Source organism: Molossus molossus, unplaced genomic scaffold (genome assembly GCF_014108415.1).
Source record: "Molossus molossus isolate mMolMol1 unplaced genomic scaffold, mMolMol1.p scaffold_m16_p_2, whole genome shotgun sequence".
Classification (NCBI taxonomy): domain Eukaryota; kingdom Metazoa; phylum Chordata; class Mammalia; order Chiroptera; family Molossidae; genus Molossus; species Molossus molossus.
This window is the reverse complement of record NW_023425355.1, coordinates 1,828,586-1,899,621: the sequence shown is the minus strand read 5'-3', so window position 1 is coordinate 1,899,621 and position 71,036 is coordinate 1,828,586. Positions and strand designations below refer to the sequence as shown.

Sequence of the window (71,036 nt, the reverse complement as noted above, 5' to 3'; positions counted from 1 at the left end):
GGGAGAAACATTGATCGGTTGCTTCCAGCAGAACCCACAACTTGGGTATGTGCCCTGACTGGGAATCGAACCAACGATGTCTAGGTGCACTGGACGATGCTCGGCCAAGTACGCCACAACAGCCAGGGCTGTATGATTTCTTTCTTATTAAATTTCCAAAATAAATTTATAGACACACAAAGCTGATTAGTGGTTGCCAGGGGCTGGGGGAGGGGAGGGATGGGAACTGAGCGCTTAACGTGTCTGTGGTTTTGCACCAGGAGGATGAAAATGTTTTGGCGCCCTGGCCGGTTTGGCTCAGCGGTTAGAGTGTCAGCCTGTGGTCCAGAGAGACCTGGGTTCAGTTCCCGCTAAGGGCATGTACCTCGGTTGCAGTTTGTCCCCGGCCCTGGTTGGGTCGTGTGGGTGGCAGCCCCTCGATGTGTCCCTTTCACATCGATGTTTCTCTCTCTCTCTCTCTCTCTTCCTCTCTCTCCCTCCCGCTCTGTCTGAACAAAAAATGGAAAAATGTCCTCGGGTGAGGCTAAAAAAAAAAGTTAGAAAATGTTTTGGCACTAGATAGAGGTGATGGCCATACAGTACTGTGCATATACTCCATGCCACTGAATTTATTGTATATTTTTATTTATTTTTATTTATTTATATTTTGTTCAGATAGAGTGGGGGAGAGAGAGAGAGAGAAACATCGATGTGAAAGGGACACACCAAGTGGTTGCCACCCTCACAACCCAACGAGGGCCGGGGACAAACTGCAACCGAGGTACATGCCCTTAGCGGGAACCGAACCCGGGTTTCTCTGGACCACAGGCTGACGCTCTAACCGCTGAGCCAAACCGGCCAGGGCTTATTGTATATTTTTAAATGGTTAGTTTTCTGTTATGTGAATTTTTCCTCAATTTACAAAGAGGAATGGACAAAGTGTGTAGAGGAAGGTCCAGAAGATGGCAGTGTGGAAGAAATGTTCAGAGAAGTGATGTTTGAATTGAGTTGAGTCAATCCATTCGTGAGTCCATTATCAAACATTGATTGTGCGCACAGTAAATGCCATGAGATGTTATGCAGATATACACACTCAGATTGCATTTGCCCTGCAGAGAGCTCACAGTCTAGGGGGGCAGTTACAGTGCCTTGGGGTGCACGCAGTGAGAGATGGGCACACAAGGTATTACGGGAGTGGGGAGAGACAGAGAAGAGGCACCCCTCACAGCCTGTGGGTGTTTGAAAAAAGTGCAGGGAAGTAAAAGGCGAAAGATTTATGCGATCTGAAGACAAACCGGAGTATCTGGGACTCCAGCAACCTGGCTCACACTGGTAGCCCCGCCCTGCTGACTCCGTGAGGCCCCGCCCCGCCCAACTTTCAGGCCCACCCAAGCTGTTGCCACTTGCTTAACCATAGGATAGGCCGGTCTTGGATCCTGCTTCAGGTTTTTCCTAAATTCTTTCAAATGAGCAGCATCTGGTCTCAGATAGCCCCATACCTCTCATTAAGTAATACACTGAAACAAACACAGGGAGGCAGCCAAAATGAGGAGACAAAGAAATAGGTCCCAAATGAAAGAACAGAACAAAACCTCAGGAAAAGAACTAAGCGAAATGGAGATAAGCAACCTAACAGATGCTGAGTTCAAAATACTGCTTATAAGGATGCTCAATGAACTTAGTGAGAACCTCAGTGAACTTAGGGAGGGCCTCAAGAGCATAAAAAAGGACCAGTCAGAAATCATGGATACACAGTTAGAATTGAAGGAGGCATTAACTGAAATAAAGAATAATTTACACAGCTTCAATAATAGAGTATGTAAATCCAAGGAGCAAACCATCGATTTGGAATATAAGGAAGCAAAAAATGCCCAATCAGAACAGCAAAAAGAAAAAAGAATCCCCAAAAAAGAGGATAGTGTAAGGAGCCTCTGGGACAACTTCAAGCGTGCCAACATTCACATCTTGGGGGTGCCAGAAGGAGAAGAGAGAGAACAAGAAATCGAAAACCTGTTTGAAACAATAATGGCAGAAAACTTTCCTAACTTGGTGAAGGAAACAGACATACAAGTCCAGGAAGCACAGAGAGTCCCAAACAAGATGAACCCCAAGAGGCCCACACCAAGACACATCATCATCAAAATGCAAAAGGTTCAAGAGAAAGAGAGAATCTTAAAAGCAGCAAGAGAAAGGCAGCTAGTTACCTACAAGGGAGTTCCCAGTAGGCTGTCAGCTGATTTCTCAAAAGAAACTTTGCAGGCTAGAAGGGAGTGGCAAGAAATAATCAGAGTGATGAAAACCAAGAACCTACAACCAAAATTACTCTATCCTGCAAAGCTGTCATTTAGAATCGATGGACATATAAAGACTTTCCTAGACAAGAAAAAGTTAAAGGAGTTCATCACCACCAAACCGTTATTATATGAAATGATGAAGGGTCTTTTTGAAGAAAAAGATAAAATGTATGAACAAACAAAATGGCAATGAATACATATCTATCAACAATGGAATCTACAAACAAAATGAACAGGTAGAACAGAAACATTCTCATAGATACAGAGAACATTTGTTGGTTGCCAGTTGGGAAGGGGGTTGGGGGAATGGGTGAAAAAGGTGAAGGGATTAAGAAGCACAAATTCATTGCTAGACTGACAAACCTCAAAGGGAAAGGGGTTGGTGGGTGGGAAGAAATAAACCAAAGAACTTATATGCATAACCAATGGACACATTGGGAAAAGGCGGGAGGGGGGCGGGAGTGGGGAGGAGGGGGTCAATGGGGGAAAAATGTGGAACATCTGTAATACATTTTACATCCAACAATAAAGATTTGAAAAAAAAAAAAAAAAGAAAAAAGTGCAGGAAGTGGCCAAGTGGAGAGGAGAAGGAAGGTCATTTTAGTTAGTGGGAACAGCTCAAGCAAAAGCATGGAGCCAAGATACAGAAGTGTGTGTGCGGTGCACGTGTGTGCGGTGCACGCGTGTGTGGTGCCGTGTGCACATGCACACACATAGGGAGCACTTTCAAGTGATTCCAGGTGGTATTAGCAAACATTTTCAAAATAGGAAGTGGCACATATTGAGGTTTAAAGCAAGGGAATGAGCCCGGCCGGTGGCTCAGTGGTTGAGCATCCACCCATACACCCGGAGGTCACCAGTTCGATTCCCGGTCAGGGCACATGCCCAGGTTGTGGGCCCGATCCCCAGTGGGGGGTGTGCAGGAGGTGGCCAGTCGATGTTCTCTCTCATCGATGTTTCCATTTCTCTCTCTCTCTCTCAAATCAATAAAGAAAAAAAAATTTTTTAAATAAAGCAAGGGAATGACAGTGAGGCTTATGTTTTAGGTAAGTCTCCATGTTCTCGTGGAGGCTGGGATTGGAAGGAACCGAGGCTGGAGGCAGGGAGACTAATTACCTTGAAACACTTATCAGGGCCTAACCAGGGAAGTGGTAATTGGGATAAAGTGGAAGGATCAGAATCAAGAAAGGCGTAAGAGACTTGCCCTGGCCGGTGTGCTCAGCGGTTAGAGCGTCGGCCCAAGGGCCAAAGAGTCTTGGGTTCGATTTCGGTCAAGGGCACATATCTTGGTTGTGCTTTGTCCCCGGCCCTGGTCAGGGTCGTGCAGGAGGCAACCAGTCGATGTGTCCGTCTCTCTCATGTCGATGTTTCTCTCTCCCTCCCACTCTATCTGGAGATAAATGAAAACATATCCTCAGGTGAGGATTTTTTTAAAAATATTTTTTCTTTATTGACTTTACAGAGAGAGGAAGGGAGAGGGAGAGAGAGATAGAAACAGCAATGAGAAAGAACATCGATTGGCCACCTCCTGCATGCCCCCCACTGGGGACCGAGCCCACAACCTGGGCATGTGCCCTGACCAGGAATCGAACCGGCGACCTCCCAGTGCATGGGTTGAGGCTCAACCACAGCCACACTGGCCGGGCTCGGGTGAGGATTTAATAATAATAATAACCCTGGCCGGTTTGCTCAGTGGTTAGAGCATCAGCCTGCGGTCCAGAGAGACCCAGGTTTGGTTCCCGCTAAGGGCACGTACCTTGGTTGCAGTTTGTCCCCGGCCCTGGTTGGTCGTGCGGGTGGCAGCCACTCGATGTGTCCCTTCACGTCGATGTTTCCCTCACTCTCTCTCTTCCTCTCTCTCCCTCCCACTCTGAACAAAAAATGGAAAAATGTGCCCTGGCCGGTTTGGCTCAGCGGTTAGAGCGTCGGCATGTGGTCCGGAGAGACCCGGGTTCGGTTCCCGCTAAGGGCACGTACTTCGGTTGCAGTTTGTCCCCGGCCCTGGTTGGTCCGTAGCGGGTGGCAGCCACTCGATGTGTCCCTTCACGTCGATGTTTCTCTCGCTCTCTCCCTTCCTCTCTCTCCCTCCCACTCTATCTGTACAAAAAATGGAAAAATATCCTCGGGTGAGGATAAAAAAAAAAAAAAAAAAAAAAAAAAAAAAAATGGAAAAATGTCCTCGGATGAGGATAAAAAACCAAAACAAACAAAAAAAACAAAATAAAAATAAAATAAGTTCTGGTCAGTTTGGCTCAGCAGTTAGAGTGTTGACCCACGGACCAAAGAGTCCCAGGTTCGATTCCAGTCAAGGGCATGTACCTCGGTTTGGGTTCATCCGGGGCCTCAGTTGGGGTCATGCGGGTGACCAATTGATGTCTCTCTCTCACATTGATGTTTCTCGCTCTCTCTCTCCCCCCCTCCCACTCTGTCTGAAGACAAATGTAAAAATATCCTCGGGTGAGGATTAAAAAAATAAAATAAAAAGGATATTGAGGATTTCCCACAACGGTTAGGAGGGCTGGAGAGTGAGGTTGGGAGCTGAGCTTCCAGGAACAAGGGCCCGGGCCATTGCAGAAGTGGCCAGATGACAGCAACGCCCCCACCCCGAGCACAACACTGGCAACTCCGCGGGCAGAGGCAATGGAAGGTCCGCACAGAGCTGGTGCCCTCCTGCCTGGGTCCTGACGCGTCTCACGCAGGTGTGGCTGGCGGAGGGCGGCTGGCAGGCGGCTCTGGCTCTTACAGGGGAGGCAGAGCTGAGCACGCGGAGAGTCTGCCCCGTGCAGAAAGGCTGTTCGAATGACGAGGACAGCCCCAGGTCTGACCAGACGGCGCTGTGGTCAGCTAGGGGAGAGGGTACCGGAGCTTGGGGCGGGGGAAGAGGCCCATTTTGAACACGTGGACTTGGAGGCGCTGGTAGGACCTTCAGATCCAGAAGGCTAGCAGGTAGGGGGATGTTTGCAGTGCTCGGCACACAGGTCACATTGGAAACGAGCGGGCGGCGTGGTCCAGGGAGAGCCAGACTGAGAGGAGAAGTCACCTGATGGAGACTTAGAAGCCTGGTGCGAAATGAAACCGCGGGATTTCTCAGTGGCCTGTCAAAAGCCCTAAGCACCTGAGACGCAAGAATGTATAGATGTAAAGAGAGATTGTTTGCTTTCGCTTCCCCTGGGTGCATTTCACTTTTCACTTCCATCAGGATGCTCTCTAGCCATTTGTCTGGTTAACTGCTCCGATCCAAAGGACACCAACTTATCTTCCCAAGAGATCCGAACGGAGCCAGGAAGACTGCAGGGCTACTTCCCCAGGTGTTAACGCTTAACAAGGGGTGAGGCTCAGACCTTGGGAACATCTCTCTGGGCGGTAAAAGCTGCAGACACAGCTTATCTGGCCCTTGGAAAGACATGTTAACGTTACAAAGGTTAGTATAAGAACCAAGATCCTTTTCATTCTGTACCCAGGAGCAAAGGGATTTCTCTCTCCTTTAGGAAGGGGGCAGGTTGGCTATCTCTCACGTACAAATGGAGAAAATCCGTTGTTCTTCATCCCTCTTCTATGGGTTGAAACCTACCGGCCATATGGAAAGTTTCCATCCTGATTATTCATCTGGTTGTGAGTATTAATAAAAAACACTCCTGTCTCTGATCCAGGTGCCTTGTGTTTCTTTAGTATTCACACATATAAAGCATATAACTTCGTAAGTGGAGTAACATCTCAGACCCTTTATGGTTCTTGACAAAACTTTGGGGAACATTAACATTTACGTGCTGAAAAGGGGACGAGGTTAAAAGAGAGAGAACAAACAGACATGGCCAGAGAAGCACAGACTAACCAGGAAACAGAATGAATTCAATGTGATGGGAACGTAGGAAGGAGAACATTTTAAGGGGGAGGTAATGCCCCGGCCAGTGTGGCTCAGCGGCTGAGGGTGAGAATTGTCAGCAGTGTGAATTGCATAGAGAAGTCGATAACGTCAAGGCTGAAAAGTAGCTATTGGCTTTGGCAGCTTGGAGGTGAATGATGACTGTTCCCAAAGGAAATTTCCCTGGAAACTTTTTTCAGCAGGTTAAGGCATTTGAGAAAGTAGAGACAGCAGATGTAGACTACTGCTATTTGGGGAAGCTTAAGCTGGGAAGATAAGGAGAGAAGTTGGCACCTGATGGAGACTTAGAATCAAGGGAGAGTTCTGTTTTGTTTTTTCAATGGGAGAGACCCAGGCATGTGTAAGTCTGACAAAAAAAGCACCCCAGACCGAAATCAGAGAGAAAGGGGATAACTGAGGGAGCAGGATTCTTTTTTTTTTTTATCCTCACCCGAGGATATTTTTCCATTTTTTGTACAGATAGAGTGGGAGGGAGAGAGAGGGAGAAACATCGACGTGAAGGGACACATCGAGTGGCTGCCACCCGCACAACCAACCAGGGCCAGGGACAAACTGCAACCGAAGTACGAGCCCTTAGTGGGAACCGAACTCGGGTCTCTCCGGACCGCAGGCCGATGCTCTAACCGCTGAGCCAAACTGGCCAGGGCGGGAGCAGGATTCTGAAAGAGATGGGAAAAGATGGCGCTTAGGATGGTGGACATTGAACAGGAGGATGGAATGTACGTAAGGATGTGTGTGAACGGAATGTTGTTCATAGAAGAGATTCACCCGAGGCTGAAGACCATGGATTTACAGTAGCACTGATTTTGATGGTTTGTGGATTTTCTCCAGCAGGTTCAAACCCCCAGGTGAAGGAGGAGAGGGTGGTGTGCAGTAGTGACCCGAGGCGGAAGGTTTATGTGGCTAGTTTGGCAGACCGGAGTGAAAGGGGCAGTAAGGGATTAAGAAGGGTGGGGAAGGGAAGGAAAAGAGGCCAGGAGGGGCTGACAGACTGGGAAAAACTCAGGGCTCAAAGGACTAACGGGGACTCTGTGAAGTAAGAAAAAGAGGGTCAAGTGGGCGAGGGCCTGAAGGGTCAAGTAGGGGAGGAAACTGCGGTGGAAATGGCCGAGGTGAACAATTCTGGGCCATAGTCAAGTTCAAGATGCACTGTTTTGGGTGTGTGGGTGGCTGAACTGGATGGAGAAGGTAACTGAGAGTCCAGGGATGGAGAGGTGGTTTGTTGTGTCATCTCCATGGACAACGAGATCCCCTAGTATAAGCGCCAGGAGTCAGGGTGGAGAGGGAGGTCATGGGCTGGATGCCAGCATCTTCCCTTAAGGACGGGGAGTGAAGGTTATGTAAGAATTTTCCAGGGAGACTGGGATGCAGGGGTGACCATTCTAGGTGGAGTGAAAGGTTGGGAAAAGGCACGGTTGGATGGCTGGAAGAGCTTCATCTCTCCAGAGAGCCGAGAGCAGTACGCGTGTGAGTACAGGGAAGAAGCTGCTTTAGCAGGTGGCACTGACACACGAAGCACAGCCACTGGGACTCTCACAGTGTAGACTTCATTCTGATTTGCGCTGTAGATTTTCTAAGGTGAACTGTGGAAAATTTGAGTCAGGCGGGGCTAGAGAGCAGTCACCGGGCTGTTGTGGTTGCCCGGACCGGTACTGACAATGGAGCTAGAGGATGAATCCCAGAGCTATTTTGATCGAAACTTGAACCTGGCACAGGCAACTGACAGGCCCCAGTTAGCAATCTCCCTCCTTTTTTAGGGTCGCTTCACCATTTGTGATAGGCAACTCTAACATGGCCCCAAGATTCCTGTCCCTCGACCCTGTGAACACACACCTTCTCCCAGTTGGTCAAAAACAGATCTAGGCACTGCGGTGAAGGGGTTGTGCAGGTGGAATCAAGGCCCCAAATCAATTCAGTTTAAGCCCAGCCTGTGTGGCTCACTGGTTGAGCGTCAACCCATGCACCAAGAGGTCACCGGTTCAATTCCTGGTCAGGACACATGCCCAGGTTGTGGGCCAAATCCCCAGTGTGGAGGACATGCAGGAGGCAGCCAATTGATGTTCTCTCTCATTGATGTTTCTCTCTTGCTCTCCCTCTCCCTTCCTCTCTCTCTCTAAAATCAATAAAGAAAAAAAAATAGAGATTATTCTAAGTGAGCTGACCTAATCAGGTGAGCTCTTAAAAAGGATCGGGTTCTTCAGTTACAAAAGGACAAACACTGTTGATTCCCACCGATAGGAGAGATCTAAAGTAGTCAAATTCATAGACACAGAAAGTAGAATGGTGGTTACCAGTGGCTGGGGGAGGGGGAAATGGGGAGCTGTTGTGTAATGAATAGAGTTTCAGTTTTGCAACATGAAAAGTTCTGGAGATCTGTTGCACAATAATGTGAATGTGCTTAACACTACTGAACTGTGCACTTAAAATAAGATGGTGGGGAATTTTGTGTTATATGGGGTTTTTTTGTAGTCACAGTTTTTACAGAAGTGGGAGGGACTGGGCTCTTTCTGGTGAGATTCAAAGTATGAGAGGAGTTTGACATGAGGAAGGTTTTCCACTGCTGACTTTGAAGATGGAAGGGGCCACGTGCCTCTACGAGGTGACAGTGGCCTCTAGCTGACTGCCATGAGAGACATGGGAACCTCAGTCCTTCAACCTCAAGGAAATAAATCCTGCCACAAACACATGAGTTTGGAAGAGGTCCCTAAGCCTCAGATGAGCTTGTAGCCTGGCTGACACCTTCATTTTAGCCTGTGAGATCTTGAGCAGAGGACCAGTTAACCTGTACCTGGATTCCTAATCTATGGAAACTGTGAGAAGCCCTGGCCGGTTTGGCTCAGTGGTTGGAATGTTGGCCTGAGGTCCAGACAGACCCGGGTTCAGTTCCCGCTAAGGGTATGTATCTCGGTTGCAGTTTGTCCCTGGCCCTGGTTGGGTCATGAGGGTGGCAGCCACTCGATGTGTCCCTTTCACATCAATGTTTCTCTCTCTCTCTCCCTCCCACTCTATCTGAACAACAACAACAAAAAAAAAACTGTGAGAAGGTAAATGTGTGTGTGTTTTAATAAAACTTTTATTCATACACTTTATCTAGCAGCAGATACATAAATTATTATACAATCTATTTCCAGAAATGTACAAAAAGTTACTATTATTTGTTTATAAATCAAATGACATATTACAGGCAATGGACTTGGGATGATTCATTCTGTCAGGTTCTCAGTATAAATGGTACATACTTTACTTGAAACATACAGAAAAAGTATAAACTACAGCAGTCTGAATTGCAAGGACTAATTTCATGACATTTCCACATGACTAAAATGTCCTTAACCCAACATGCATACTTATTGCAAAATTCTATAAGAATTTTTCATCATCTCTAGATGTAGAGTTTATAACACTTTTCAGAAATAGCAACTGCACATTCTGCCATGTCATGGCTGATTAATAAAAAAGATGTTTACAAAAAACCCTCTTTACAGGATTGAAAATGAACTGAAAGAAACTAAATTTGTGATTACTAGTGTACCAATACTTTATTTTAGAAATCTGAAGTTATTTGTGGAACTGGCAATAGTTCCTTATTTGACTTTTTAACAAAACTGTCTATAGAATCCAAAAATATAATAAAAATATATGTAGATGAAACTAGAGGATGGAATTTTATTTCTCTTTTTTGCCCCTTCCATTTCAACCAGACTGAGTAGCATATAAAGTTAACCTTTCACATTATGTTTGCTACTCATGTCAAATGGCTCTTTCTCTGCACAAAAGCAGGACATATTGCAATACCCCTTTTCTCTCTGTTTACAAATTTAATTTTTTTTTTATTGATTTTGGAGAGAGAGAAGTAGGGAATGAGAGAGAGATATTGATTTGTTGTTCTACTTGTTCATGCATTCATTGGTTGCTTTTAAAAAAAATGTATTGATTTTTTTTAGAGAGAGAGGAAGGGGAAGAGAGAAACATTGATGTGAGAGACATTCGATTGGCTGCCTCCCTCACACCCCCTCCTGGGGATCAAGCCTGTAACCCCAACATGGGCCCCAACTTGAACTGAACTGGGACCTCCCAGTCGATGCTCAATCCACTGAGCAACACCAGCCAGGCCACTGGTTGCTTCTTGTATGTGCCCTAGCCAGGGATCGAACCCACAACCTTGGTGTATTGGGATGGCACTCTAACCAACTGAGATACCCGTCCAGGGCTTGAATTAATTTCTTGACAAGTACTTTAATTTTTACTGATACACTATCAGAACCTAACAATTTCAGATTGCATTTTAACAGGGTATATTTCTTTGAAGTATTTTACATTATGTATATACCAAGGCACAAAGTCAAAAATTGTCTTTCTGAATAGAACAATATAACATTTGCCTTCTAAAACAACACAAAATAAAAATGTTAAAACATTTAGATGAAATTCAGGATAATCTTACCTTTGAAAATAAATAGGTAGATCTTATGCAAAAGGTAGCACATGAGCCCTGGCCTGTTGGGCTCAGCGGTTGGAGCATCGGCCTGCGGACCAGAGAGTCTTGGGTTCAGTTCCCGCTAGGGGCACGTACCAAAAAAAAAAAAAAAAGGTAGCACGTGAGCAAAACGTGGGGAATGAGCTAGGTACACATGATACAATGAGGTTCAGGCCAGTCCAAAGATCTCTGTGTACCATGCTTTCACAAATAGTACATGTAAATGCCTCTAGGTACATGGAGAAGTCATTTCAACAATCATCGATATACCTGCCATCTACCCGAGGATATATTTATTGATTTTAGAGGTGGGGGGAGAGAGAGAGAAAAACATCAATCAGTTACATTCCATACTTGCCCCCAGCAGGGATCGAACCTGTATCCTAGGTATGTGCTCTGATCGGGAATCGAATCCACAACCTTCTGGTGCATGGGATGATGCTCCAACCAATTGAGCCACCCGGCCAGGGCCAAATGTCTTACATTAATTTAATAATGAGTTTCAATGCTGTAACAATTCTTAATCCAAATAGCTTACAGCAAACCCTTAAGTTATGTTTTTACGATATTTTCCATAAACCATCTTATCAAGTGAAACATCAGAGAGTGAAAGAGGAATCTCCACAATGACATACAATCAACATTCCACCAAAATTGAGTAGCTTTCCCCTTTAAGTCACAATACGTCATACCATGATATTATGGCTTTGTGCCTTTTCTTGGTAATATATCAATTCTAAAAACAAACAGAAAAAAGTAAGGATATACATATGCTTGATTAAGGGTAGAAAAAATTAAGTGACAGAGAAACAAACACCTCGAACTACATGTTTCATTTTAGATGGAAACATTTTCCTGTAAAGCTGTGTAACTGGAAATATTTTCTGGACAGGGCAATCTTGAAACAACATCACAGCATTGTGTGATGAATAAACACTGCTTTTCTGTTTTCTTTTCTTTAAAAATTCTTTTTAATGTATTGATTTAGAGAGAGAAAATGAGGAAGGGACAGCACAGAACGATCAATGTGTTGTTCCACTTATTCATGCATCAGTAGTTGATTCTTGTATGTGCCCGGAATAGGGATTTAACCCACAACCTTGGCGTGTTGGGATGATGCTCTAATGAACTGAGCTACTCGGCCAGCGCCAACACTCTGCTTTTCAAAACAACTAAAAAAGCCCGGCTGGTGTGGCTCAGTGTAGAGTGTCAGCCCTGCAGTGAGGGGGCACGGGTTCAATTTCTGGTCAATGGTGTGTTACCTGGGTTGCAGGTTCGATCATTGGCCCGCTGGGGCACATGCAGGAGGCAACCAATCAATGTATCTCTCATATTTTGAGAGAGATGTTTCTCTCTCTCTCTCTCTCTCCCCCCCTCTCTTCCTTCTCCTCTCTCTAAAAATCAATGGAAAAAATATCCTCAGGTGAGGATTAACAAAAAAATAAAAATAAGAAAATAACTAAAAATGTTAGGGATAACTACCCCCCAGGACTACTACTGAACCAGAGGTAAAATGATTAATGATTCCAAATTACTCAAGACTTAGCTAAATTAAAAGTAAAGAAACAAAAACAGTTTTTGTTTTTTAAAATCCTCATCCAAGGATACTTTTCCATTTATATTCAGATAGAGTGGGAGGAAGGGAGAGAGAAGAAAAGAGAGGGAGAGAGAGAAAGAAACATTGATGTGACCGGGACACATCGACTGGTTACCTCCCGCACGACCCACACCAGGGCCGGGGACAAACCGAAACCGAGGTACATGCCCTTGGCCTGAATCAAACCTGCAACTCATTGGTCTGTGGGCCGACGCTCTAACTGCTGAGCCAAACCGGCCAGGGCCAAAAAAAGCTTTGTTTTGTTTTGTTTATCCTCACCCGAGGACATTTTTCCACTTTTTGTTCAGATAGAGTGGGAGGGAGAGAGAGGAAGAGAGAGAGAGAGAAACATCAATGTGAAAGGGACACATTGAGTGGCTGCCACCCGCATGACCAACCAGGGCCAGGGACAAACTGCAACCGAGGTACGTGCCCTTAGCGGGAACCGAACCTGGGTCTCTCTGGACCACAGGCCGACGCTCCAACCGTTGAGCCAAACCGGTCAGGGCTTGTTTTTTTAATCCTCACTGGATGATATTCTTCCATTTATCTTCAGATAGAGTGGGAGGTAAGAAGGAAGGAAGGAAGGAAGAGAGAGAGAGAGAAACATTGACGATGCAAGAGAGACACATCGACTGGCTGCCTCCCGCACGACCCCGACCAGGGCCAGGGATGAACCACAACCGAGGTACATGCCCTTGACTGGAATCCAACCCATGACTCTGGTCCCCGGGCCGACGCTGCAGCTGCTGAGCCAAACCGGCCAGGGAGAAAGTAGTTTTTAAAATGGCAGTATATAGGGAGGCAAGAAGACTTCCATATATGATATAGTTTTGATGTTTTTTCTTAATAATACTTCACAATTTCCATGCTTTTTCAACTGGAATATTTGGTGGGGGCAGGGGCCAAATCTAGCATCTTTTACTAGTTATTACATGAAAGAAAACTAGAAATCCACTTTAAAACAATGTTTTCTTTTTATCTAAATCAACCCAAAACTTTGTTGCAAGAGAGTCCAACCCATCTGTGAAAAGTAGTTGTACAATCAAGTTTTACCCAAGGAAAGGTTGACGAAGGTGAGAAAATTGAGAAAAACACATTTGCCAAAGGAAAGTCTAGAGAACGCAAAGATTGTTATCACAGGAATCTAAGATTGTGTAATATTTCTCTGATAACAGCTCTAGTTCCACAGGCTTTCTGTGTTATGCTGATTTGATTGGAGTTTAATGACATAAAAGGCAACGATTTCTGAATTGGTGGTATACATTTATTTAAGACTTTTTAATGTAACGCATTTAAAAAAATACACAAACCACTAGTTGAAAATGAAGGCAACAGAAAAATCCTACTTGTTACAACCAAAATATCAGCACAACGTTAAAAACAGTTTAGGTCCTGGCCAGGTAGTTCAGTTGGTTGGAGTGTCACCCGGGTATGTCAAGGTTGTGGGTTTGATCCCCAGTCAGGGCACATGCAAGAATCCACCAGTGAATGCACAAGGAAGTGGAACAACAAATCATTGTTTCTCTCTCTCTTCCACTCTTGCTAAAAAAAAACACACAAAAAAACAATAAATAAAAAATGTAGAAAAGTGTATTGAAAAAGGCATGTTGCAGATCTGCATTCTATTACCTAAGATTGTTAATTCATAATTCTAAATATTGCTAAAGGTAGGAGATTAAAAATCATTTAAAGCCCTGGCCGGTTTGGCTCAGCAGTTAGAGCATTGGCCCGAGGACCAATGAGTCACTTGTGAGTTCGATTCCGGTCAAGGGCACGTACCTTGGTTGCAATTCATCCCCGGCCCTGGTTGGGGTTGTTTGGGAGGCAACCAGTCGATGTGTCCCTTTCACATCGATGTTTCTCTCTTTCTCTCTCTCTCTCTCTGTTCCTCTCTCTCCCTCCCACTCTTTCTGAACAAAAATGCAAAAATGTCCTTGGGTGAGGATTAAAAAAGTAATAATTTAAAAAGTCCTTTTCAGTGTATATGTAAATTCAGCCTTTTATCATATGGGTATGTTTCTTCAACACCAGCTTTGAAAATAAGCCATTTAAAGAGAGAGCAATTTTTGTTCTAAAAGTTTCATTCAACTTTAAGTTGAACACACATGAGCGCTGGCTGGTTTGGCTCAGCGGTTAGAGCGTTGGCCTGCGGTCCAGAGAGACCCGGGTTCGGTTCCCGCTAAGGGCATGTACCTCGGTTGCAGTTTGTCCCCGGCCCTGGTTGGGTCGTGCAGGTGGCAACTACTCGATGTGTCCCTCTCACGCTGATGTCTCTCTCTCTCTCTCTTCCTCTCTCTCCCTCCTACTCTATCTGAACAAAAAATGGAAGAATGTCCTCGGGTGAGGATAAAAAATTTTTTTTTAAGTTGAATACACATGAAATATGCTCTCAATGTGTATAACAGAAAAGGACTGGGGGGGCAATTAAGGAGAATGTGGTACAATTCACATTGTGATTATTTTGTGCTTGATGGAAGACAATTCACACTTCTAAAATCTGAAGTTCTGAAGACTTTCCTCCTTGAAGAACCAAAAAATAAAATCAAGACACCTTGCTGACACCCCACCGCCCCTAAGCTAACTACTCTTTTCACCTACAACTAAGTCAGTTACGGCAGCAAAAGATTTTCATAGCAATGACAGTTTGTAAACTATATCTCCGTAATCCTTCCTTTTGTTTGCCAAAGGCCATTTTGGAGACGTCTATTCTGGATACTGACGTACAGTGAGACCTCCCAGCCTGCAAAGCTCACACCTCCGTGAATGGTGGTGTTCGGTTTGGTAAATTGCAGATCCAGGCCACCGAGACCTTGAATAACAAAAAGCTTCATTTTTAGAGTCCCTGGTTGAATGTTTAATTAGATCAGTGAATTTTCCACCCACATCTGTTTGTTCAGAAAAGTGAAACCTACCAGTTGAGTGCTCAATTCTAGTGTGAAGGTTTTTACCGTGGGAACGAAAACTCCAGCTTAAAAGATAAAGGTCACTAGCCCAGCTAGTGTGGCTCAGTGGTGGAGCGTCGACCTCTGTGCTAGAGGTTGCTGGTTCGCTTCCCGGTCAGGGCACATGCCTGGGTTGTGGGCCAAATCCCCAGTGGGGCGCATGCAGGAGGCGGCCAATCAATGTTCTCTGTCATCGAGGTTTCTATCTCTCCCTGTGTCTCTAAAATCAATAAAGAAAAAAAAAAAAGATAAAGGGCATTAGAACTATCCCAAACAAGAAAAGAACCATCTGGTCCGCTTACCAGCTACCCTTCCGTCTCAAGCATGTGACTGGTGCCCAGTACCATCCTTACTTCGCAGGTTTCCGCAGCTTCCCTGTCAGGCGTCTCAAACCCAAGACCACTGCTTTCCACCGAGTCCTGAACTCGGACAACCCCAGGAAGCAAAGCCAGGATCAAAGTCAGGAGCCATTCAGTGACTCACAGAGGTCTCTGGGGCAACCACTAGGTCTTGGTCTACCAGATTACGGTTAGGGAGAAGGAGTTCTGTCCAACCTGAGAAGGAGCTGCAGAAACTCCACGGGAGCAGCTGGCCAGAAAGAGCCGGATGATCCTTCCAGAGGACACATGTCCTCACCCCGGGCACAGAACACCAAAGGCAGCCTTGAGGTGCAGTTTAGGAACTCCAGCGTTCTTCACTGCGGGGGGATCCAAGGCTCCTTCCTGGGGTCTCCACTCCTTCAGGAAGGATTCTGTTCTGGGCCCGTGGGCACGCTGTTTCGGGCTGAAGGCGGTGACCACCTTTCCGGACATCATCCGGTGTTGGACTTGGATGGGCAGAATGAAGCAAGGCTTTGACCCTCACATCCTCCAGTTGGATACCCGCCTCCTCAGTTTATAGGTCAAGAGGCCAAGGGGTAGGGCATGGTGACGACTGGATGGAAGTGAACCCCACTGAGCTCTGAGCTCTCACATCTTGAAAGACTATTGGTGCCTGAGAGGAAAGCGATCCCCAGCTGGCAGGGCTCCAGAGGGTACCCTCCCCTTGCCTTTCTGCTTTTGTTCTGCAGAAAGCCGCCTTTTAAAGACACCCCTTCGGCCCTGGCCGGTTTGGCTCAGCGGCTGGAGCATCAGCCTGCGGACCAGGCAGTCCCGGGTTCGGTTCCCACTAGGGGAACGTATCAAAAAAAAAAAGAACAAAAAAATTAAGACACCCGTTTGGCTTTCATTCTCCGATCTTCTTCGCCACCTTTGCCATCAGCACTGGGGATGGCGCAGCCGGCCCTATCTTCAACGTAGCAGCTACCAAATAAGGAATCCTTTGCCCCCCCAGTTCACGGGCCAGTGAGGGTTGTATTACCACCGTGAGAGCCGTTGCTTCTCGACCTTTATTGCGGCTCAAAGATTTCTGGAAGGTTCGAAGACTCCTTTTCTTCGTTAAGCCTAGTTGCCCACTCGGGAGGCATGAATGTGTCTGGAATATTGTCCGCAAATATCTGGAGAGACAGCGGCGCTCCGTGCACATACTTGCCCAGCTTCACTGAACCCTCGGAGCCATTTTCCGGCGGTGGCGGTGGCGGTGGCAGCGGCGACAGCGGCCACAGCGCGTCCTGCTCGCTCTCCGTGGGCCCGACTGCCGCGCAACGTGGGCCGCTTGGAGCTGTTCCGTTTGCAGTCACTTGTTACATGGTGACAAAGTGGAGACACCGCTGGTGGTGGTATTGCGGTGGCAAACTTTGGGACGGGGCTGAAGGAGCGGCTGACGCATTTCAGATGGTTCTGAATTTAGAATTGCTGCACGTAAGAGGGAGGCGGGGTGGGGGACAATGGGCGTTAAAGAGAACACACCCAAGCATCTCCGTCAGTGTTCGGGTCAGGCCTTGGTCCTTGTCCTCCAGCCTGAAGGGCTCTTCCCTCCCCAGGTATTAATGGACAGTAATGTATTTTATCACCTCAATGACACCAGTCTGTTTTAAACTCTAGTGGCTGTGTGTACCTAACTGGGCTTTGAGTTCCTTGAGGACAAATGTCCCCTGCACATACAGGTGTAGATGTTACCTGATTGGCCCGAGGTGTATCTGTCCTATCAGTAAGTCCTTCAAACTAAACGCTCCAGGTGCTATTCCTGGAATGAAAGGGGGGGGGGTGGTTCTGGAGACTCCAACAGGGGCTTTTCCTTATGAAACCACCGTGAGTTCCTCATCCGGCAGCAAAACCTGTCATGACATTCCCTGACCCTTCTCTCAGAATATGTACCACAGGAATGGATGGCCAGTGCCCGACTGGGAACATGGCCTGGTGCTTAACAACAGTTTAACTTAATTAGGTAGCGCCCACTAATCAGTACGGCCTAAACATCTGCCAGTGGAATCGGAGAAGTCTGTTCTCAAAGAGAACCTGGGTTTATTCACCACAGATGGGGCGCTTGTGCGAGGGGGTGGGGCGGGGCGGAAATGCTTTACCAGTTAAATAAAATTAAAAGAAGAGGTTGGTGCCCAATCTGGAGAGTTTGGGTATGTATGTGATGGAAAAAAAATAGCAGTAATAGGAATGTTCTCTGTGCTCGTATCCATAGTTAACAGTTTGTGAATTGTTTCAAAGGAATTGAAGCAGAACTTAAGGACTTAGGTGTTTTTTAATGTGGTCACATGGCTACGTAGTACCAACGTTTTGAATAAAAGGCACGGACAGGTTACCTAGATCAAGGACTTTTTGAAATAAAAAGGCTCTAAGAGAGCCAACTTGTTGCCTCCCGTGGTTTGTAATAATTTCTTGCTGGAACAAGAGATGATGTATAAACAGTAATGTGACAAAATGTCTGCACAGTAGACTTGAAACTACACGAGGATCCTAAGAGCTAATTTGTTCAAGGAAGTGGAGGCAATTCGATTCAACCTAGAGGCGTGGTTTGGGCAGACCGCAAGTGAATTCAGTTATCACTGTTGCACTGCCTGGAGCTAAAAGAAATCACCGATTGGGACAATTTGCAAAGCGATTAGATGGAAGTGAAGTCACAACTCAGAAAAAAAAAAAAAAAAGTCAGGGGTTTTGACGAATGTGAATCACCCTTAACATTTTTATGGCTGCCTTTGGAGTGCAAATTCTCAGCCTGCCCGGGAGTTAGGAAGCTTTTGCCTTCGTCCTGTGGGCAGAACGATCTGAACACAACGATTTTGAAGTTTCGGGCTGAATGGCCAAAACCTGAGCTCTGGGGTTCGTCTGGCCCTGTGAAAGGACCAGTGTTTTGAATGCAAGTCCTTAAATCAATGGCTGAAGTCAGAATTAAGCCGTGTGCCAATGGGAACCTTTCCCCCCATCATTTCCCACAGCTCAGTCTTTGAGATGTAACCATGTTATTTACATGGACTCGCCCAGAACCGGCCCCCCGGGCTGCAACGGCGCGTGCTCGTGGGCACCGACTTGACCCAACTTTCGTGGCCGCCTTCGGCGTTTCCGTCGCTGTCTGCGCGGCCGCCCAGGTGATCGCCTGGACCCCTCCGGCCGAAATGTATCGGTCACGTGTGGGAATTTCTTTTTCGCCTTCCGCCTCCCCGATAAAAACACAAACAAAACCGAACCCCTCGGCCACTCGGGCCCTGGCCGCTGCCCTCGCCCCGAGCCGGGTGGACAGGGTCGTTTCCTCGCGCCCTCCACGCAGCCCTGTTTGTCGCAATGGGCCCCGCGCGGAAGGTTACGCGCGCTGACAGTCGCCCTGGGGGTGCGCCGTGCCCGCTGCTTCCGCGGGCACTTGATTGTAACAGAAAGTAGTTCCGGCCCGTGTTGTTTCGGTAGAGGAGTCGTCGCCGCCATTTCAAGACCGTGAGAGTCGATGGCCAACCAGAGCCCCTAAGGTTGGAAGCCTGTACGTGCTGCCGCCGCCCCAGCCCGCCCAGGCCCTGGTCCGGCCGCTGCCCTCGCAGTCCTACCTCTCGAAACGTCTTGCGAGTCTTGGTGGCGCAGCGGGACCCCCTCACCCGCTCCTCGCTCTCCCTCCAGAAGCTCCAGATGGCGTCTTCCGTGGGCAACGTGGCCGACAGCACAGGTACCGGTGTCCCTTCCACCTTGGCAGACGCCCCTTTGGGGTCTCGCGCCGTCCTCGGCCTCTCATTGTCCCCTACCTTCCCTCTAGCCATCCCCATGACATCAGTGGCATTGGCTGAGCTTCCCGTCGTCTACCGGCATCCGATCGGGTTTTCCGCTGTCGCCTGCTCCGCACACGTTTCCTCTGGCTCCCCGGCTCTTTGCTGCCTTTCTTGGTTTTTCAGTCTCACAGTTGCCCTAGCTGCCCGCTGTGTCGGGACGCCCCTGTCACCTGTGCACGCTTAGAATGTCTCGGGATGGAATGCGTGGGGCTCCCTGTCGCTTCCCTGTCCGCTCCCGTTTTCTTCCCCAGCCCCGCTCACCGGCCCTGCGCGTCCCCGTCCCCCTCCAGCCCCTCCTGCGCCTTCTCCGGAGCCCGATTTGGAGCCCTGTCGATCTAGGGCGGGGGTGCCATTCCGATGTCATCATAGCCTCACTTTGCATCACCCAGGGATGAGCAAAAGCTCCTCGGTGTGCTCGCGGTCAGCCTCCAGGAGGGGGACCCGGAGCGGCACCCCGCTGGGCAGCGCCGGGCTGGGCTCCCTCGCTTGAGCGGCCCCCGTTTCGATTGGAAATTTCCAGGGGCTCCTCTGCCAGCGGCCCGTTCCCCCAGCCGCTCCGGCCTGGGTTTCCCACCGGCCCGCCCTCCCCTCCCGCGGGGAACCACACCCTTTCCTTCGGGAGGTTGCCAGCCCTCGGCCACTTCCTACCCTTGGGGTGAAACCACCCCGGTGCTGGTGCTTTGGTGTCGGCCACCCCGCGGGCCGGATTCTCGCTTTGTGTGACTTTCTCCTTGTATTCCTCCGCCGCCGCCTCTGGATCTTCCATCCCCATTCTTAAGCCCGGGATCTCTTTATTCATAGGGTGTGTATTTTTTTTTTTTTTTTAAGTTTCCATTCCTGCTTGAAGAGTTTGTAAAGCAACTGGAGTGTTGGCCGCACAAGCGCAAGGCGGTTGCCCTTTCAGACAATTCAGTCGAGAACATTTGGTCCTAAAAATAAGAAAACAACCAAATTATAGGAGTGTCCTTCAGCTGCCTTTCCCTATTGAGGCTGTTTGGGGCGGGCGGGGGCGAGGGATTGGGCCGCAGTTCTAAGGTTTCCCATGAGGTTCTTTTTTGCTGCTGCTGTTTCTCCATTGAGATCTGTTCAGGGTTTTTCTATTCATTGTTTTTGGACATTGCGCAGGAAGGAGTAGGTGAACCTTCAGTCGTATTTTATCCGTGATTATAGGTAGTGGGATTAATCATCAGTGTTCCCCTCCCTCCCGGGGATTTTTTTTTTTTTAAAAGATTTAAGATTTGTTCTAGCTTGCCCTTTCTAACGTGTGTTATTTTACTTGAGGGAGTTGTCATTTCAAGTGTCAGATAAGGGGCTTTGAAAAGTTGACAGTGGAACGTGCTAAAATCCAGGAGCTAAGAAGTTCTAGAGGCTTGTCTAAAACGTAATTTTCCAGTTTCTGCTGGAGGTACTGTATAACCTCCAGATTTGGATGCAAGTCTTTCTGCTCTTGTGTCACCGGTCAGCTGCTGTTCAGTTCAGGAAATTGACTTTGTTTTCCTGAGCATACAGATCACTTGCCAGCTCTCATGATTGGGGAGCTTGGCTCAAATTTGAGCTGGTCACTGTGACCTTGGTACAATTTAAGTAATTTGTACGTGGTTTCCCCTTGTAACCATTTAGTGAAAATCCAGCAATGTGTCATTGCTGAAGTTAAAGTATTAAGTTGAGACTTAGGTGGGTTTTTTTTTTTGTTTTTTTTTTTACCCAGCTGTGGGCTTTAACTGTACCCTTTATCTTGATGTATCTGAGCTAAGTCACTTAGACACAGCAAAGTGCTTTCATTTATTATTCATTCTGTTGCACTTTATCAAATGGTTTTATATTTTGTTTCCCCATTATTTTAAACAATCATTGCAGTCGTAGGTAACTGCTTGATTATGTACGGTTGTTTGCAATGTCTTAATCCTTCAGTATCAGAGCTCAGTGGAAAATGCCAGTGTTGTTAAACCAGCGTGGGTGGGATTCGGCTAGTTTGGTTTCATTGTGAGTTTGGGATGGTAGAAGAGCAATATAATCTTGGGTCTTTACTTAAAATGTTTGATGACCCTTTAAATATTTTGGCTCTTGACAGATGAATTCATCTTGTTTATTAGCTGTTGTAAAAATAGCACCTTGACTTTTAGTTTTTTTCCCTTATGCTTGTTTCTGGTATTGCCCTTAATGGAAACAAATTCAGTTGTGGAGTATACAGAAACATAGCACAATTTTGAGTTGAAAATACATCTTGTGTCCCCACCCATGTTAAGAAATAGATTGTTAATGCTACCCCCCCTCCCAAATCCAACGTAAAACATGGCACAAAGTATTGTTTCCCAGTAGATTATTCTGACATGATTAAACCTTTGGGACCTTGCAAATCATGTTTTATATTTTGTTTCTGTATGTTAAGTATACAGAATTACTGTCCAGTGAATCTTTAGGTACTACCTCTGCTTTGTAACTGAAAAGTACAAAATATTTGTAGTTAAAGTGACTGTAATCTTACTTGGAAGTAAATATTTCTGTCTAGTCTGGGAACTAAAGTTAATGGATCAATTCTGCACCTGATGTTAACTCGGGGGTCTCAGTGATGTGCAGAACACTCTAGTGCTTTACATAGTTTCAAGCGTTTTCATCTTTAAGTTTAATAGACCATATTTTTTCATTTTTTTGTTTGCATTTCTAACTTTTTGTTTTCCCCCCTCCTTCCCTCAAATGTTTTGATGATTCTCCAGAACCAACGAAACGTATGCTTTCCTTCCAAGGGTTAGCTGAGTTGGCACATCGGGAATATCAGGCAGGAGATTTTGAGGCAGCCGAGAGGCACTGCATGCAGCTCTGGAGACAAGAGCCGGACAATACCGGTGTGCTTTTATTACTTTCGTCTATACACTTCCAGTGTCGCAGGCTGGACAGGTAGGAGATGGGGGGGTCCTTCTGCTGATTGCTGCCTCCGCGTGCTGAGCTTGCAAAATGATGTTGAATGTGTGAACTTGAAATGTTTCCAATCCTGGCTTTCCACTGAGCCACCAGTGCACATCTGCTCCCTTGTCCACTTGTGACGTGTCCAGCTGCCAGTTCCTCTCCGTCCTCTTGTGGCAGTGGTGATGTGAGCAGTATGACCAGAGACCTTGTCTAGATTTTCCCACCTAGGTCTGCTGCTCTCTTAACCCTGTCCAGGTAATAAGTATTCTTAGTGTACATCTGACCAGCCAGTCTCACCTTTGTAAGATGTGACATCTTGAGGGCCAGAGTACCTCAGAGATGGTGGTGTATATGCTGTGGTAGGAGGTGCGGGTGTGATTCTAGTTGCAACGACTGTCATTAAGTTATAATATGCTTCCACTTTAGCTAGTCAGCTGAAGTCATCAAAAGGAAAGAATCTGCATTCTTGTTGTTGCTGTTAATCCTCACCTGAGGATATTTTTCAGTTGTTTTTTTTTTTTTTTTTTTTGGATAGAGTGGGAGGGAGAGAGGGAGAGAAGAACATCGATGTGAGAGAGACACATTGATTAGTTGCCTCCTGCACAACCCCGACTGGGGCCAGGGAGCGAACCTGCAACCCAGGTAGGTGTCCCAGACTGGAATCGAACCTGCGACCCTTCGGTTCGAGAGCTGACGCTCTAACCACTGAGCAGCGCTGGCCAGGGCAGCAACTGTGTTCTTATTCTCTGAAGGACTTGTCATTCTGACAGTTTATTTAAACATTTAAAGATATGCGACATTAAGTCTCATCCACAAATGGAAAGTGAGACTCCTGCACGCAGCCTTTTCATTGACCTTAATCATGGCCCACAACGTGGCAGTTGGGTAATGAGACTCGGGAAGAATTTTATCTCATAAGGGAAAACAGCATTCCGGTTTGAGAGCTGGACTACCTGTACTTTTGGGCAACTTGGATTTCCAAAATTTGTCCTGTGCACCAGTTAAAAGATACTGTTGTTGTTACATGATCAGCCATAGCACAGGGTCTTCAGAAACTGTTTTGCGTTGCGTATGGGCCGTACCTTCTGTCTAACAGCACACCCCTGCGTCAACACTTCTCGCCTTTTCCAGATCTGCTCACTTTAGCACTCTGGCAATTAAACAGAACCCCCTTCTGGCAGAAGCCTATTCAAACCTGGGCAACGTGTACAAGGAAAGAGGACAGTTGCAGGAAGCGATTGAGCATTACCGGCATGCATTGCGTCTCAAGCCAGATTTCATCGATGGTTACATTAACCTGGCAGCCGCATTGGTGGCAGCAGGTGACATGGAAGGGGCAGTCCAAGCTTACGTCTCTGCTCTTCAGTACAATCCTGTGAGTACACTTTTAATGGTTATGTTCCCTTCACCAAAGCCCCAAAAGAAACATGGTTTGATACTTCAGACCCTGAAATAGATTTCTGCATGGAATCAGGTGAAGCGCCTAGAAGTGTTTGTCTGCTTACAATGATGAAATTGCTTTGACCAGGTCTGCAGGAGCGTGGTTTTTAAAGTTTGTTTTATCTCGAAAGTTATATTAAGAGGCATGAAATTGTCCTTATTGCCTGAAACGATGTCTGTTTTTTTTTTTTTTTTTTTTTTTTTTTTTATCCTCACCCGAGGATATTTTTCCATTTTTGTACAGATAGAGTGGGAGGGAGAGAGAGGAAGGGAGAGAGAGAGAGAAACATCGACGTGAAGGGACACATCGAGTGGCTGCCACCCGCACGACCAACCAGGGCCGGGGACAAACTGCAACCGAAGTACATGCCCTTAGCGGGAACAGAACCCGGGTCTCTCCGGACCGCAGGCTGACGCTCTAACCGCTGAGCCAAACTGGCCAGGGCACGATGTCTGTTTTTATAATGCCTGTAACAGTACAGAACATGTGACATTGGTTTTTGGGCTGTTTTGATTAAATTTGGATACACTGCTAGGTGTTTGCAACCAACAGGTCATTGGTTTTCAGGGACTAGTGGATGAAGGGCCTTAATCTGGACTATAAAATAGGTACAACAGGAGGCCAACATACTGATCAGTGACACGAGAACTAGGCTGTAAAATTCGTTCCTCAATATCGTATTCTCTTTTCTTTCAACATAATTTGAAGTGGTTGAGTCAAAGTGATAGTATCCACCCCAGGCTTTGGAATAGTCCTTAATTTTTTTCTGGTCAAAATTGCAGATGTTTTCTGGGGACCAGGTGAGACCCAGCTGGCAGACATTAAATTCACATCATGTTAGGGACTCTTTTGAAAGATACACAGGAGTGAGACTCGCCCTCTGAACTTTTGAGGGAGCTAGGGGTAGACGATAGAAACTGAAGAGGTACGTGGTAAAGAGAGGGGTGGAAGGAATCCCGAAACATTTAAGAATGCATTTCCAAGCTACGTTGTCAACGCGTAGCTTTGCAGCAACCCTGGAAGCGGGTTATAATGAACGATTACAACTGTCATTCATTGCGGGTCTTCTCTGCTCAAGACACTGCCAGTGTGTCAGACGTCAGGCGTGGGTCTCAGTGCTCACAATGAGCGTTCAGAATAGGTGGGATTATTTTCAGTTTTACCAATAAAAAGAAATCAGACTCGGACTATGTAATTTTGTGGGGAGCACATAGCTAGGAATGGTGAAGAGGATATTAAAACCTGAGCCTGAAGATCTTGAAAGCAAACATTCAAGAGAGAAGAAATGAAAGGGAAAGGGGACGATGTGCCCAGAGGGCACGCACCCCTCAAGGCTCAGTGTTTGTTTGTTTGTTTGTTTGTTTGTTTTTTATCCTCACCCGAGGACATTTTTGCATTCATCTTCAGATAGAGTGGGACGGGGAGAGGGAGGAAGAGAGACATCGAAGCGAGAGAGACACAGTGACTGGTTGCCACCCAGGGCCGAACCGCAACCAAGGTCTGTGCCCCTCACGGGAACCGAACCCAGGACTCTGATCTGCGGGCCGACGCTCTAACCGCTGAGCCAAACCGGCCAGGGCCCACGTGAGCAGTTTGAAAACCGTTGATTATGTCCTGCTCCCCCTTCATCCCTGTTCTACAGGTTAGAAAAGTGAAGCTTGATTTAGTAGTTTGCACAAAGATCTGAACTCACTTTTTTTCTCATGACATCTATTAACAGTTGTTTTTTCAGTTAATCTTGAGAGTGTAAAATTCAAATTTTTTCAATTCCTTGCTTTATGTGTGGATACAGTGAGAAGTCTCCCAGCCTACCCTTGGAGGTGGCCAACGAAACCAAATTTTCATGTATTCTTTCAGAGATACTCCATGCATATATCGGTAAATTTGAGTGCGTTTTGTACATTTTTAAAACGGACAATTCACATTTTCTTTGTATCTGCCTTTGACATGTACAAAAACTCTCAGCCCCTCCCCCCCAAACTTGGTGGTTTTTATTGCAGTACTGCCCAGCTGGTTACCCACAAGAAGTTTGAGAGAACCCCGTCGTGTGGGCTTAGGCCCTTTCTTGCTGGAGCTGGGGGCTCACTAGTGCACCTGGCTGTCACGGTCCAGTTCTTTCCCTTTATTAATCAGGGCTGGTTTCACCCTTCACTTGTTTATTGAGTATAAGCTCACTCGTGCCCTCGTACAGGGCTGTGGCTCCCAACATCTTGAACTTTGATCCCCTCGGCTTGGATTTCCAGTTACCAGTCGCTGCTCACAGTATACCAGACTGGAGGGCGGGGAGGAGGGCGGGCTGAAGTGGGAGACAGAGCCAGGCTTCCCAGTCTGTGACCTGTTAGCAGGCAGCTTATCCCTGGGCCCTCCCAGAGGCGGAAGGTAGTCCCGACCCCCTGGGCCAGGCAGCGACTCCCCCTGGGCCAGGCAGCGTGCAGCGCCTGCCCATCTGGTTCTGTTTCTCCTCGCGGAAAGTGCTCCTGTCTTCCTCTGTCTTCACCAGTGAGAATGGAAAAGGAATTGTGCCAGCTGCCTTGATTTCACCGAAATATACCGCGGTGATCATGTTTTAGTGTATTTCAAGATACCAAGTCTTAACTAGACTTACCACCAAATGCCTTTGTCAGTTCAGCCCTGACAGAAGCGGGAGCCTGTTGCTGACTTGTGCCCTTGCCGGCAGTGTGTCGTTGGCCTGGACCCTAGATGGGCCTGGCACCCTCTGAAAAGTATCTGACGAAACTCAGGTTGTTCGGTGTTGCAGCTGTGAGAAAGGAAGATGCTAAGGCAGTGCTCTTGGTAACCTGTTCTCAGCACTGTTTACCTTTTTAAGTGAATGGTATGTCCATTCAGAAGTTAGTCTGTGATTTGGTTATGGAAATTACTTTTAAGACAGCTGTTTCATGCTTTTACATTCCGAATTGTCTCTTGTAATGCTGGCCAATTTAATAATTTCATTCTCCTTTTAGTCGACTGTATTTGAAGGTGCTATTGTAGCTGGTGATTTTTCACACGATTAGAGCTGCCTATACCTGGCCATCCCTCTTAGGAATCATGTATGAAATTGTCCTTTGTAACGTGGCTATCTGTAGTCCCGAGTCGCTCTAAGGAGCTCTTGTTGAACCCTTGTTTCTTTTTTTTTATTTTTTATCCTCACTCAAAGATATTTTTCCACTCCTTGTTCAGATAGAGTGGGAGGGAGAGAGAGGAAGAGAGAGAGAAAGAAACATCTATGTGAAAGGGACACATTGAGTGGCTGCCACCCGCACGACCCAACCAGGGCTGGGGACAAACTGCAACCGAGGCACACGCCCTTAGCGGGAACCGAACCCGGGTCTCTCTGAACCACAGGCCGACGCTCCAACCGCTGAGCCACACTGGCCAGGGCATGAACCCTTGTTTCTGATTTGCTTGTAAATGCACAGCACTGAGAGCTATGGCATCCTGACCAGCACGTGTTACTAGCACGGTAATTGTTCCTGTCGTGTTCATTGTTACTGTCGCTAGCTATACTGTAGGAAACTATTTCGATTCCTCTCTGCTCTGCTGTTTAAATTTGCCACGCCAGCGTCACATTTAACAGCAGTGTGGTGGTTGCCGGAGGGAAGGGGCTGGGGGCCTAGGATATGGTGATGGAAGATGATTTGACTTTGGTGGTGGGCACGCAGTACAATATACAGGTGTTGTAGCATAGAAATCCACACCTGAAACATATATGAGCCTATTAATCAGTGTCACCCCAATACATTTAATAAATAAATATTTGCTTATTGTGTGAACAATGCTTTGTTAGAAATTGGGGAGCTGTGTTGGGGGGAAAATGAGACAGGATCTGGCCCGAGAGAAATGAAAGGTGAAAACTCCTTGGGTGATCATCGTTAGAGAGTATTAATGAGAAGATTTTCTGGAGTGGGTGCTTGGAACCGAAGCGTTCTGTAGGAAGGTAAACAGCATGTCGACTTCCTTGGCTGAAGTGCTGAGTCAAATAGTGACAAGAAGCAGTGGGGTAGAGCATCCACTGGAAGATTCCCAAAGAGTAGAGAGGCTGAGGAGTTGAAATTGAATTTGAGAGAAAGTGCAGGGAATAGATGTTATCTCAGGAGGGGTGGATATGCAGGGAATTCTAATTCTTACTAATTTCCAGCTTCTTACTTTGATTAATATGACTTTCCCTTGTCTACAGTGCCCTCCTCCTTTGTCCATTAAAGTCCTACTCATGCTTTAAGGCCCAGCTTAAAACTGTTTATTTTTGGTAGTTTTTTAAAAAATATGTTCTTTTAACATTGATTTTATTATTTATTTATTTGTTTGTTTTTAACATTGATTTTAGAGAGAGAGGAAAGAAGAGGTAGAGAGGTAAAACATCATTGATCGGCTGCCCCTTGCACAACCCCACTGGGGATTGAGCCTGAAACCTGGGCATGTGCCGTGACTGGGAATCCAGCCGGTGACCTCTTGGTGCATGGGATGACGCTCAGTCCACTGAGCCACATTGGCCGGGTTTAAATTTCTTATTTGAGTTCATTTACTTCTGTAAAATTCTTCACTGCCGTGTGGGCGTTTAATATATGCGAGGCTCGTTTTTCCACGTAGATTGCAGTCCCCTCCAGGGGAAGGGTTCTATTAATTTCTTCTCCCTGCAGTTCCAGAAACATTAGTGGATTGCATGAAGGTTTGCATGAAAGGTATTAACCTGGGAATGGATAGAACTGGCTAGGCTTGAGAAATGTTCTCTTAGCAGATACTGTTTTGACTTGATAAATGAAGCAGAATTGATGTCTTAGGTTTTGAGCTTTTCTTATTTTGTTAATCCTCACCTGAGGATATTTTCTTTCCATTGATTTTTTTTTCTTTTTTTCATCCTCACCTGAGGACATTTTTCCATTCTTTGTTTAGATAGAGTGGGAGGGAGAGAGGAGAGAGAGAGAGAGAGAGAGAGAGAGAGAGAGAGAGAGAGAGAGAAACATTGATGTGAAAGGGACACATCGAGTGGTTGCCACCCGCATGACCCAACCAGGGCCGGGGACAAACTGCAACCGAGGTACATGCCCTTAGTGGGAACCGAACCCGTGTGTCTCTGGACCACAGGCTGACACTCTAACCGCTGAGCCAAACCGGCCAGGGCCTGTTTTTTTTTTTTTTTAGAGTGGAAGGGGGAGGAGGAGGAGGAGGGATAGAGACAGAAAACATCCATTGGTTGCCTCCCGCACCAGTTGACTGGGGCTGGGGATCGAACCTGCAACCCAGGTACATGCCCTTGACTGGGAATCGAACCTGCAACCCATTGGTGCATGGGCCGACGCTCTAACCACTGTGCAACGCTGGCCAGGGCTTATGTTTAGAACTTTTGGGAGACTAGTGGTATCCTTGGCTTTTCTAGAAATGAACTATTCATGCATAGGTTTGGGTCCTCAAGTGAGAATCAGATTTCAGTTACATTTAAGGCGATGTGTTCTACCTTTTTCTAAAACTGTCTTACTGTTTTGTTGTTGTTAATCATCACCCAAGGATATTTTTTTCCATTAATTTTTAAAGAGAGTGGAAGGGAGGAAGGAAGGGGAAGAGAGAAAGAGAGAGAGAGAGAGAGAGACATCAGTGTGAGAGACACATCAATTGGTTGTCTCTCGCACGCGCCCTGACCGGTGCTGGGGATCGAACCTGAGACCCTTTAGTGTGGGGGCCGACACTCTAACCGCTGACCCACACTGGCCAGGTTGCCTTATTATCTTATAGTGATCTTGAAGATAATCTATTTTTAACTATGGTCCTTGTGTTAACTTGATTTAGTATGCTGTAATGGACCTAGATGATATAATTAAATATAGATACACTGTCAAGACTTGGATGGCAGTTATCCATGAGTTTATAGAAACTAGAGGGTAAAATTATGCAGCAGTTGGCTAGGCTGTACAGCCCATTAGGGTCATCGTTACAGAATTATTGCAAGACTTCTGATTATTATGGATTAGAAAAGACAGGAATTGGTAAAAGTTCAAAGCTGTGTATAACCACAATAATCAGGTGTAGTAGGAGCTGGTATGAACAGGTTAGATTGTTCACTCATGGTTTTAAAGTTTAGGGGGGAAATCATACAAAGTAGATAGGGAGTTAGAGAATTCATTACTTCTGAGAGTATAAATAGGGTTAAAAAGTGCTGAGTGCCATGGCCAGGCGGCTCAGTTGGTTGGAGCATCATCCTGTACACCAACAAGTTACGGGTTTGATTCCCAGTCAGAGCGCATGTGGGAGGCAACTGATTGATGTTTCTCTCTCTCTCTCTCTCTCTCTCTCTCTCTCTCTCTCTCTGTCTCCCCCTCTAAAATCAAAAACACCTTCTTGGGATGAGGATAAAAAAGTGCTTAGATTCGTTAGGGGAGGATAAGTCTGTAAAATGATCAGTGATACGTATAATGTTTTGAGAACTAGTCTCGGCCTATTGTGCTTCAGGTCACTGGAGACAACCATTCTCTCCCCAAACGCGAGTCATTGCTTGATGGACAGACAGATAGGGTAGGTCATGGGACTGACTCAGTATGTTCAGCTGTAAGGGTGTTGGGTGTTCTGTAGCAAGCGATTCTTTGCTGGCTGATGTGGTTCACCTGATGGATGATGATAATCCCAAAAGGTGTTTATCAGTTAAATGAATCACCTGATTGTAATCCACTTGCACATAGAATAGTCTATGTGACGATACTTGGGTGCAGTTGACAAAATTTCACTTTCTAGGACTTCATTTGAGGCTCTTCCACCCATGGGGCGGTTTGGAATGATAAGCCGACTGACTCCCTATTGCCATTGTCCCTGCTTGTTGACTGATAGATTTGACTGACAGAGGCAAACAAGGACATAGATGAATTTTAACTCACTGTTCTGATGGTGTGTCTTTTCATACTGGTGAATGGACTACAGTTGTGCTGCTAATAAAAAGCAGAGTCAACTGCTTTTCAATATTCACCCACTCAGCTCTGATGGCACTTAGTACTAATGAGTGATGTGGCGCCAGGTGCCAGGAGTGACACTGCAGTTGGATAGTGACCTTTGGAGCAGTGCAATGAAGTCAAGGTTTCTAAATATGCCTGGCAGCCTAGGGATAGGCTTGCTGACAGCGAATCATGGCTAAGTACTTTTTTTAAAACTCATGTCTCTTGTTGAATGTATTACAGATGTCCCCCCCTTTTTCCCCCTTGACCCCCTCCTCCCCACTTCCACCCCCTCCTGCCTCCCCCACACCACTGTCAGTGTCCACTGGTTATGCATATATGCATAGAAATGCTTTGGTTTATCTCATCCACCCTCCCTCCCTTTGAGGTTCATCAGTCTAACAACCAGTTTATACATCTTATAAATAATCTTTTTTTTTTTTTTTTATAAATACTCCTTTGACTACGGAAAATTTTTGGCCCTTGATACAGGAGTGATTCCTTATAACTGAACAAAATAGTTGAACAAACATTTGATTTTTTTTAAAAACGTGGCTGACATTTGAGGAGAGGAGAAGCTGTAATAAGGCTCGTAGTCCTTTATCTGAAACGTGGGATCAAATGCATTTCAAAGTTCAGAATTTTTAGGGTTCTAGAAAGATGATAATAGCGTATATAAAACTCCTAGGTGGGTCCGGACACCTAGTAAAGCGTATTTCTGCAGCAAAGGTGTGACTTTGTGCCAGTTCAGGTGAGGCTCGATCATCAAATGAGTTTTGGGAACTTCTTGGAATTAGCAGTTGAGGATGGGGGATTGTGGTTCTCTTCTTAACATCTGTCAAGCAGTAGCTTTAGGTGACAAGAAATTGACAGGAAGCTAGATACATAAGAGTTATTTGGAGACATTTTTGGTGGAGAAAGTATAATTAACGACGGTATCTCTGGGTTTCTAGGATTTGTACTGTGTTCGCAGTGACCTGGGGAACCTGCTTAAAGCCCTGGGTCGCTTGGAAGAAGCCAAGGTAGGTGTTTGATAGAACACATTTAAACATCAGTGTTATGAAAACCTGTACCTTTTGCCAAGTCTTCAACTCTTCATTGAGCTGTCTTCACAAAACAGTCCTAAGAAACTGGAAAACTGACGGCACGAATCGCCTCAGACTAGAGCAGGGCCAGGCTTTGGCACATCTGTTCTAAATCTGGGGGTAAAGCAAGAACCTGAACATCTTGGAGCCTTTCTGCTGAGCTAGATCATCTTTATAACATTGGGCTCCGACATGCTCTTTTGTGGGAATAAATAACATTCCTTCAAATCTGAGGCTTGCCTGCTGGTGACAAGCAGAGCGCCTGTGATTTGGCTCAAGACTCCTTATGATGCAGGTGCCATTGAAAGTGCTGCTCTTCTAAGTCCTTTGTGGCTTGTAAGTGGAGAAGAACTTCATCCAAATGTTACCCTGTAATACTGGCATTTAAACTCTTATTTAACCTTCCTCCCTTCATCTGCCTCACCCTTTTACAGTGGAAGAAAGGCTGTTAAAACGATTGCAAATTAATAATTGGAACATCCTGCCCCTTCCTGTCCCACTCCTTCCTCCAAGTTCCCGTTTCCTCTTTTCCAATCCTAGTCATCTACCTTCTTTTCTTCTTACTTCCTTCTTTTACTCTTCCCCACCCTGCCTCCTTAAAAAAAAAAAAAAAAAAAAAAAAAAGTCAGGACAAAGCTGGTTTGTTTGGGAAATGGACTGATCGAAAGAAAACTTGCCCAAGTGGAAAGGTGGCTTTTAGCATTCTGTTTCCAAATACTGAATTTGAACACCAGGTTGGGTTATTCAAGCATTTGGTATCGTTTTCAATTAAATTTATCAATGAAATTGTCTTGTTACAAGCCACCTTACGCAACCGCGCTGCAGGGGTGAGGAGTGGGGAGAAACCAGAATGCTTCTGAAACTCCCACCTGTTGCTCTGAGCCCCACGCGCATGCTAATGCGTGGAGTGTATGCGCAGCGTAGCTGTCTGTTTGCTTCATCCAGGGAGGGAGAAGGCTTTTTAGCACCATCTCATGTTCAAAGGCACAAGTTTTAAGTGCATAGCTCATAAATTCTGCGGACACTTTGGATTAACCTTACGTAGGTTTCCAGCTAATGAATTGTAATTGATTTCAATCACAGCTGATAAATCCAATTGGTAATTCACCGAACAAATATTGATCAGCTCCCATTAATTGTCACCCCACCAAGCGGACAGCTAACATGGATTGCACTTCACTGCGGCTTTAGAGATCGGTCTAGGCTGAGACACTGCGCCTGCCTTAGGTTGCTGACTTCTTTATTTCAGAGCTCTGGAGACACCTAGTTTGAAAAATGTCATTCTGTTTTTGTGAGAACTAGTGAACAAGAAAATCCTCTGAGTGAAATGCAATGTATTTCTTTTGTAATCAGTGCATTTGAAAATTCAAGCCAGCATATTCCCAGCAGATGGAAGCAAATTTAAGTTGTCTTTGTAGAAAATGAAGAGCCTTTCTTCCAGCCCAACTCCCTGCTGTATGCAATAGCCCTGATTAACCCTCTCCCTTCTGCATGTTTCCCATGTTACAGACTTGAGACTGTCCTCATTCCCATATGTAATAGACATCCAAAGAATTTCGATTGCTTTGTTGAACTTTTACTAATGATCTTGTTTTTATTTTCTCTCTTGTTTTTGGTTTTTCACCATTGATATTGTATTTAGAAGGTTTCAGGTGGGTGAAACCTCCTATCCCATGCGTAAGGTGCCTCGCTGAAGGGAGCTCGAGGCCTGGATCTAGGGCAGACACACACCTCCTCCTCTTCCAGCAAGGAACGCACCGAAAAGTCACATGATGAGAAATATGGTAACGGGTTTGTAACTGCCACAGCAAAACCATTTGCCTCCATGCCTGAATCTTCTGTCTTGTGGCTTCAGAAACAGCTTAAAATAATTTTATTTACAAGCAAAGTTATGTAAGAGAATGTTTTAAACTATAGCCACAATTCTGTCAAAGATAAGTAAAAGTTAATTGATATTAAAAACTATTAGATAATTTACTAGTAAAAGCTTCTAACTCTTCTCGTTGTTCATTTTTTCCTTTTTTCTTCTTTGTTTGGATTGCAGCGTTCTGCTCTTCTGATGATGCGCTGTGACCCTGCAGTAGCGCAAAGGCTGCGCAGCGTTAACGCGCAGTGCGTGCGAATGAGCCCCTGTGAACGGTTGACTAGATGAGTAATCTGATTGACTGGCTCCCTCAGTCCTATTCCGTAGCCTTTTTGGATAAAATTGGGTTTTAACATGCCTCAAGTCCAACTAATCGCATTAAACAGATATTCTCCCCGGGCCTGTCTAGTAGATTAATGGATCTGGTTGGCCGTTTGCTGCGTCTAGGGGTGTTCCATGGAGCGCAGCACTTCGCAGCGATTGCGCAGCGCGATGCTGTTAGGTGGCGCCAGCGATGTTTGCGCTCGCATTACAGGGACCTCAACCTAGGTGCAATCCGGTCATACGAGGTTTCAGCTTCAGGCCCCCTGGGGAGAGCTGGGGGCATCGCTCCTGGGTGGCACGGTTTTGATGGTAGTGAGGCCCAGCATTGTTCCGAGCAGCATTTCCCCAAATGTGTTTTACAGTTTCTCATACAAGAAAATGCCCAGTGGAAGGAGAGGCCCACGGTCAGCTGAGATCAGGGAGCCCTGTCCACCCCGTCAAAGGCTTAGGGAAGTCCTGCAGGGAAGAACGCTGGTTTTCTAATTGATTTGGTCCTGAAGTCCTGTTTGCCATGATACCCACTCACACCTCAGAGAACACACTTTGGGAAACGGGGGGTGGGGGGTGGGACTGGGTCTTACTTAAAGGGCACCCTCGAGATATCCCTGGAAAACACACAGAGCCCTTAGGTGTTCGGATCAGAGAAGTCTAGCACAGCCTTAGGGCGACTTCACCGATCGTCCTGGTGGAAGGGTTGCTCACTGGTTCGCAGAACTGAACATGGTGGTTTGCACTTGGGTTCTGGTGGCGCAGGCGCAGGCGCAGGAGCAGCCAGCTGTGGCAGCGCATTAGTTTTGGCGCGAGCGAGCCTATGCTGCAGGGTCACTTTTGGCTGGTCAGAGAAGGAATAATGATATCACCTTCTTCCCCCCCCCCAATCTTTTTTTTTCCCTTTACAAATTTTCCCCTTTCCCTTTACCTCCTTCCCCTCCCATCTTCTTCTTTCATTAACCCCTCCTAAGGCATGTTATTTGAAAGCAATTGAGACGCAACCGAACTTTGCAGTAGCTTGGAGTAATCTTGGCTGTGTTTTCAATGCACAAGGGGAAATTTGGCTTGCAATTCATCACTTTGAAAAGGTTAGTCATTAAATGAATAATTGGTATTTACGAAGTGCTCGTGCATGCAAGGTGTTTTTACTAGAACGAAATCATACACCTCTACTTAAGCAGTCAGATAATATCTTTGTTTCCTAACAGTATTATAGCATTTGCTGGATGGTGTATGATATGGTAGTTTCCAGTTTTGCATTGAAAATATATTTTAGTAATAAAAAAATTCCTAGAAAAAAACCCAGGCAGCTTTACTGTAAAGAAGCAGGCCTTCGGGGTGAAAAGGCTGACTCAGCTCGAGGGCCGGAGCGTGCGGAATTAGTCCGGAGTGCCTTGTCATACCAGAAAGCAAGGACGCTTAGGTACTTTGATTATGTCAAAAAAGACTCAGGAGGCAACTGCACTCCACTGGCCCAAGATGAGACTTGAGTAGCAGTAGGAAAAATAACTGAAATATTTTGAAACTCTTCAGATACATTTTAATCCATGAATTCATCATTATACTCAGAAGAAATTCATTGGTCACCTCTAGAAGATAAGGAGCAACTCATTTTGAAAACTGGTGGAAAAGGGAAGAATAAAGCATATTCCCTCCCTTATATGAACTGAACCTCAGGTTAACCCAGTAGTTGATAGGGGGGGATTTCTCTTTCTAGAAGTATTCCCGCTAATGAAGAAGTAATGATAGAATCTGAGTGTCACCATTAATAGATTTAGGATTTATCAGTGGCAAGAAGAGACAGTCAGAGATGATGTACCTTGTGATAGAAGTAAACAATTGCACCAGGGAAGTAGCCTTGCAAAAAGAGAAAAGAGCCCAAATCTGATTAAGCTTGTAGTTCTAACTTCCAAATTACAGGAAATACATAGCACAGGGGAACATGTTAAAAGGCACTGTAGGGATGCAGTCAGCAAAATCCAACCCATGGGAAGCTAGAGGACAGTGATCTGATTTCTTCACCCAATTACAGGAATAAAAATGGAGGTTTAAATTAAACCTTTCATTCAAAAGATGAAAAGAAACGATGAACTCATGTTGACAAATTCTATGGGTCTGATTTGGATCCTGAATCAGCGGTGATAAGGAATTGTGCTACTGAATGGATATTTGATATTAAAGAATTGCTGTCAGTCTTGAGGGTATGGTTATGTTGGGAGGAAAAAGTGTGCCATCTAGTCCCTGAGATGCATTTTGAAATATTTTCAGATGGACCGATATGTCTGGGTTAGCTTCAAAGTGATCTGGGAAGAAAAGGAGTTAGGTTGAAATAGAGACTAAATAATAAATAAGATTGAACATGATTAGCCCTGGCCTGAGAGCTCAGTTGGTTAGAGCATTACCTCAATACACCAAGGTTGTGGGTTTGATCCCCGGTCAGGGCACATACGAGAAGCAACCAATGAGTGCATCAATAAGTGCAATGACAAATAGACGTTTCTCCCCCGCCTCCCAAATCAATAAAAAAGATTGGACATGATTAATTGTTGAAGCTGGATAATGGAGACCTGGGGGTTTGTTATATTCCTCTGCTTTTGCATATGTTTGGCATTTTTCTTTTTTTTTTTAATCCTCACCCGAGGACATTTTTCCATTTTTTGTTCAGGTAGAGTGGGAGGGAGAGAGAGGAACAGAGAGAGAGAGAGAGAGAGAGAGCGAAACATCGATGTGAAAGGGACACATCGAGTGGCTGCCACCCGCACAACCGACCAGGGCCGGGGACAAACTGCAACCGAGGTACGTGCCCTTAGCGGGAACCGAACCCGGGTCTCTCAGGACCGCAGGCCGACGCTCTAACCGCTGAGCCAAACCTGCCAGGGCATGTTTGGCATTTTTCATAATAAAACGTAAAAGTTTTGGGGGTGGACATCTATCACTATAGACAATCTAAGTTAAGTGCATCACACTGTCTCCACTCTAGAGTTGGCATCTAAGGGAAAAGGAAGTGTTCTGTATGAATCGTCAATGTATTCACAGTTAATACTACCTTTACCTTTTCAGTGTTTCAGTTAAGGTTTGCAGTTACCATACCTCTCTTGCTCAGTGATTGCCTACCTTGGTTGCACACGAGGAACTTGTAAGATATGGATGTCTTGGCCCCGTCTTCAGAGGGTCTGATTTAACTGGCTTGTGATGAAGCCAGGCACCTTTTAGGAGGTGAATTCTTAATACACTGCCAGGGTTGAGAATCATTGCTCTAGATCCAGCTGGCATATTTGTTTTCTTTCTTTGTTGATTTTAGAGAGAGGGAAGGAGAGAGAGATAGAAACATTGATGAGAAAGAACATCGATGGGCCACCTCCTGCATACCCCGCACTGGGGATTAGGCCCACCACCTGGGCATGTGTCCTGACTGGGAATCGAACCAGTGACCTCTTGGTGCATGGGTTGACGTTCAACTACTGGGCCACACCAGCCGGACATATCTGTCATATTTTAAGGCAACTTCAGAACTATCTGGATGAAACCATTTATTGGTTAGTTTCTTTTATTTTTTTTATCCTCACCTGAGGACATTTTTCCATTTTTTGTTCAGACAGAGTGGAAGGGAGAAAGAGGAAGAGAAAGAGAGAGAGAAACATCAACGTGAAAGGGACACATCGAGTGGCTGCCTCTCACACGACCCAACCAGGGCCGGGCACAAACCGCAACCGAGGTACGTGCCCTTAGTGGGAACCGAACCCGGGTCTCTCTGGATCACAGGTTGACGCTCTAACTGCTGAGCCAAACCGGCCAGGGCATTAGTTTCTTCTTGAAGTAATGTATCTTACTCCATATACAACTCTAATTACATAGCTTGCTGAGGTCTTACAGAGTATACAGTTGGAGTTACTGAGATATATATTTTCTTTTTCAGTTAGAGTTTGCTGCTTCTTCCTGCCATTATTTTTAGAAGAATTAGACTGATTAATCATTAATAAAATAAGGCGAACCATTAGAAGTATTCAGCTCAATGAAATTGGAGTAGACTCAATTTAAAAGTGTTCCCTTCAGGACATATTGCATGAGAAGTTATTTTGACAACATTGAGATTGTGAATAGTGAGTAATGAATAGGCACTAAAATAATTGGGTTTTAAAAGTGAAACAAATGTTTTAATGCATTAGGAAATGTAACTGGAGGTCTAGAAGGATTTCAATAAAAAGTTTTAATTGGGAAGTTAATCTGAAATCCTAACTTGCTCTAAGTAACTATCTTGTAACTTTCAGGCTGTCACATTGGATCCCAATTTTTTGGATGCTTATATTAATTTAGGCAATGTCTTGAAAGAGGCACGGATTTTTGACAGGTGAGAGAATGTTCTATTTGATCATTTTCTTGAGTCTTTGTTGTATTGACAGTTGGGAGTTTAGACTGAAATTACGGCAGAGGTCCCTTGAAATAAATTTCCATTTCTAGGATGTTGCTTTTTCCTGACCAGGTCTGCTTGTTATCTTTCATTCATAGGTATTGTTGCCTGACTTCATTGTTGGCTTTCCACAAAAGCCATTATCCTCACTTTGGAGTTCATTTGAAATTTTATTTATTGTAAAGATGTTGAAATGGTTATCTTTTAGGCTAACTTATTCCTTTGGTCTAATTCAGAAAGCTAAGTAAATTCTGATTTGGAACTTTGTTGGTGGTTGTCCAAGGAAAGCCTATTTCTCATGTGGGAATAGAATACATTTCAGTATAAAAATATATTTTATAAAGATGCAGTTTTGATTTGAGGTTAACTATAGTATAGCATGAATTCATTATAACTATAATTAATTGATACACTTAGGTATGGTATAGCATGGATTAATTGTACAAAAGTATCCATTAAAAGTCACATTTTGTGTGTGTGTGTGTGTGTGTTTGTTTATAGAGCTGTGGCGGCTTACCTTCGTGCCCTAAGCTTGAGTCCAAATCATGCAGTGGTACACGGCAACCTGGCTTGTGTATACTATGAGCAAGGCCTCATAGATCTGGCAATAGACACCTACAGGCGAGCTATTGAACTGCAACCACACTTCCCCGATGCTTACTGCAACCTAGCCAATGCTCTCAAAGAGAAGGGCAGTGTAAGGATTTTTATTCCGTCTACTTTGTTACATGGTGTAATTTAAACTGTCTTTTTAATACATATTGTATTAAGTATTTAGGTGGTAAATTATTTTCCTTTGGAGTTTTTTTTCTTAATCCTCACCTGAAGATATTTTTTCCATTGATTTTTAGATAGAGTGGGGGGAGGGGGAGAAACATCAATGTGAGACACATTCATTGGGTGCCTCCCACATGACCCCGACTGGGGCTTGGGACCAAACCTGTAACCCAGGTACATGCCATTGACCGGGAATTGAACCTGTTACCTTTGGTTCACGGGCCAACACTCTGATCTCTGAGCCAAACCGGCCAGGGCCAGAGTTTTGGTTGAGAGGAAGAAAAGCAAAAATATTTATTTTCTGGACTCTTACCAGCCATTAAGCTTAACTAATCAGTTGCTAGAGTAATAGCAGTGGTGGTTCTGGGGTTCCTCTGTGTAGGTTCTGAATAGTGTGCTTTGTTTTCTAGGTTGCTGAAGCAGAAGATTGTTATAATACAGCTCTCCGGCTGTGTCCCACCCATGCAGACTCGCTGAACAACTTAGCCAATATCAAACGAGAACAGGGAAACATTGAAGAGGCAGTTCGCTTGTATCGCAAAGCATTAGAAGTACGTTGAGGGTGGTGTGGCTGGGTATTTTGTCTGTGTGACAGTAGAGGGAGGGCAATTAAGTTTGCTACGTTAACCACTACTTTTGTAAAAATGGTGGTTGAATCATTCATTGAACCAGTAATTGAATACCTAAGGGATGAGTGAGGTCCTGTGGGACATTTAAGGAAATCCCCATATTGAATTTGTTATTGTATGGGTAGATGAGATCTGCCCCCAAAAAGCGAACAGTAAGCTACACTTCAAGAGAAGTTACCTATATGATTCCTGTGCCTGGTGGCCTGTGACAGTGGCTGGTAGGTGTGCTAGGAGTTTGGGAGAGAGGGATTTCAGAAGAGAGAGATGCTGCAGGGATCAGCATAAACTAAGATGCAGAAAGGTCTACCTCATTATGTTTTGGAACAAGGAGAGGTAAAAAATAAAGGAAGAGGCAGACTTTGAGCTACGTGGCTTTGCAGAGGGCCTAGGCTTGGAGAAGGTGGAGACAAGTGCAGGGATGTAATGGTACCTGAACAAAGATTGTCTGGTAAGTCATCGCTGTTGTAGCAGGTTTTTTTTTTTTTTTTTTTTTTATCCTCACCCGAGGACATTTTTCCATTTTTTGTTCAGGTAGAGTGGGAGGGAGAGAGAGGAACAGAGAGAGAGAGAGAAACATCGACGCGAAAGGAACACATCGAGCGGCTGCCACCCGCACAACCGACCAGGGCCGGGGACAAACTGCAACCGAGGTACTTGCCCTTAGCGGGAACCGAACCCGGGTCTCTCAGGACCGCAGGCCGACCCTCTAACCGCTGAACCAAACCGGCCAGGGCTTTTTTTTTTTTAATCCTCATCCGAGGATATTTTTCCATTTATCTTCAGACAGAGTGGGAGGGAGAGAAAGGGGGGAGAGAGAGAGAGAGAGAAACATCGACATGAGAGGGTCACATCGACTGGTTGCCTCCCGCACGACCCCGACCATGGCCGGGGACAAACCGCAACCGAGGAACGTGCCCTTGACCAGGACCGAGCCAAACTGGCCAGGGCTGTAGCAGTTTTTTTGAGCCTCAATTTTCTTGACTCTTTATAGGTCTTCCCCGAGTTTGCCGCTGCCCATTCAAATTTAGCCAGTGTCCTGCAGCAGCAGGGGAAACTGCAGGAAGCTCTCATGCATTACAAGGAGGCTATTCGGTAAGAGACTCACAGCGTTCTTTTTGTCTTTCTCGTCTACATTTTTAAATGTTTGGCGTGTGGTGTGCGCTAAAATGACCCGGGATAGCAGCAGACTGAATTCACGGTACAGGGGTTGAAGGTTTGTGTGCCCGATGAGTGAAAGCTGTGTCCTCCCCTCTAGGATCAGCCCCACCTTCGCCGATGCCTACTCGAACATGGGAAACACGCTGAAGGAGATGCAGGACGTGCAGGGCGCCTTGCAGTGCTACACCCGAGCCATTCAGATCAACCCTGCGTTCGCAGACGCCCACAGCAACCTGGCTTCCATTCACAAGGTGCCCCTGCTCGGCGGAACGTGCGCACCCTAGCTCCTCGCGTCGGTGTCAGGGAGGCACTTAGCCATTCCGCTCTCTCTGTTTCCAGGATTCGGGGAACATTCCGGAAGCAATAGCCTCTTACCGCACTGCTCTGAAACTTAAACCTGATTTTCCTGATGCTTACTGCAACTTGGCTCATTGCCTGCAGGTAAACAGTCGCATGCCAGTCGTGGGTTTTCGGTGTTGTAATCACTTCTGTATGGTCATGTGCCATATTAATCAAAGCCTGCCTAGAGACAGTGGTGGGTTTTTTTTTAATCCTTACCCAAGGATATTTTTCTTTTTCTTTTTTTTTTTTTTATCCTCACCCGAGGACATTTATCGATATTTTGTTCAGCTAGAGTGAGAGGGAGAGAGAGAGAGAGAAACATCGACGTGAAAGCGACACATCGAGTGGTTGCCACCCACATGACCCAACCAGGGCCGGGGACAAACTGCAGCCAAGGTACGTGCTCTTAGTGGGAACCGAACCCGGGTCTCTCCGGACCACAGGCCGACGCTCTAACCGCTGAGCCAAACCGGCCAGGGCCCAAGGATATTTTTCCATTGATTTACAGAGAGAGAGGGAGGGAAGGAGAGAAACATCAATATGAGAGAGACACATCGATTGGTTGCCTCCCGCATGACCCGACCAGGGCCGGGGATTGAACCTCAACCATGGTACCTGCCCTTGACCGGAACCGAACCCAGGTCTCTTTGCATCACAGGCTGACGCTCTAACCACTGAGCAAAACTGGCCAGGGCGAGACAGTGTTTGTTTTTAATAGGTTATTTGACTGGCATTGTTTTAGGCCAGAGACACAGAAAATGTTGAATCTTGCAATAGGCTTTTCTGTATAACTTCTTTCTTTTGCCTCCTCTAGATTGTCTGTGATTGGACAGACTATGACGAGCGAATGAAGAAGCTGGTCAGCATTGTGGCTGACCAGTTAGAGAAGAACAGGTTGCCCTCCGTGCACCCACATCACAGTATGCTGTACCCTCTCTCGCATGGCTTTAGGAAGGCCATTGCTGAGAGGCATGGGAACCTCTGCTTGGACAAGGTGCGAGTCTTTTCCTTCCATCTTGCTGTTGTCAAGTCAAACGCGCTCAGAAACTATGAGTCACAAGTGTAGCCTGGTGAGTTGCCGTAAGGCGAACACCAGCTAAGTCGAGAGATGAAACTTGGTCAGCCATCCCAGAAGCCCCTTGCCTTGTGTCCTGCTTCAGTTCGAACCCCGTCCATTCCAGAAGGCGGAATTCTCAAATGAAATGCTAACAATAGACCGATGGTTTTCCTTTCATTTGAAAACCATAATGTTCATTAGAGTCCGCATGTGAATGAAATGCTACAGTGTTTGTCTTTCTCTGGCTGGATTATTTCATGGAGCATAATACATTCCAGGTCCATCCAATGAACAAAATAAACAAGCAAACAGAAACGGGCTCATAGATACAGAGAACAGACTAACAGCTGTCAGAGGGGAAGGGGCTGGGGGGTGAAGTAGGTGAAGGAATTAAGCAAAAAAAAAAAGAAACAAACAAAAAAAGCAAACCCGAACTCAGACATAGACAACAGTGTGGTGCTTGCCAGAGGGAGGGAGGTACAAGAGGGTGAAGGGGGGATAAATGGTGATGGAGGGAGCCTTGACTTGGGGTGTTGAACACGCAGCACCATATACAGATGGTGTAGAATTGCGCACCCGAAGCTTGTATAATTTTATTCAACGGTGTCACCCGAATAACTCAGTACAAATTAAAAGAAAAGGCCATGACGTTCAATAAAGGGTTGCTATTTTGTACTCCTTTTTGAGATTTAGAGCACTGTATACTTGACCAGGGGTGGGACTCTGCTTGGTGGAATATATTGGACTCCTAAGTGTAATTCTGTGCTTTGTTTAAACGCTTCCCTATGGAGTTTTCTAAAATGCAGGGTTTGTCATGCTCTGTCTACACTGCCTTCTTCCTACAAGTTTTAGCTTTGCTCGGGCTGTTTCTGAGGGGACAGGCGAACGCCTAAACTGCTAAGGGCGCACTGAACTGGCTGTGTGTGTGTGAATGACGAGAGGCATTGTGGGCAAACCGTTCCCAGCAGGAGTGAGGTGCAGGTTTGGTGGTCTGTCTGTAGTCATTCTTTCCCGATGAAAATTTCTAACAAGCATTGGATTCCGTTGGTAGATCAATGTCCTTCATAAGCCACCATATGAACATCCGAAGGATCTGAAGCTCAGTGATGGTCGACTGCGTGTAGGATATGTGAGTTCTGACTTTGGGAACCATCCTACTTCCCACCTCATGCAGTCCATCCCAGGCATGCACAATCCTGATAAATTCGAGGTAAGATTAGTGTTGCCCCAGAGTCACTATCTGTTTATAAAGCAAACCAAGCAAGTCCACAGTGGCGGATTGATCGCCACCATTAGGTGTTAAGTGCAGTGTCTGTCGGAAAGAGTTGAGAGAGGGTTATTGAATGGACCGTGCGCTGCCTTTCAGGTGTTCTGCTATGCCCTGAGCCCAGATGATGGCACGAACTTCCGAGTGAAGGTCATGGCAGAAGCCAATCACTTCATTGATCTTTCCCAGGTAGGTGAAATGCTCACGCTTCCAACTTTTCCTTTTGAGCAAGTAGTGAATTAAACTGTTGGCATGTAGTGTTTTTCACGACAGGTATTTAACCTCAGCTACTACCTATGGGCACTTGCTTTGATCTTATCTCCTTGATCGTTTATGTTTGCAATCTGCAGAGGTTTGGCCGAGGTTGCAAGTGAAATAGAAACGTGGTGTACTTTTGCTTGGACATAAAACTTTCCTGGGGCCCTGGCTGGTTTTGCTCAGTGGTTAGAACGTCAGTCTGAGGTCCAGAGAGACCCGGGTTCGGTTCCCGCTAAGGGCACGTACCTCGGTTGCAGTTTGTCCCCGGCCCTGGATGGGTCATGCGGGTGACAGCCACTCAATGTGTCCCTTTTACGTTGATGTTTCTCTCTCTTTCCCTCCCATTCTGTCTGAACAAGAAATGGAAAAAGGTCCTCGGGTGAGGATCAAACAAACAAACAAAAAAATTTTCCTGGGCATTGAGCACTTGGGACAGTAGATACTTAATATACTGAATAAATTGAACAGAATAGCTTGGAAGAATGAATAGGTCATTTAAAAATGGTTCATCTGTTTCCATGGGCCTTGGCCTTTGCTCTTTATTTCTATACTTGCTTTATTGTTGTTTCCTCTAGGAGCATAAGTTTTATTAAGATTAAGATTGAAACCTGTGAGGGAATTAACTTACCGAGGGTGTGGACTAGAGTTTTTTGTTTTTTTAATCCTCACCCGAGGACATTTTTCCATTTTTTGTTCAGGTAGAGTGGGAGGGAGAGAGAGGAACAGAGAGAGAGAGAGAAACATCGATGTGAAAGGGACACATCGAGTGGCTGCCACCCGCACAACCGACCAGGGCCGGGGACAAACTGCAACCAAGGTACGTGCCCTTAGCGGGAACCGAACCCGGGTCTCTCAGGACCGCAGGCCGACGCTCTAACCGCTGAGCAAAACCGGCCAGGGCTAGAGTTATTTTTTGTTACTTCATTGGCCACTTGGTGACTGACAGTGATATGCAGTATCTAGTATGTCTGGTAATTCATATTTGAGTCTTAAAAGTCTTAGCAGGAGGGTTGTTAGATTTGTTATTTAATACATAATATGTACCAACATCTTTTGCAAGATAGCTGTTGCTTTGGAAGTATGCCTGACTATACTTTTTAAAAATCATCTGAGGATATTTTTTTCCATTGCTTTTTTGAGAAAGTGGAAGGAAGGGAGGGTTGGCGGGGGGAAACATCAATGTGAGAGGGACACATCTATTGGTTGCCTCCTACATGCACCCTAATGAGGGCTGGGGATAGAACCTGCAACCCAGGTCCGTGCCCTTGACTGGGAATCGAACCCGCAACCCTTTGGTGCATAGGCTGATGCTCTAACTATTTAGCAACACTGGCCAGGGCTACCTGACCATTTTTGATGTAGGGTTGGACTCTGTGTCCGAGAATCATACCGCCCTCCACCTCTGAGACCTTCAGAGACTCACTGCTTGTCGACTGAGGTCTGAACTCTTCAGCATGGCCTTCACAGCCTTGTTTGCCGATACTTGTTACCCGCCATCCCCCTCATGTATATCCTGTACCAAATGGAAGGGATCTGTTTGCCACGTTTAAACCTGCCGTACACTTCTCTCTGGTTCTTGATTCATCTTGTTCTCTATCCCGATTATACTCTGTCCAGCTCCCTCAACTCCTCTTCATCTTTGAAGGGCCGTTTCAGATACTAGGCCCTCTACGAAGTCTTGTTAACCACGCATTCAGGCTAGAAGTCAGCACTCTTTCCTCTGTACAGATGACCCTTGAACAATGCAGGGGTTGGGGGTGCTGACCCTCATGCAGTTGAAAACTCACGTGTAACTTTTGACTCCCCCAAAACGTAACTACTAATAGCCTACTGTTGACTGGAAGCCTTATTAAAAACATAAGCAGTCAATGAACACGTTTTGTATGTCATATGTACTATAGACTGTATTCTTTCAGTAAAGTAAGCTAGAGCAAAGAAGATGATAAGGAAGCCATGATGGAGGGAAAATACATGTATAACCCTGAACTGTATTTATCAATACCTTAACGTTGTCTGTTTACAAGATGAATCATCTGTCTGTCGGAACCTACATCAGTATTGTTTTGCGTGAGGCAGAACACTTACATGTGTTCCTAACACTAGACATCAAAAAATGAAAAGATGATGTGAAAAAGAAATACATTTATTTACAGGTATACGATTCATGCATTGGTAACGAACGGCAGCAGCACGATTGCTTTATGGTAGCCTAGCCTATACACTCATGGTGAGCTGTTATAAAATGTTGGTGGCATGCAGTTTACAGTCATATTCAGAACGGAGTATTGGAGACATTGCTACTTTTTAAAAAACCACTTACCTGTAATTATAGGCTGATAGGCATACTGTACAGTAATGTAATTCTTTGAAGGCAAAGTTATAAAAAAGTAAGTAAACTAATCCATTCTTAATTTAATATTAAAGAGTCCTCACCTTATGCCTATTTATGGACAGGCTGTCCACTCCCAGCTGAGTCTTGCAGACCATACTCTGCGCGCTGATGAATATGTAGGCGACGACACAGAAATGCTTCATGCAGTTCTTGCCATCATTAACTGTACAGCAAGATCATTTACTGTTCATTAAGTGCAAATGGATCATCATAAAGACCTTCATCCTCATGTTCACGTGGAGCAGGCGGGGGGTGGGGGGGGAGGAAGAGGATGGGCTGATTTTGCTCTCCCCGGCGGAAGGGGTGGGGGGTGGGAGGCGAGGCAGGCATACTCGTAATTTTTCAGAAATACATTTGTGATTTCTGCCTGCAGGTTTTGCTTTTTCATTTCCCTCAAAATGTTTTACGTGGTACCCAACCCTTCTTCCACTGTTTGCTTTCGTTTTAGTGCCCGTATCATAGAAGGGCTCATGTTGTCAGAGAAGTGCAAAGCAGTCTTGAATAACTGGAAGGCTTCCGCAGATCGCCTGATGGCCGTTTGTTTGGGGCGCTGCTTCTACGTCTCCCTCACTGTCGGGCTCTGCTTCGGAAGCGCGCATCTCCAGCAAGTCAGCTTTTGTTCATTCCTCTGGTGCGGTGCCTGTTAGCTGCCTAACCTCTCTGAGATCCGTATCTCCGCCCTTCAGCCCCTCACCTTCTTGCCAGATCCAGTCTCTTCCACGATTTCCTTCTTGACTGTCGTGAATCCTGTGAAATCATGCGCTGCTTCTGGACAGTTTTCTCCAGCAGGGATCGATTGATTCCGGCTCGATGGCTTTCCTGGCTCTTGCTCTACCGGTGTCCTCTGTGGGGTGGTCCAGACCCGCACGATGTTCTCTCAGTCGGGGTTCTCTTGAATACAGCTGACAGATCTTCCCGTAGAGGACCATGTGCAATGAGCCTTCGGAGTCCTTATGACCCCCTGATTTAGAGGCTGAATCAGAGACATGTTTGGGGGCAAGCAGTCCATTTTGACCCCTTTGGTGTTGAACTCATGGGGTTTAACACCATGCTGGCAAGGTACTTAGGATTCTCATTGTCCAGGTCTTGTTGTAGAACCAAAAGACTGGCAGCTGGTGTTTATCTTTTCCCTTTGAGGCTGGGGGGAGGTGAGGGTCGGGGGTTAGCCGAGGGTAGTCCTGATCACACATGACGGCTTTTGCACGAAGCAGAGTTTGCCTTGTCCCTTCCTGCCTTAAAACCCTGGTGCTCACTTCTCTTCCTAATAAATGTCATTTGTGGCCTTTCCCCCAGAATAGGTGCTTTCATCTGCATTAAAAACCTGTTCAGGCCCTGGCCAGTGTGGCTCAGTGGCTGAGCATCACTCCACGCACCGAGAGGTCACCGGTTCAGTTCCTGGTCAGGGCACATGCCTGGGTTGTGGACTTGATCCCCAGTAGGGGCGTTTCTCTCTCATCAATGTTTCTCTCTCTCCTTTCTCTCTAAAATCAATTTAAAAATATATTTAAAAAAACAACAACAAACCAACCTGTTCGGGCAGATAGCCTTTCTCCTCAATGATTTTAATGGCGTCTGGGAACTTGTCTGCTGCCTCTTGGTTGACGGAACCTACTTTTCCCATTGTCTTGACATTTTAAAGCCAAACCTTTTTCTAAAATTATCAACCCATCCTTTGCTAGCATGACATTCTTCACCTTTAGATCCTTCCCCTTCCTTTTGCTTGAAGTTGTCATAAAATGACGGCTCTTTCTCGAGTCACATTAGAGTGCACAGGCCTGCCTTTTTTACGGCAGCTTGGCGCCCACATCAAAGCCGCATTTTCATAAAAGTGCAAGGGTTTTGAGCCTGCTGGCGTAGCTGCAGAGATGCTTCGTGAGTTCCCTTTCCTCCTCCAATGGTTCTTGCAGCTGGATTCGTTTAGCTTGAAAGGCAGCCAGCCATGGCTGCAGACCTCAGTCTGCGGCGGTGCATGCCAAGCAATTCAGCGTTCTCTCGGAGGGTCACGGCTTCTCTCTGCTTCTTGGGAGCACTTTCAGCATCACTAGAGGCACTTTCAGTGGGTCCCATGTGTTATGCAAGGATAACGGTGTTGCACTAAACACCACGAAAAGGACGCGAGAACCGTGAGAGATCGCTTTTGAGTGCCGCGCAGTTTGCCGGAGTGATGAACCACTCGCAGACGGTTAGCATCACGCGGCGTTGTCAGCAGACACTCACAACAGTTGAGCTCACCGCAGTAGCAACAAGAAGTGGCCATGCATTGACTCCAGTGGTACCAGCTGTACTGTGGTGAATTTCCTGCAGTTGTGACATAATACCACATCTTTATGTTCATTTACATCTCTCTCAACTGCAGACGCAGTCATGTGCAGTCTAAGTGTGAAAGTTTGGATCGCTTTTAACTTTTGATAATGTATTTTTGTACATTTTTATGGTCGTAAATGATAAAAGAGGCTAGTTCGTATCTAGATATATTTTCTGCATTCACAGCATAACTTTTTCTAAATTGTTTTCAGTAGTTCTAGGCCATGTGATTCGTCTGTGAGTTTTTTCAAGTTGTCGCATTTCTCCAAAAATTTTTCCAGTATATTTATTGGAAGATACCGGCACTGTTTAAACCCAGATTGTTCAAGGGTCAGATATGTTCTGTTTCTGTCATGCTTTGGGCCCATTTTACTGGCACGTAACCATATTTCCCCCTGCGTTAACATAATTTGTGTTCTTGCCACTTGTGTATCTGGGAATCTGAATTCTGTTTCATGCCATTGAAGCTAATAATTTGTTTAAGATTATGCATAGTGAGTTCTTATTTTTTATCCCATAGATTCCATGCAACGGAAAAGCAGCTGATCGGATCCATCAGGATGGTATACACATCCTTGTGAATATGAATGGTTATACCAAGGGGGCTCGAAATGAACTCTTTGCTCTCAGGCCAGCTCCTATTCAGGTAAAGGAATTTATAATTGCTCACAATGTTTATTTGGCTAAAAAGACAAGTAATGTGCTTTTTTCCCCCTCTGGTTACCTGGCATTGGAAACAATAGAGCGGGCGTGGCTGACTTAAGGGGAAAAGGTGCAGTTCTTGAAATGCACAGGGACAGAATTCGGAGTGTAGAACGCAGTGCCCACAGTACATGTATACAGAGACATGCATTCCATAGTTGGGCATAAATTGCTGTTCCTTGTCTTGTAAATTGGAAAACCAATTTAGCAGTTGCATTAGTCTAAAATATTATTTGATTGTAGTTGGCTAACGAAGTCAGTCCTCTGTTTGTTTACTTATTTAATTTTGGACCCCTTGGATGAAGGTTCTTATTCAGTGTTTGGTCTTTTTTTTTTTCTCCTTAGGCAATGTGGCTGGGATACCCTGGAACTAGTGGGGCGCTTTTCATGGATTATATCATCACCGATCAGGAAACCTCACCAGCTGAAGTTGCTGAGCAGTATTCTGAGAAACTGGCGTATATGCCTCATACTTTCTTTATTGGTGATCACGCTAATATGTTTCCTCATCTGAAGGTAGGTAGAAGAAAAGTGCCGTGGGAGAGTCGCAAGGAACTGCAGTCATTTATTTTCTTGCTGTTGTCCCTATGTATGTATCCTAAAAGACACGTCTGCAACTTTTTCTTTTCCCGATTAGAAAAAAGCAGTCATCGATTTTAAGTCCAACGGGCACATTTACGACAATCGGATTGTTCTGAACGGCATCGACCTCAAAGCATTTCTTGATAGTTTACCAGATGTGAAAATTGTCAAGGTCAGAACCTGGGCAGTGTTGTCATTGAAATAAAGTTACCTGCAGCTGGGATCTTTTCCCTAACGATGCGTTTTGTGCCGTTTATCTTAAAGATGAAATGTCCTGATGGAGGAGACAATGCAGACAGCAGTAATACCGCTCTGAACATGCCGGTTATTCCTATGAATACGATTGCAGAAGCCGTTATTGAAATGATTAACAGAGGCCAAATTCAGATAACAATTAACGGATTCAGTATTAGCAATGGACTGGCAACTACCCAGGTGAGAAGAGAATAATAGAGCGTGATGTGTACCACCAGGTATACATTCATCTCCTTGAAATCTCATAGTAACTCTAGCAGGTAAGCGTACTTATCCCCGTTTTATAGACGAGGAAATGAGATCAGTGGAAATTGGCATCTTATATAAGTTTGTCTGATTTTAAAATCTCAATTCAACCAGCAGGTTCTTCTACTAGTGAGAGTCTACTGTGTTCAGATCTTGTTATTTCCTGCGGTGGCTTTACTCTTTAACAGTGATGAACTTGGTTCTGTAACTGACTCTCCTCTCCCTAGCTAATTCTTACTCCTCTTTAAGACCTTCAGTTCAGAGCTCCTCCAAGAATTTGTTCCTGTCTTTTTTTTTTAATCTTGTTCCTTTATTGATTTTAGAGAAAGAAGAAGGGGGAGAGAGAGAGAGAGAAACATCAATGAGAGAGAACATCGATTGGCCGCCTCCTATATGTTCCCCACTGGGGATCGGGCCCACAACCTGGGCATGTGCCCTGACCTGTAATCGAACCAGCGACCTCTTGGTACGTGGGTCGACGCTCAACCACCGAGCCATACCACCAGGCTTGTTCCTGTCTTTATCCTCAGATTTCTTTAGATAAATACCCAGAAGTGGGATTATTGGGTCATATTGGTATAACTTTTTTCTTTTTAATTTAATATGTCATGAATACTTTCTCTTATACTTCAGTGACATAACTCTTAATGGCTATACCATTTTGCACGTTAAGGATTCTTCACTGATTAAAAAATATCGGACTACGTTAACTTTAAAAATAATCATCATATTCTTTTTCTCGTTCTAGATCAATAATAAGGCTGCCACTGGAGAGGAGGTTCCCCGTACCATTATTGTAACCACACGTTCTCAGTACGGCTTACCAGAAGATGCCATTGTGTATTGTAACTTCAATCAGTTATATAAAATTGACCCTTCTACTTTGCAGATGTGGGCAAATGTGAGTATATGTAGATTCGTTATTAATATCTAGAGACTGATAAAGATTCTGTATACAGGTTGTCTTATTGAGGCTGCCTCCCACCCCATTCATGAGCAACTGTGCTCATTTATTCTTTTTTAAAAAAATAATTTACTTTCCAGGTACAGTTGACATGCTATGTTATATTATTTCAGGTGTACAGCATAGTAATTAGACGTTTATATACCTTACAAAGTGATTACCCCAATAAGTTTAGTACTCATCTGACATCCTACGTAGTTACTACAATATTGACTGTATTTCCTGTGCTATACTTTACACCTCTAGGCTGTTTTTGTAACTGGGAATTTGTACTACTAAACTCCTTTCACAACTTTTTCACCCATTCCCCGAACCTCCCTCCGATCTGGTGACCATCGATTTTTTTCTCTGTATCTATGAGTTTGTTTCTTTATTTTATTCTTTAGGTTCCACATGTAAGTGAAATCATGTGATTCTTGTCTTTTTCTTTCTTTTTTCATCGTCACCTGAGGAGAGTCTTGTATTTATCTTCAGATAGAATGGGAGGGAGAGGGGGGGAAGAGAGAGAGAAACATTGATGTGAGAGAGACACATTGAGTGGTTGCCACCCACACAACCCCAATCAGGGCTGGGGACAAACTGCAACCAAGGTACATGCCCTTAGCAGGAACCGAACCCGGGCCTCTCTGATATGTGGGCCGATGCTCTAACCACTCAGCCAAACCAGCCAGGGCTAATTCTTGTCTTTTTCTGTCTGATTTATTTTACTTAGCATAATAATACCCTCTAGGTCTAGCAATGTTGTCGCAAATGGTAAGATTTCGTTTCTTTTTAATGGCTGAGTAGTATTCCATCTTAGATATGTAAGGCATCTTTATCTAATCGTCTATTGATGGACCCTTGGGCTGCTTCCTTATCTTGGCTATTATAAATTATGCTGTGGTGAACATAGGGATACATAGATATTTTTAAGTTAGTGTTTTAGATTTCTTCTGATAAATACCTAGAAGTGGAATTGCTGAGTCATATGGTAGTTCTATTTTAAATTTTTTGAGGAACCTCCACACTGTTTTTTTATAATGACTGTGCACCAGTTAGTAATCCCACCAACAGTGCACGAGGGTCCCATTTCTCCACATCCTTGCCAACACTTGTTGTTTGTTGATTTATTGATAATAGCCATTCTGACAGGTGTGAGGTGATATCTCATTGTGGTTTTAATTGGCATTTCCCCAATTGATTAGTGATGTTGAGCATCTTCTTGTATGTTTGTTGGCCATTTGTATGTTCTCTTTGGAGAAATGTCTGTTCAAGTCCTTTGCCCATTTTTCAATTGGATTGCTTGTTTTTTTGGTGTTAAGTTGTATGAGCTCCTTACATATTTTAATCCTCACCTGAGGACATTTTTTTTTGTTTTGTTTTGTTCAGTTAGAGTGAGAGGGAGAGAGAGACAGAGAGAGAAACATCGACATGAAAGAGACACATCGAGTGGCTGCCACCCGCACGACCTAACCAGGGCCGAGGACAAACTGCAACCGAGGTACATGCCCTTAGCGGGAACCGAACCCGGGTCTCTCTGGACCGCAGGCTGACGCTCTAACCGCTGAGCCAAACCGGCTAGGGCGAGCTCCTTACATATTTTAGATGTTAAGTTCTTATTGGATGTATCATTGGCAAATATCTTCTCTCATTCAGTAGGTTGTCTTTTTGTTTGTAGATGGTTTCCTTCTCTATGCAAAAGCTTTTAGTTTGATGTGGTTCCATTTGTTTATTTTTTCCTTTGTTTCCCTTGCCCAAGGAGACATATTAAAAATATTGTTAAAAGGCCTGGCTGGTGTGGCTCAGTAGTTGAGTGTTGACCAATGCACCAAGAGGTTGCCAGTTCGATTCCTGGTCAGGATACATGCCCAGGTTGTGGGCCCGCTCCCCAATGGGGGACATGCAGGAGGCAGCCAATTGATGTTCTCGCTCATTGATGTTTCTCTCTCTCTCCCTCTCCCTTCGTCTCTCTCTCTCTCAAATCAATAAAGGGAAAAAAATGTATTAAAAAAATATTGCTAAGAGCAATGTCAAAGCGTTTACTGCATATGTTTTCCTCTAGGAGTTTTATTGGTTTGGAACTTACATTGAAGTATTTAATGCATTTTGAGTTTATTCTTGTGCCTTGTGTAAGAAAGTGGTCTAGTTTCATTTTTTTGCATGTATCTGTCCAGTTCTTCCAACACCATTTAAAAAGAGACTTTCTTTACCTTATTGTTTATTCTTGCCTCCTTTGTTAAACATTAATTGACCATATAGGCATGGGCTTATTTCTGGGCTCTCTATTCTGTTTCATTGACCTATGTGTCTATTTTTATGCCCATACCATGCTCTTTTGATTGCCTATATAGCTTTGTAGTATAGTTTGATATTAGATAGCATGATACCTCCAACTTTGTTCCTTGTCAAGATTGCTTTGGTTATTTGGGGTCTTTTGTGGTTCCATAAAAAATTTTAAATGATGTATTCTATTTCTGTGAAACATGTCTTTGGTATTTTCATAGGGATTACATTGACTCTAGGATACTTTGAGAAGTATGGACATTTTAATAATGTTAATTCTTTCTATCCATGAGCAATAGTATATGCTTCAAATTATTTGTGTCGTCTTTCATATCTTTCTTCAATAACATAATTTTCTGAGTATAGGTTTTTTTACCTCCTAGGTTAAATTTATTCCTAGGTATTTTATTCTTTTTGATGCAATTGTAAGTGGAATTGTCTTCTTAATTTCTCCTTCTGATTGTTTGTTATTGGTGTATGAAAGTGCAACCAATTTCTGAATATTAATTTTATATTCTGCTACTTTACTGAATTCATTTATCAATTCTAATAGTTTTTTGGTGGATTCTTTAGGGATCTCTCTATATAGGATTATGTCCTCTGAAAATCATGACAGTTTTATTTCTTCCTTTCCAATTCAGATGACTTTATTTACTTTTTATTTTTTGACTGCTATGGCTAGGACTTCCAGTACTATATTGAGTAAAAGTGATGAAACTGGGCATCCTTGTCTTGATCTTAAAGAAAAAGGTTTTAGCTTTTCACCATTAAGTATAATGCTACCGTGGTTTTGTCATATATGGCCTTTGCTATGTTGAGGTATGTTCACTCTATTCCCATTTTGCATCTATTGACATGATCATAATATTTTTATCTTTTCTTTTTTTTAATCCTCACCTGGGGGTATTTTTCTGTTTATCCTCAGATAGAGTAGGAGGGAGGGAGAGAGAAACATCGATATGAAACAGCCACATTGACTGGCTGCGTCCTATGCGACCCCGACCAAGGCTGTGGACGAACTGCAACCGAGGTACATGCCCTTGACCAGAATTGAGCCCGCAATTCATTGGTCCGCAGTAGGGAGCGTGCAGGAGGCAGCCAACCAATGTTTCTCTGTCATTGATGTTTCTGTCTCTCTCTCCCTTTCCCTAACTCTCTCCCTGAAAATCAATAAAATATATTTTAAAAAATAAAATGTATACATTTTAAAAAATTAAAGAGAAATGTTTAGTAAAATGTACATCCAAAGTCATCTGGTCCATAGTTTTGTTTGTTGGGAGTTTTTTTTATTACTGACTTGATTTTGTTAGTAGTTATTGGTGTGTTCAGATTTTCTGTTTCTTCCGGCTTCACCCTTGGAAGATTGTATGTTTCTAGGAATTTATCCATTTCTTCCAGGTTATCCAATTTGTTGGCATATGATTGGTTTCAAGCGTACAATTCTATAATACATCATCTGTGTATTGTATTGTGTGTTCACCACCCAAAGTCAAGTCTCCTTCCATCACTATTTATAACCCCTGTACCCTCTTCTACATTCTCCCACCTCTTTCTGGTAATCACCATACTGATGTCTGTGTCTTTGAGTATTTTTTTTTAATTTTTTTTCTTTATTGATTTTAGAGAGACAGGAAGGGAGAGGGAGAGACTGAAACATCGATGAGAGAGAACATTGGCCGCCTCCTGCATGTCCCCCACTGGGGGTCGGGCCCACAACCTGAGCATGTGCCCTGACCGGGAATCGAACTGGCGACCTCTTGGTGCATCGGTCAACGCTCAACCACTGAGCCACACTGGCCAGGCCGAGAATTTTTTTTTCTTCTTAATCTTTTCACCTATTTCACCCAGCACCCCAATCCTGCTCTCCTCTGACAGCCATCAGTCTATTCTCTGTATCTGTGAGTTTGTTTCTGTTTTGTTTGTTAGTTTATTTCGTTCATTAGATTCCACATATAAGTGAAATCATATGGTATTTGCTTTTCTCTGACTGGCTTATTTCACTTACATAAGCTCTAGGTCCATCTACGCTGTTGCAAAAGGTAAGATTTCCTCCCCCCCCCCCCCCCATGGCCAAGTAGTTGACAGCTTTTTTATCCACTCATCTACTGATGGGCACTTGGGCTGCTTCCAGATCTTGGCTGTTGTAAATAACACTGCAGTGAGCATAGGGCTGCATATATATCCTTTTGAGTTAGTGTTTGGGGTTTCTTTGGCTATGTTCCCAGTGACCCCGTGCTCCTCAGAGAGCCTTTGCAGCTGAGATATCCATCCTGAATCCCAGCTGCTGCCTGAGGAGGCGGGGCCAGCCCTCTTCACATCTCTGCGCTTCCTACCCATCTCACTGGCTTCTGCAAATCCTTGGTTATCAGACTTTGGTTCAGCTAGTCTGCAGTTGGTCATTCAGGTTGATTGTTCTATATTTTAGTTGTGATTCCAGTTTGGTTCTGGGAGGAGGTGAGTGTAACATCCACCTACTCTGCGGACATCTTGGATCACTGTCTTTTCATCACTGAATATTTTGTGCCAGTGTCTTCTGGCTGCAAAGTTTCTGTTGAGAAATCAGTTGACAGTTTTTACAGGAGCTCCCTTGTAGGTTATTAACTGATATTTCTCTTGCTACTTTTAAGATTCTCTTTATCTTTAACCTTTGGCATTTTAATTATGATGCGTTTTGGTGTGGGCCTCTTTGGGTTTGTCTTATTTGGGAGTCTCTGTTCTTCCTAGACTTGTATGTCTATTTCCTTCACTAGGGTAGAATAATTTTGTTATTTTCCCTTCAAATAGCTTTTGAATCCCTTGCTCTCTCTCTTCTCCTTTTGGTACCCCTATGATGTGAATATTGGTATGCTTGGTGTTTTCCTAGAGGTTCCTTAAACTGTCCTCATGTTTTTTCAATCCTCACCTTATTGATTTTATTGAGGGCGATGGAGAGAGGGAGAACGAGAGAACGAGAAACATCAATAGGTTGCCTCCAGTATGTGCCATGACCAGGGATTGAACTTGCAACCTAGGTATGTGCCCTGACCAAGAATCAAACCTGCAGCTTTTTGGTATATGGAATGATACTCCATCAACTGAGCCACAATGGCCAGGGCAAACTATCCTCATTTGTTTTTTTCATCCTCACTCAACATTTTTCCATTTTTTGTTCAGATAGAGTGGGAGGGAGAGAGAGGAAGAGAGAGAGAGAGAGAGAGATACATCGACATGAAAGGGACACATCGAGTGGCTGCCACCCTCATGACCTAACCAGGGCCGGGGACGAACTGCAACCAAGGCACATGCCCTTAGTGGGAGCCGAACCCGGGTCTCTCTGGTCCGCAGGCTGACACTCTAATCGCTGAGCCAAACTGGCCAGGGTTGTCCTCATTTTTTAAGTTATTTTTTTATTTTGCTGTCCTGGTTAGGTGTTTTCTACTACCTTGTCATCTAAATCACGGGATTCATTCAGTCGTCTTCATCTAATGTGCTATTTATTCCATCTAATGTATTCTTCATTGCAGTTATGTTTTTATTTCCTTATGTAAGTTCTCACTGAGTTCATCCATCTTCCCCTAAGTTCAGTGAGCATCCTTATCACCAGTGTTTTGAACTCTGTATGTGTGAGATTGCCTCCATTTGGTTTAGTTCTTTCTCTGGTGTCTTTTTTTTTTCCCACTTGGGACATATTTTTTTGTCTCCTCATTTTGGTTGCCTCCCTGTGTGTGTGTGTGTGTGTGTTTGTTTTTTTTTAAATCCTTACCTGAGGATGCTTTTCCATTTATTTTATTTTATTATTATTTTTTTTGTATCCTCACCCGAGGATATTTTTCCATTTTTTGTACAGATAGAGTGGGAGGGAGAGAGAGAGAGAAACATCGACGTGAAGGGACACATTGAGTGGCTGCCACCCGCACGACCAACCAGGGCCGGGGACAAACTGCAACCGAAGTACATGCCCTTAGCGGGAACTGAACCCGGGTCTCTCCGGACCGCAGGCCGACGCTCTAACCGCTGAGCCAAACTGGCCAGGGCTTTCCATTTATTTTTTTTTTATTTATTTTTTTAGATGAGCTGGAAGTGAGGGAGGGAGAGAGAGGAACATTGATGTCAGAGCAACGCATTGGTTGGTTACCTGCCGCACAACACCAGCTGGGGCCGGGGATCAAACCCACAGCCCTTCAGTCCATGGGCTGATGCTCTAACCGCTGAGCAACACTTGCCAGGGTTGTGTGTGTCTGTGTATGAGGTAGATCTGTTCCATCTCCTGATACTGACAGAGTGGCCTTATATAGCAAGTGTCTTGTGGGGCTCAGTTGCACAGTCTCTCTGGTCACCTGAGCTGGGTCCTCCTGGGGTGTCCCCTGTGTGGGGGTTGTCCCCTCTTGTTGTAGTCATGTAGTCATGTAGGCATGTCCGTTGGTGCAGTTGACCCTCAGGCTGACAGCTGTGAAGGCTGGCTGTGCTTGCCACCGACGAGCTGTTGTGTGTGGCTGACCCCTCCGAGCGGGAGTTGCTTTCGCAGGACTCAGTTCTAGCGGAGTCCGCCCTTTGGTTGCTTCGGTTCTGGAGCTGGCTGGGTGGGGGACTGATGCACTCGGAAGCAGGGCACCGGACAACTGGTTACTAGGGTGCCACTGTGGTTCAGGCCGAGGACAGCCGCCGTGTGCCGGGCCACAGTGTATGCCGAGGCCAGCGCTGCTCGTACGGGCTCTGGGCCTTGGAGAGAGTGTTGCAGGAGCCCAGGGCAGCCGTGCGTCTTGTGGGCCTTGGAGAAAGTCGGCAGCACGAGCCTAGGTCAGCCACCGCTCATGTGGGCTTGTCCTTGGAGTGAGTCCGCTGCATGAGCGGAGGCAGACCGCTCCTTGAAGAAGCCACCGGAGGAAGCTCGGGCCTGCTGCAGAGGCTCAGCGGGGCCAGGTTCTCAGGGAATCACGGGCAGGAGGAACAGAGCGAGCCGGGTGACAGGAGGGCGAGCATTTGGCATCTGCCTCCACTGGGCTGGCCGGGTGGCAGGAGCTGCACAGAACAGTGGTATCTGCCACCGCTTCCGTGGCCAGAGAGAGTGGCCCTGACCACTGCCCCTCCAGCCCGCACCCCGAAGATCGTCCATTTAGCTCCTCCCCAGATGTCCCTGGCGCTTTTCCAGCTGCTGCCCTGGCACTGGAGCTTAGAGTGAGCGAGTTTCTGTGCCAGCCCTTCAGGAGCAGCTGTCTCGGTGCTTCGCAGCCCGTTTTCACAGTGACATGTTCGGGGAGTTCTCAACCCTGCTGTCCTGGGCTGTGGAGCCCAGTGTGGGCCTGGGACCCTTAGCACCTCGTGGGGACCTCCACAGCCAAGATGGCCTTCCTGTTTCTCAGTTGCTGCACCGTGGGCGTGGGGCCTGTCTGCTCTACGTGTCTGCCCCTCCTAGCAGTGTTGATGTGGCTTCGTGACATCCTTATTTATAGGACTTCTGTTTGCTGCACTTCAGGTGGTTCTCAGTGGTTATAGGAGGAGGAAATCTCAGAATTTACCTACTCTGCTGTCTTCACCGGAAGTCTGTTGTGCTCAATTTGAATCTTCAAAAGAGTTGTGACTGTTTCAGCCATCTTTGATTTCTCCTTCCAGTGTCTAAATGACATCTTATGATTCTTTTTTTTTCTCAACATTTTATTTTTGTGCGTTTTTAAAAATTTTTATTTAATTTATTTTTGTTACAGATGTTTCTCCCCCCCGCCACTGTTTCCTCCCTTCCCCCCCCTCCCCGCCCTGTCCCCAGCTTTGTTGTCCATGTCCATTGTTCATGCACACATGCATTTAAGTTCTGTGGTTTATCTCTCCCCCACCACCCCCTCTTCTGGGGATTGTCAGTCTGTACCCCACTTCCATGTCTCTGGAACTACCCCATTCCTCAGACTGTTATGTTCATTATATTCCACAAATAAGTGAGATCATATGATACTTGTCTTTCTCTGTTTGGTTTGTTTCGCTTAGGATGACACTTTCCAGATCCCTCCATGTCGTCTCAAAGGATAAGAGATCTTTCTTTCAGCTGCATAGTATTCCATTGTGTATATGTACCACTGCTGTTTTATCCATTCGTCTACTGATGGACACTTGGGCTGTTTCCAGATCTTAGCTATTGTAAATAGTGCTGCTACGAACATGGGGGTACATATATTCTTTCTGATTGGTGTTTCAGGCTTCTTAGGGTATATTCCTAGAAGTGGGATCACTGGGTCAAATGGAAGTTCAATTTTTAATTTTTTAATTTTTTAAAAGTTTTTATTTTTTCTATCCTCACCCAAGGACATTTTTCCATTTTTTTTGTTCAGATAGAGTGGGAGGGAAAGAGAGGAGAGAGAGAGAAATGTCGATGTGAAAGTGACAAATCGAGTGGTTGCCACCTGCATGACCAACCAGGGCCGGTATATGCCCTTAGCGGGAACTGAACCCAGGTCTCTCTGGACCGCAGGCCGACGCTGTAACCGCTGAGCCAAACTGGCCGGGGCCAATTTTTAAAGTTTTGAGGTAACACCATTGTGTTTCCCATAGTGGCTGCACCAGTCTGCATTCCCACCAGCAGTGTACTAGAGTCCCCTTTTCTCCACACCCTCGCCAACACTTGTTGTTTGATGATCTTATGATCCTTTTAAAAGTATGTATTCAAAACCCAGGATGATGCCACTTCCGGACCCGGGAGATACCATGCTCACGAAGGTGGCTTCCCAGGGCGAGGCTTATCTGTTGCACTCCAGATGTGCAGACCCTGCAGTTGCCCCACGTGTGGGAAACCCGACTGCACGATTGATCATTTGTGGCAGTGGGGCCTGCATTTGTGTTCTCCCCAGAAAAAAACAGGGATGAGCGAACTTCTTCCTGAAAGGCCAGCTGGTGAAAAGGGTCAGTTTTGCAGTCTGTGCTCACTGTCACATCTCTTCAACTTTGCCATTGTAGCAGGAAAACGCCACAGGTGTGTGTACATGGATGAGCGTAGGTGTGTTCCAATAACATCTGACTGACAAAAACCAGGCAACATGCAAGGTTTGGCTCACAGACTGCAGTTTGCCAGCCCGTTGTCTAAACTAACAGCAAACGTTGTCATGCTTATTCACCCACGGTTAACATTCTTGCAGTATTGTGGAGACACAACCAGGAAGGAATCCATTTGTGACATCAGCTGTCAGTCAGCTCATCGGACCAGTGTGCGTAAGGAGCACCGCTGAAGGGTCTACCCTTTGGTATCCGTAATTTGTTCATTTTTAAAAATGAACTTTTAGAGAGAAAGGGGGAGGGAGAGAGAGATGTTCCACTTATTTTTTTATGCATTCATTGGTTCATTCTTATATGTGTCCTGACTGGGGATCGAACCCGCAACCTTGGCATATTGGGCAACGCTCTAACCAACCGAGCTCCTTGGCCAGGGCCCTCCACAATTTGTTCTTATTCAATAGAGCTGAAATGGAGATGATTCTTGGTTGATTTCTTTGCTGATTAATACCTGTTTGTTTGTTCATTTTTTTCCTTTTGGGGGGGTGGGGGAGAAGAGGAAGCAGGTGAGCACAGGCTTATTATTCCTTAATCTTCACTTCCCAATATAAAAAAAAATCTGATAACTAAATGACACGTTTATTTGGCGGCAAAACTACCTAAACTACTCTATTTATGGTCTTTTATTTATTCCATGTAGTGTGACTGTTCCGACACCTCGGTGCAGAGATACTAATGTGTTTTTTACAGGGAGTTGCTGCTGAGGGTATAATGTAATATACATGCACTGTACAACTTTTTTAAAAATCTGAACTATTCTGAATTCTGAAACTTGTCTCTTCCTATGGCTTTCAAAGAAGGGGTGGTGGGCTAGTGAGGTGCATTGAGTAGATGCAGATTTAAATCCAGGGCTGGCAAACTTTGGCATCAACACAGGCAGTGAGTCAAATTCAGTCCACTTCCCGCTTTTGTAAATCAAATTTTGATGACACACAGCCTTACCTACTTGTTTACATATTGTCTATGGCTGCTGTCCAGTGACCCAGGACAATGGAGCCTGAAGTTTGGACAGAGTCTGTGTGGTTACAAAGTGAAAAATAATTTGCTCTCTAGACTTTTACAAAAAGTCTACTGTCCCCTGAGTAAGCACATAAAGTCAGGCAAGTGTGAGCTAACTAGTTGTCAAGGCATGGCGGGAGATTTAAAACGTGAAATGGAAAATCGCTCTCTTTTTGACAAAATCACTGCCAGCCTCAGATTGTGCCAATTCATATCTTGTTTTGTATCTTTTTACATCAGTCTCTGCTTTCTTTTAACTCTCTTTGGGGATAGCTTGGCAGAACAGGAACCTAAAATTCTGTTGCTCTGATTCATGTATGTGAAGGAAAGACTTCAGTTCATAGGAGGCTGCTAGCTGGTGAAAAGGGTAGTGTGGTTGAATTATTAGAGATATATAGGAACCTTTCTTTTATCTTTTTGCACTTATCTTGAGGTAGAGCAGGAAGGAGAGAGGGAGGGAGGAAGAGAGAGAAACATCAGTGTGAGAGAGACACATCGACTGGCTGCCACCCACATGACCCCAACCAGGGCCGGGGACAAACTGCAACCGAGGTACGTGCCCTTAGTGAGAACCGAACCCGGGCCTCTCTGGTCCGCAGGCCAACGCTCCAACCACTGAGCCAAACCGGCCAGGGCTATAGGAGCCTTTCTTGAGAAGGGCAGGGCTTCTATTAATTATCATTCTCTTCCCTGTTTTAGATTCTGAAGCGTGTTCCCAACAGTGTGCTGTGGCTATTGCGGTTTCCTGCGGTGGGCGAACCTAATATCCAACAGTACGCACAGAACATGGGCCTCCCCCAGAACCGCATAATTTTCTCACCTGTCGCCCCTAAAGAGGAGCACGTCAGGAGAGGCCAGCTGGCTGATGTCTGCCTAGACACTCCACTCTGTAACGGCCACACCACAGGAATGGATGTCCTGTGGGCTGGGACACCCATGGTAACTATGCCAGGTGAGCTGCTGATAAATCATGGCAATCTTCCTTGTTCTTTCTAGAATCTCCTTTACGGGAGGTAATTCCAGGTGCCCTTGTGTCTCCTAGAAGCCACATTTGGGGGAGAATGATGAAAAGTAAGACTTGTTCTGAGCACTGGGCTCCAGTCTCCTCATCTGGGTTGTGTGGATACTTAACATGAATAACATTGATGATCACGTGCTATTTGCATTCTCGTGAGTAATTGTTATCTTCCCTGTTGCAGGAGAGACTCTTGCTTCTCGAGTTGCGGCTTCCCAGCTCACCTGTTTAGGTTGTCTTGAGCTTATTGCTAAAAATAGACAAGAATATGAAGACATAGCTGTGAAACTGGGCACCGATCTAGAATAGTAAGTAACTTGGCCATGAACAAATCCTATGATAAAGTAAGGGGAAGCAGGAAAGTGTAGGGAGAACATAGGTGCTATGAAATGAAGTAATAAAAGAAGGGTAATATAAAAGAAGCAAATCAGTTGTATGATCTCTGGATGGGAGGAGAACTTTCTAAACTTCCATAAATGAAGTGATAGATAGGTTTTACTCTGTAAAGAGTAAATGGCTGAATGAACATAACTCAAAAAAAATTAAAAGGCAAATGAGAGGAGAAAAATCTTTGTTTATGTCAACTATAAATAGCCTGGCTATATAAAGACTGAAGCACATTTACATTTAAACTCCCTTAATGGGGATTTTAACTTACAAGGAAATGACCATACAACTCACTGAAGTAGAAATGGAAGTTAAAATAACATTGAGGCATACCCGTTATATGCCTATAAAACAAAAGGTTTTTGATATGCTGCCTATGACGAGGGAGCATCGAGGTGCTGGCCTTTTTTTTTCATTTTTAAAATTTTTGTTACAGATGTTTCTCCTTTTTTACCCCATTGACACCCTCCTCCCCTTCCTCCCCGCCCTGTCCCTGGCTTTGTTGTCTGTGTCCATCAGTTATGCGTACATACATGTAAGTTCTGTGGTTTCTCTTCCTCCCCCCGAACCCCCTCTTCTGAGGGTTGTCAGTCTGTACCCCACTTCCACGTCTCTGGGTCTACCCTGTTCCTCCGGCTGTTATGTTCATTATATTCCACAAATAAGGGAGATCATGTGATACTTGTCTTTCTCTGCTTGGCTTGTTTCGCTTAAGATAATCCTCTCCAGGTCCTTCCATGTCATCTCAAAGGATAAGAGATCTTTCTTTCTTACAGCTGCATAGTATTTTCCACACACTGGTCAGTGGACTGATACACCCCTTCCTCAAAGTTTTAAGATCTTTAAAAAAAAAAAAGCCAGAGCTTTGACCCGAATAATGCCACCTCTTCACAAGAGCCCAAGAGGGGAAAAAGGCGTAACTTAAATGCCCTGACTGGGCAGGGGTTGGAGGGAGGACGCGCAAATGAGCGCTGTTCTGTCCAGGCGACGGGAAGTCGTGCTGGTAATTGAGGCTGCCCTTGTGCCTATGACTCCTTTTTTCCTTTGTGTTCCAAGAAGCATAGTGTATAGAAGTTTAAAGAGGCACTCTCTTTGAATCAAGTTGCCTGATGTGAGAGAGACACATCGATTGGTTGCCTCCCACATGACCCTGACTGGGGCCAGGCATTAAACCTGCAATCCAGGTACGTGCCCTGGACCATGAATGGAACCCGTGAACCCTTCAGTCCGTGGGCCGACGCTCTGACTGCTGAGCCCAACCTGCCAGGGCTGGGCGAATTCGCTTCTGCGTGCCTTGCTTTTTCCATCTGCAAAACAGGGATGAACGATAGTACCTACCTTGCAGAGATGTTCTGATGATTAAAAAAGGTGTTCTGTGTAAAACAACAGTTCTTGGTACGTAGTCAGCATTCAGCAGAGGTTAAGTATTTTCAAATTTTCTCCATTGAACATCATCTACATCTAAGGAAAAGGAGCAAAGATTTTGAGCCCTAGTGTTAAAAAAAAGTAAGATTCATGTCCGTCATCCCAGAGATAACTACAGCAAGTAATTTAGTGTCTTTTGTTTTTTGTTTTTTGACTTTTTGGAACTTAGTTGATTTCATACAATACTTTTTCTCATTACTTTGTAATGAAAACTATTAATTGTATAATAAACCCTAGATACCTGTCGTCTGGATTCCACCACTGACATTTGCTGTGCTTGCTGTCTGTCCACCTCTCTATTCTTTTCCATCCAGCAATCCATCTTATTTGATACATTTTGAAGTAGATTGCAGATAGATATCAGTACTCTTCTCCCTAAAAACTTCAGAATATGGGCATCATTAATTAGGGTTCAATATTTTTTTTGAGGCAGAATACACGAATACAGTACAATACGCAAATCTTACATTAGTTTTGCGAAATACCTTTATAACCCAAACCCCTAACAAGATACAGAACACTATCACTCCAGAAAGTTCCTTCATGCCTCTTATTCAGTCCTTCAACTACCCTCAGACAACCACTGTTCTGAATTTCCCCCCACCATCATTAAATTTACCTTAGACAAATGGAGCCATACAGTATGTACTCCTAAAGACTTCTTTCACTCAGCCTAATATTTTGAGATTCATCCATGTTGTTGGCTTGTATCAGTGTTCACTCATTTTTATTGCTAAGTAGTAGTTCTTGTATGGACGTACCATAGTCTAACCATTCTCGTGTTGGCATACAGAACTTAAAAAATCGAGCACACTGCCCATCTGGTGTGGCTCAGTGGCTGAGCATCAACTCATGCACCAGGAGATTGCCAGTTCGATTCCCGGTCAGGCCACATGCCTGAGTTTCTGGCTCAATTCCCAGTAGGGGATGTGCAGGAGGCAGCCAATCCATGTTTCTCACGTCGATGTTTCTGGCTCTTTCTCCCTCCCCCCCCCCCTCTCTTTTTTTTTTTTTGGTACGTGCCCTTAGTGGGAACCGAACCTGGGACTCTCTGGTCTGCAGGCCAATGCTCCGAACGCTGAGCCAAACCTGCCAGGGCTCTCTTCCTCTCTCTTAAAAAAATCATTAAAAAACAGATTAGCCCTGGCCAGTTTTGCTCAGCAGTTAGAGCGTTGGCCAGCGGACCAGAGAGTCCCGGGTTGGGTTTCCGCTAGTGGCATGTACCTCGGTTGCAGTTTGTCCCCGGCCCCGGTCAGGGTCATGTGGGTGGCAACTACTCCATGTGTCTCTCTCACGTCTATGTTTCTCTCTCTCTCTTTCCCCTCCTCTCCCTCCTGCTGTGTCTGAAGATAAATGCAAAAAAAATGTCCTCAGGTGAGGATTAAAAAATTAAAAAAGAAATAGAGCACAAACGTATTTTTATTTGGAAAGTAGCGTTAATATGGTCATAGTTGGGTTGAGGCCAGCAGAGAGAGAGAAGCACAGCCATTCACTAGTTACATCACAACAAACACTAAAGCCATTTTTTATCTTTATTTTTTCATTTTGTTTTTGTTGGTTCTTTTTTTTACGAATGTTCCTCAGTTGTAGTTGGCATCCAGTATTGTGTGTGCCTTAGCTATTGTCGGTGGTGCTTCGTGAGCATCATTGCGTGGCCAGGTGTCCGCAGCCCTGATGATCGCTTTCGAATAGATTTGAAAGTGTTTCTGACTGGCAGAGGGTTATGCAAACGGCAGGTTCTTATTACGCACATCACTGACTTGCTTACCAAAAGAGTAAGCAGTTCACATTCTAACCAGTGGTATGTAGGAGTAGTCATGTCAGATTTTAAAGGGAAAAATGAGATGAAATGGGGAAAGCGTGGTACCACTTGGATATACTTGTTCAAGAAAGAACCAAAGTTTTTCAGAGGATGCGACCGCCGATTGATTATGTGTTAGCATTGTGCTAGGTGTGACCCTCTCCTTTTTCTGCATTGAGGTGAGATGAAGTTTCGTCCTGTCTTTTACCAAAGATGACTAGGTATTCAGGGGAGCTAGTTCTGGGTTTCTGCTCTGTGTGTAAACTTGGCTCCCTCTCTCTCTCTCTCTCGAAATTAGCCTGAAGAAAATTCGTGGCAAAGTCTGGAAGCAGAGAATATCTAGCCCTCTGTTCAACACCAAACAGTACACAATGGAACTAGAGCGGCTCTATCTACAGATGTGGGAGCATTATGCAGCTGGCAACAAACCCGATCACATGATTAAGCCTGTCGAGGTCACTGAGTCGGCCTAATGACGGTGCACGCAGGAGAATGACCCCTCTACCTGAGCCTCAACCTTCAGGAAAGGGAACTCGAAAATGTGCTTCTTACTTCCCTGTATAGTATGTTGCAGATGGGTGACAAATAGTGATAATAGAATAGCACAGCCAGAGTTGCTTCGTGCATGATAGGAAGAGACACAGGAGATGGGAAACTGCTGTTCTCCACGGAATCGCCCCCGAATTTGGCAGCAACCCGACGGTGCATAGATCTGGAAGGTCTGCTCTCCCTTGGTCTTCATGGGATGGTCAGTGCGGAGGGGACACCCAGATTGTCCGGCTGTTTTGATTCCATTGCTTGATCGAGTCTTCGGGATTAATTTTTTCTTTATATTTTGGGTATTGGAGCTTTTAAAAATGTTTGGTTTCAGGTGATTTTATTCATGTGAAGTGTATATGATTCTCTTGAGATAAGGCTTTAAGCTAAAATGTTGCTCTTTGTTTTAGTTTCTGAACTCTACAGATTAATGGGAACTTCACTGGTGTAGTCTTTTTATAGGTTTTATAAACCACTTGAGCCTATATCAGTCGTTTGAGTGTCCGACGTAATGATTGGAGCTATCAGTACTTTTTTGATTTAGATGATGATTCTAATTTTTTTTTCTGGTCCATTTCCTTCCCCTCCCCCTACTTTAAACTTTCTCCTGTAACTCAGCTAACAAAACCAAGTCTGATTCAAAACATCCCAGAGTGTTTCTCTAAAACACATCATCCAGTGCCAAATGACAATTTTAGGAATAATGTTAATCATGAAGGGCAGAGTTGTACTGTCATTGACCATAATGCGGATTTTTGGGGCCTAGTTTTGATCTATCTCACCAATGTTTTCCCTCCGGCTGCCCCTCTATGCTGCTTCCCGAGTGATAGTGTGCGATAAGGTTCTGACCTTCCTTTCTAAGGTTTGTGTTTTCTTTTAAGTGAGTCCTGTTCTTCCCATTTCTGTCAGCAGAAATGAAATCCCAGGTAAGTATAAGTATTCAAATATTTGCTCACTCAGTTAAAGTTATTGCGAATACGTTAAATAACTTTAATCCAAAACATGTTATAGGTAAAAAGCTCTGAAGGACCAGGACCAGCTGTGTCTATGAATAATTCTTTTTCAGGCCTTCTAGGGTATTAAATACTAACTGTCTTCTGGACTTGGTCTTGAAGTGTGTGGATTCAGCCTTAGCAGTAGCCAGCTGCGCTGCTAGTTGATGTGGAATACAAATTAGACTTCAGGCCATCTGGAGCTTGAGTTCTTGCTATTAAAGATCATAGGAATAAAATGAGTGCATTTCAACACATGATGGAGGACTTGAGGCTTAAACAAACCAACATATGAACATATGTTTTGTCTTGCTGTGCTGCACTCCCGCTACCCAGTGACAGTAACAGGTCATTTTTGTCTGCTAGTAGTGTCCTAGATTAGAGTGTCTTCCCAAAGCACCAAGGCAGCGTGCTCCTTCTGTAGTCGCAGCTGATGCCTGAATGTATCCTAGCTGACAAATTCTCGATTAATAAGAACTTGAATTTCTGAAAGTCTTACTGTTAACCAAAATCTGAGCAAGGAGTCTCAAATGTAACTTTTAGCCAGAATTATGTGTCGATGAACTGTGTATCTTTTAACAGTGTAAATCAAGGAACATCAGTTTAGGGATTTCTTAATTTATTTTTTACCTGATTGAAATATTAAAGGTCGCCGGCATGGTTGCAGCTAAACTGATGTCTGGAATTCACCAAACTACTTAATGTGGATTAGAAAGATATACTTCTAGTGCCCTCGAGGCTGTGCTCTGACAGCCGTTTTACATAGCACATCGTTCCTCCGATAGGGATGAACTTTTTCCTGGCACGAAAGTAGCCGCTCTGGTTAAAGCTTTGCTCGTTGTAACAGGCTTTGGTTTCCGGGTTACATGTCTATGGAAAACTTAATTATGAATAGAGATATTGATATTACTGGAAACTAATTGTTTTTTCTATTATGCTCTGCTTTATCAAAAAAAGTAAAACATTTAAATTGTGCTAAGGAAATCAGATGTTGTCTTGTGATCTTTAAATAATAAACGAATGATTTGCCCTTACTATGGCTGATGTCGTTTGTGTTCTGTTAGATTGAGTGTTAAACAGAATAATCCGGCCATCCGGTGATGACACCCGCATCTGAACAGCTCCTAACTACAAAGGACCAGATTTCTCGGGGGCAGCTATGAGATTAAGGATTATTTTGTTCTCAGCCCAGTGTGCTAGAGGGTGGGGTTGGCACATGACCCTTGAAGACGACAAAGCCTGCGTCTCCCAGCACACCCGATCGCGCGTGTTCCTGTTTGCTCAGGACTGCTGCGGCCTCACTACCCTGTGGTCTTGTTCCTCACACAGATTCCTTCGTTTCCTAAAAGGTAGTGGGGAGAGAAAGGTGTCCGGTAGGCTGCTCCGGAAAGTTCTTACCCCTACCCGCCCTACTCTGTTTGTTCGGAGTCTGCATCAATTATTAAAGGAATTGCTTGTGAGTGCAAACCCTGCCTACTTTTATTTTTTTTATAAATATATTTAAATTTATTTTATAGAGTGAGCGAGAAACATCCATCTGCTGCCTCCTGCACACCCCCTATTGGGGATCGAGCCCACATCCCCGGCATGTACCCTGATGGGGAATCGAACCAGGACCACTCAGTCCATAGGACAGTGCTCAATCCACTGAGCCACACCTGCCCAGTGGCCTACTTTTTAATGTTGTTTTTTTTTTTTTCAATTGACACTTTTTTAAGAGGAAGGGAGAGAGAGAGAGAGAAACATCGATCGGCTGCCTCCTGAGGTCCCTACTGGGGATCGAGCCTGCAACCCGGGCATGTGCCCTGACCGGGAATCAAACCGGGACCTCAGTCCATGCGAAGACATTGAATCCACTGGGCCACACCGGACAGACAACTTCCTACCTTTTAAAGGGTTGTAAGGATTAAATCGACACAAAACACATGGAACAGTACCTAGCATGAAATAAACTCGGTTATTAATATCTTTAAATGCAGGGACGTGTTCTTTGTATTCTGTTGGCCAAACGGTTGAATTCTGAAATGTATGGGTGTCTGCCAGAGGATCCAGCACAGTCTAGAAAGCATTTCCCTGTTTGTTTTTCTCGGTGTGTTTGGAGCGAGTGCCAAAAAGCCTCAAGTAGCCAACCTCTCTTTATCTCCTGGGTTGAAAGGTTTTGGAAGGAAACATCAGTGTTGCCAAGCACTGTTGGGTTGCTGCTTTGCTCTTATCTAGGGATGTAGGTGCCCCCCCCCCCGCCAGCTTGGAGGACTTTGAGGGGCACGCAAACAGCCCTTGAGGTTTGGGCAGTTCGAGCAAGGAAAACGGAACAGGGCTCACTTATCTAAGTCCTCACAAGGCTGGAACTTTGGGAGGATTCGGGTCAGTTTTCTGTCACCCAAAAAGTTAGTTTAGGGATTGCCAAGCTACAAACTCAGGAAATGGGCTTTCAGGACAGATGAACAATACCCCTGGAGGTGATAGGCTTCATCCGGGAATCTGTACAGCCAGGTGTCAAATATCTGTAGCCGCGAATTTTAAATCTGCCTCACAACCAGGCTGTGATAGATGGGCACAGGGAGGGCTGTGATAGGTGGGCACTGAGAGGGTGGGAACACGGCTCCTACCTTCCACTGAGCTGGGACTGTGTAAAAGATGATGGCGCCTGCTGGCAAACCCCGTGGTTTCTCAGGATCTCCCCCTCTGAGGAGGTGGGAGCTGAGTGGCAATTGGCCACTCCAGAGGTGGCAGAAGCAGGTAGATGACAAGGGGTTGAGGTGGGGACTGAAGCAGGCACAGTCTTGATAACTCATTGTAGTTGAGCAGACTTAATTCAGGATGCCCTATGCCTTGGACACTGATTGTCCACGAACCTTGGGACTGAGATTCTGCTAAAATGTTTAGCCTGTTTCCACTTTTAAAAAAGGGCTTTCAGAAGAAATGTTTTTTTTTCTTTCTTTTGTTAGTGTTATTAACTCTGCTAAATCAAAGATGGGGAATGGGGGGCATGGAGGTCGCACTGGAGGCATGAGGGAGTAGAGGTCTGGGAGGTGGTGTGAGGTTGTGGGAGCATCTAGGGCTGAATGGTGGAAGAACTGCTGGTGTGAGACGTGAGTGGGGGTGGACGTGGAGGGCGCGTGGGGGTAGTGGATGCCTGTGGAGGGCCAGCTGGCTGGCTGGCTGGTTAAGGTGGGAATAGGGAATGGAAGTGGGGGCAGGTGGGTGGAGGTTGATGCCAGATTTGGTTGAGGGCAACAGGCGGGTGTGAGGGGGGCATGAGTGAAGGAGTCGAGGCCTGATTGGTGGGAAGCAAGAGTGGGGGAGGGGTGAAGGCCTGAGGAGCAGAGCTAGGATGGGCGGGGTGAGTGGAGGAGTCCAGGTGTGATTGGCTGGAGGTGGGAAGCGGGAATGGGAGGAGGAGTATAATTCTGCAGGCATAAGACAT

The 71,036-nt window shown here is 45.2% G+C and overlaps 1 protein-coding gene and 1 non-coding gene across 6 annotated transcripts; both read left to right on the top strand.

Annotated features, from left to right (window-relative positions):
* The first annotated feature begins 18,970 nt into the window (after window positions 1-18,970).
* Window positions 18,971-68,643, top strand: OGT (O-linked N-acetylglucosamine (GlcNAc) transferase). Of its 5 annotated transcripts, XM_036271712.1 has the most exons (23): window positions 18,988-19,216; window positions 22,031-22,211; window positions 23,352-23,595; window positions 31,529-31,597; window positions 33,303-33,312; window positions 34,811-34,927; window positions 38,108-38,187; window positions 38,749-38,944; window positions 39,435-39,575; window positions 40,645-40,745; window positions 40,909-41,062; window positions 41,151-41,252; window positions 41,968-42,147; window positions 43,262-43,420; window positions 43,577-43,666; window positions 48,952-49,077; window positions 49,479-49,649; window positions 49,771-49,887; window positions 49,980-50,150; window positions 50,965-51,117; window positions 62,152-62,404; window positions 62,652-62,775; window positions 66,379-68,631. In XM_036271712.1, exons 3-23 carry the CDS (start codon window positions 23,474-23,476, stop codon window positions 66,551-66,553), a joined length of 2,811 nt encoding a protein of 936 aa, XP_036127605.1. In that variant the 5' UTR covers window positions 18,988-19,216; window positions 22,031-22,211; window positions 23,352-23,473; the 3' UTR covers window positions 66,554-68,631. The 5 variants fall into 5 exon arrangements, with proteins under 5 accessions (XP_036127602.1, XP_036127605.1, XP_036127603.1 ...); XM_036271709.1 differs by lacking the exon at window positions 33,303-33,312 and having other exon boundaries at window positions 18,971-19,216; window positions 66,379-68,643; XM_036271710.1 differs by lacking the exon at window positions 33,303-33,312 and having other exon boundaries at window positions 22,061-22,211; window positions 66,379-66,581.
* Window positions 60,088-60,254, top strand: LOC118636882. The gene has a single exon (XR_004960840.1). It is a non-coding gene; the product is annotated as a U1 spliceosomal RNA (small nuclear RNA).
* Window positions 68,644-71,036: the final 2,393 nt, after the last annotated feature.

Bases quoted from the DNA above. Each gene is read 5' to 3' on its own strand.
- OGT (XM_036271709.1), top strand. From the start codon at position 19,180: ATGGCGTCTTCCGTGGGCAACGTGGCCGACAGCACAG. The intron at 19,217-22,030 runs GTACCGGTGTCC...ATGATTCTCCAG, and splicing joins CAACGTGGCCGACAGCACAG to AACCAACGAAACGTATGCTT. The intron at 62,405-62,651 runs GTGAGCTGCTGA...TCCCTGTTGCAG, and splicing joins ACCCATGGTAACTATGCCAG to GAGAGACTCTTGCTTCTCGA.